Source organism: Quercus lobata, chromosome 2 (assembly GCF_001633185.2).
Source record: "Quercus lobata isolate SW786 chromosome 2, ValleyOak3.0 Primary Assembly, whole genome shotgun sequence".
NCBI classification, from domain to species: Eukaryota; Viridiplantae; Streptophyta; class Magnoliopsida; order Fagales; family Fagaceae; genus Quercus; species Quercus lobata.
The window spans coordinates 27,704,314-27,776,402 of NC_044905.1; the positions used below are offsets into that span (position 1 = coordinate 27,704,314).

The window sequence follows — 72,089 nt, forward strand, 5'->3', positions numbered from 1 at the left end:
AAACTATTAAATTTCATATTTAATAAAATAAACATTATTACATATTTTGAAAATGTAACTGTTAAATTATATATTCTTTACACTCTAAATAAACATGTCAAATTTTATGTGAATTAGATATTATTTATTATATGATCTATAAACTTATATTTAATACATAATTTTAAATTACAAAAACTTGCAATTTAAACAATTTATTGTTGACATAGTTATTGATCTTTAATTTTCTAGAAATTTTGCAAGCATTAAGAATATAAGAAAAAGATGTAATCCAAAAATAGACTTGTCAAAATTTACATCTAATAAAAATATATTGAGTAAAGTTTTAGTTTTAAGCTATAACCAATTTTGTAATTAAAATTTGTCATTATTTCTATATGAATTTTTTTTAATGATTTGTACGAAGCCAATTTAATGTAAACTTTCATGTAGCTTAGTTTTAGGGGAAAGTTCGCTGATGTTTAGTTATTACTTATTAGTGAAAGGCCAATATTTTAAATTGATTGTGTTCTTTTAAACCTCAAATCGTTTAAAAAATGGGTTTTTTTTTTTTTTTTTTTTTATTTTAGCTGAAAATTCTTCAGATATTGGTGAAAGATGGGCTACTTTCGTTCAATTCATTGTTGGAAATTTTTTTGACAAAACATTATTAGAAACTTGAAATCGTTTACAAGTTTTGATTTTTTTTTTTTTGGGTGTAAACATGGTTGAAAAATCTCCACTTTATTCCTATGTTGTGTGTTTGAATTATATAAAAATGTTTTGTGACTGAAAAATCGATTTTTTAATCATTAAAAATAACCACAGAATCACTCACACACTCTGAGACAATGGACAATGGATGAGGTAGAGGCATTAAAGGAAGATTTTATTGGGGACCGACCCAAAATAACAGGCTGGCTGGGCCCTAGGCCCATCCGAGGAGTCGCGTGGCCCAAGCAGTCCTTATTCAGGCCCACTGGGGGAAAGAGAACATTTCTGAGGAGTAATTTCTCCTCAGATACTGTAAAATCTGGAGCAAAGATACATCCAAGCCACTATAGTCCATATTCCAAATGTATAAAAAGGAAGGAAACTCGAAATATCTCAGTAAAGGCTGCCACCACCACATTAAATGCATTACAACTACTCTCTTGGCCGCATTAATGAGGAGAAGACCCCTGAACAGTGTTACCTTGGCTACCGCAACTCACAAAGAATTGAGGGGGGTGTCTGATGGGACAGGTACTCAAGTGGGGGTTTGGATGATTAACAAGTGTAAAATCCAGATGATTGGAAATGGCCTATATAATATGTAAAGGTCCCCCAAGAGAGGGGACGGGGAAAAAGGAGGAGAGAATACGGTAGAGAAATTTGATTACATTAATCGGTGTCCATTAATCAAGTTGGGAGCCTTATCATTGGTGAGGGACCTCTCTTCACGGTAGCATTTTCGTTCTTGTTTCTGCATTCCCTTAACCCATGCAACAAACCGTTTAAACTAACTGAAACAAAATTCTTTAGCCCATACTCTACAAAAAAAATTCATTGTGTGGGACTTTTTGGGCCAAGACTTGACCGATAAGGATTGGGCCACCAAAATTGTGCCCCTACAATTGGCGCCGTCTGTGGGAAGAATTTAAGTGTCAGTAAGCACAACGGTTAAGCATGGCAGGACTAGGTCCACACCAGGAGAATTCCCACCAAGCTAACCCTCAACAGACAGAACCCATTGAGTCATAGCGGCAAAATAATCCTTCCAACCCAAGCAACAGAAGGAATCATGAGGGAAGCGTACATACTACCCAGACGAGCCAAAGTCGTACTCAAATAGGTAGTCACGTATCTCAAAGGCAAAACAACCATCAGGCCATGCAGCGAGAGATAAATGACCTGAAAAGAAAGTTGCGACGTGCGCAGCAAAAGTGATCTCCCTCCAGCTCAGATGCATCCTCTAACGGGGAGGACGTGAGTTATTGACGAAGGTCGAGAACACACCCAAGTGAGACTTTTTCTTACGAGAAAGAGTCTCACCCTGTGTGAAGGTATGAAAGCCCATCCAGCAAGGGTTTGGGAAATGACGCTATGAACAAGGCATTAGATCAGATTTCCAGATCACCCTTCGCGCATAGAATCAAAGGGGCTAAATTACCTCGACGTTTTAATCAACCAACGTTTGCCATCTACAATGTCCGTGCAGACCCGGTGGAGCACGTAAGCCAGTTTAACCAAAGAATGACCATCTACTCCCAAAATGAGGCTCTGATGTGCAAAGTTTTCCCATCTAGCTTGGGGCCAATGGCGATGAGATGGTTCAACAGCCTAAAGACAAATTCCATAGGCTCCTATAAACAGCTCACTCAGGCTTTTTGTTCTCGCTTTATTACAAATAGCAGGATCCCTCAACCCCTAAGTTCGTTATTGTCCTTATCCATGCGCGAATGAGAGACCCTAAAGGCGTACTCGGATAGGTATTGGGAGATGTATAACGAGTTGGATGAGAACCACGATGATGTCGCTATTAGCACATTCAAGAGCGGTCTCCCCACTGAACATGGCTTAAGGAAATCTCTCACTGGTAAACCCGTTGCCAACGTTCATCAGTTGATGGATAGGATTGACAAATACAAATCGGTGGAGGAAGATCAGCTACAAGGAAAGGGAAAGGAGAAGATCACTCTTCCCAAAGGGAATGATTTCAGGTCAGAACGATATAACCATAACCAGCCAAGAAGAGATTTTTCGAGATAGGCTAGACAAAGCAACATGCAAACGGTTAATGCCGTGTTCAGAGAGCTAGTACAGCAAGTTCTGGAGAAAGTCAAGGATGAACCCTTCTTCAGATGGCTGGGAAAAATGGCTAGGGACCCTTCGAAATGCAACCAGAACCTGTATTGTCACTATTATCAGGACCACAGACATACCACTAAGGATTGCAGGAATCTATGGAATCACCTAGATCAGCTGGTCCGAAAAGGAAAGTTACGTCACCTTTTACACCCCTCAAGCGGTCATCCAGGCCAGGCAATGCAAGAGCCTCGAAAAGATGTATCATTAAGACCCCTTACAGGGACGATACACATCATCCTTGCCGCCCCAGGAAGAACCGGGTCATTTCCTTCCAGGGTGCTGTCTGTGGTTCGGCTCTCCGCCGAGGACAAGGAAAGAGAATTTAAAAGGTCTAAAAAGGGAAGCTCTTTAATATTAGGATTCTCGGACGAAGATAAGAGGGGAACTATCCAACCTCACGATGATGCCTTAGTGGTTACACAGAGAATCGGAGGTTTCGATGTGAGAAGGATGCTGGTAGACCCGGGTAGTGCAGTAGAGGTAATGTACCCTGATCTATACAAGGGGTTGAACTTAAGGCCGGAGGATTTGACGGCTTATGACTCTCCCCTTATCAGCTAAGAAGGGAAGATTGTTATACCAAAAGGGCAGATTAGACTACCTATAGAGACTGGGTCAGAGGTGGTGGAGGTGAACTTTATCGTGGTCGATGCCTACTCGCCTTACACAGCGATAGTAGCCAGGCCATAGATCCATGCCTTGGAGGCCGTATCTTCCACACTTCACCAAAAGGTAAAATACCCATCCGGAGGCCAGGTGGAAGAGATTCGCGGAGATCAGGCCATGGCCAGGCAGTGTATGGTGGCCGCATTCTCATGTCGGTCCAATGCCGAGCCCTTGGCTTCTGAAAATTTATAGCAACCAGCCATCTCGGCACGGCAAGTCAGTGGGCCAGCCGAGGAGTTAAGGTGCGAAAGTTTGGAAAAGTTTATCGTTGATAGTGACCCGGAGAGATTTTTCCAGGTCGGCTCGGAGTTGCCTCCTCAAGAAAAAGAGGGACCGGTCGAGTTTCTGAGGAGGAATGTTGATGTGTTTGCATGGGACGTTTACGATGCCCCAGGGGTTGACCCTAGTCTCATTTGTCACCACTTGAATGTTAACCCATCTTCCACTCCAAAGAAGCAACCATCCCGACGTCCTTCGAAGGAACATGCCAGTGTCGTTAAAGACGAAGTGACGAAGCTGAAAAAAGCAGGGGCTATCAAAGAAGTCTTTTACCTCGAATGGCTGGCAAATACAGTGGTGGTAAAAAAGAAAACGGGGAAGTGGCAAGTCTGCGTGGACTTCACAGACTTGAACAAGGCATGCCCGAAAGACCCATTCTCGTTACCTCGAATTGGCCAATTGGTAGATGCGACTGTAGGCCACCCTCGAATGAGCTTCCTGGACGCCTTCCAGGGCTATCATTAGATACCACTGGCACTAGAGGATCAGGAGAAAACGGCGTTCATGACACTCGTCGGAAACTATCATTATAAGGTAATGCCTTTCGGACTAAAGAACGCAAGGTCAACCTACCAAAGGATGATGACCAGAATGTTCGAACCTCAGCTAGGCAAGATTATTGAAGTCTACATAGACGATATGGTGGTAAAAAGCAAGGTGGTATCCGAGCACGTGAAAGACCTAGAGATCATCTTTGGCATTTTAAAGGAGCATAAGTTGCGGCTCAATGCTTCCAAGTGTTCGTTTGGGGTCGGATCTGGGAAATTCCTAGGCTATATGGTAACTCACAGAGGAATAGAAGTAAGTCCATATCAAATCAAGGCGATTAATAACCTATAGACTCCTCAGAATCCGAAAGAGGTGCAAAAACTCACTGGCATGATCGCAGCGTTGAACTGGTTCATATCACTATCTGCAGACCGATGCCGACCTTTCTACCTCTTAATAAATAAGTGGAAAGGGTTCAAGTGGTTGGAGGATTGTGTCCTGGCCTTCCAACAACTCAAAGAATACTTGTCGCTACCACCCATCATGTCTAGCCCTGAGGCGGACGAGGTACTATTTGCATACATAGCGATAGCCCCTCATGCTGTAAGCCTGGTATTGGTACGGGATGATAATGGAGTACAGCGACCAGTGTATTACGTAAGTAAGTCATTACATGAGGCTGAAGTGCGTTACTTAACAATTCTAGCAGTGGTGCATGCCACGCGAAAACTCCTCCATTACTTTTAAGCACACACGGTCATTGTTCTAACCCAGCTTCCCCTTCGATTGGTGCTTCGAAGTGCCGAATACACAGGAAGGATCGCTATGTGGAGTGCACTTCTGGGGGCCTTTGATATTAAATACATGCCTAGGTCCTCTGTCAAGGGTCAAGTCCTCGCAGACTTAGTCACAGAATTCGTTGAACCTCTGTAGAAACAATAACCGAGAAGGAAGACATGGATGGAAAATTGGTTGGCACAATCTCAGCACGGGAGATCTTGCGTTGGAAAGTCTACGTGGACGATGCGGCCAACCAAAGAGGATCTGGAATTAGGCTAGTTCTAATATCGCCCGAAGGTATTGCCTTTGAAAAATCGCTAAGACTCGGGTTCTCGACTACAAATAACGAGACCGAGTATGAAGCTTTACTTCAAGAAATGATAATGGTTCAAAAATTGGGCGGAAAGGCAATAGAAGTGTTCTCGGACTCCAGATTGGTCGTTGGCCAAGTGATGGGTGAGTTAGAAGCTAGATGTGCTAGAATACAAGGATATCTCGGTCGAGTCAAATGCCTACAGTCGGACTTTGAATCCTTTGACCTGACACATATTTCTAGAAGTGGGAACACACATGCGGATTCGCTGGCCACTCTTGCCATGTCCTATGCACATGATTTGCCACGAATAATCCTTGTTGAGGATTTATGGCAGACAAGTTCAACCGGTAGGGAGACAGCTTAGATCCATCAGATTAGAAAGAATCCCAGCTGGATGGATCCCATAATGAACTTCCTCAGAGATGATACGTTACCAGAAGGAAAACTAGAAGCCGAGAAGATACGGAGGAATGTTCCTCGGTTCTGGTTGTCAGAGGACCATAAGCTATACCGGCGTTCCTATTCTAGCCCATACCTATTATGTATACATCCAGAGGAATTCGAGTCCTTGCTCGAAGAACTACATGAGGGGATTTGTGGAAGTCACACAGGAGGAAGATCGCTGACGCATAGGGCACTCACCCAAGGGTATTGGTGGCCGAACATGCAGAGATAGGCCCAAGAATATGCAAAGAAGTGTGATCAATGCCAGAGATTTGCCCTAAATATCCACCAACCGGGGGGAGTCCTTAACCTCATCTTCAGCTCCTGGCCGTTTGCTTAGTGGGGTCTTGATATTGTCGGCCTTTTCCTTAAAGCAGCAAGGAATAAGCGATACATAATAGTCGGCACCGATTGTTTCACCAAATGGGTAGAGGTTGGACCTTTAGCCAACATCAGGGACGTGGATGCCAAGAAATTTGTTTGGAAAAACATAATTATGCGTTTCGGAACTCCTCGCACCCTCATCTCGAACAACGGTCTTCAGTTTGATAGTAAAAACTTCAGGGAATACTGCTACGACTTTGGGATCACAAACCGATATTCCACTCCTGCATACCCCCAAGGAAACGGGCAAGCCGAGGCCGTGAACAAGGTCATAGTGAGCGGGCTAAAAAAGAGGTTTGATGATGCAAAGGGGAGATGGGTGGACGTGCTCCCCCACATTTTATGGACCTATCGAACGACACCGCGACGGTCAACGAGCGAAACTCCTTTTTCAATGACTTATGGGGCCGAAGCCGTACTCCCAATCGAGAACAACTTCCCCACATTAAAGTCTAGCACTTTTACCCCAAAAAACAATGACAAGTTACTGGGGAGAAGTCTAGACTTAGTTGAGGAAAAAATGGAAAAAGCGATGATCCATATGGCCTATTATCACCAGAAGCTAAAGCAGGGATATGATGTTAATGTAAAGCTGCGACCTTTAAGTCCAGGCGACCTTATGATGAGGAAAATTCTCAGCAGCGCTAAGAACCCTTCTTGGGGCAAGCTGGGACCCAACTGGGAAAGACCATATCGCATCACATCTGTGGTCGGAATAGGTGCTTATTACTTAGAAGACTTAGATGAAAAAACTGTACCTTACCCATGGAATGTAAATAATTTAAGAATATATTATTATTAATGAAAACGGCTGTGCCTATGTTTTGTTTCATGATCATCACATACCCCTTGGTCCATTTGCATCTACAAGTTTTAAACAGAACCTAAGTCCTGCATAGCTCTTCGGACCACAGACTTAGGGGAAATTAACAACTTATTGCATCTATACAAGTTTTAAACAGAACCTAAGTCCTGCATGGCTCTTCGGACTACAGACTTAGGGGAAATTAACAACTTATTGCATCTACAAGTTTTAAATAAGAACTTAAGTCCTGCATGGCTCTTCGGACCACAGACTTAGGGGAAGTTAACAACTTATTGCATCTACAAGTTTTAAACAGAATCTAAATCTTGCATGGCTCTTCGGACCACAGACTTAGTGGAAATTAACAACTTATTGCATATCTACAAGTTTTAAACAGAACCTAAGTCCTGCATGACTCTTCGGACCACAGACTTAGGGGAAATTAACAACTTATTGCATCTATAAGTTTTAAACAGAACCTAAGTCCTACATGGCTCTTCGGACCACAGACTTAAGGGAAATTAACAACTTATTGCATCTATACAAGTTTTAAATAGAACATAAGTCCTGCATGACTCTTCGGACCACAGACTTAGGGGAAATTAACAACTTATTGCATCTATAAGTTTTAAACAGAACCTAAGTCCTGCATGGCTCTTCGGACTACAGACTTAGGGGAAATTAACAACTTATTGCATCTACAAGTTTTAAACAAGAACCTAAGTCCTGCATGGCTCTTCGGATCACAGACTTAGGGGAAATTAACAACTTATTGCATTTACAAGTTTTAAACAGAAACTAAGTCCTGCATGACTCTTCGGACCACAGACTTAGGGGAAATTAACAACTTATTGCATCTATAAGTTTTAAACAGAATCTAAGTCCTGCATGGCTCTTCAGACCACGAACTTAGGGAAAATTAATAACTTATGTTATCTATACAAGTTTTAAACAGAACCTAAGTCCTGCATGGCTCTTCGGACCACAGACTTAGGGGAAATTAATAACTTATGGCATCTCTACAAGTTTTAAATAGAATCTAAGTCCTGCATGGCTCTTCGGACCACAGACTTAGGGGAAATTAACAACTTATTGCATATCTACAAGTTTTAAACAGAACCTAAGTCCTGCATGACTCTTCAGACCACAGACTTAGGGGAAATTAACAACTTATTGCATCTATAAGTTTTAAACAGAACCTAAGTCCTGCATGGCTCTTCAGACCACGGACTTAGGGAAAATTAATAACTTATGACATCTATACAAGTTTTAAACAGAACCTAAGTCCTGCATGGCTTTTCGGACCACAGATTTAGGGGAAATTAATAACTTATAGCATCTCTACAAGTTTTAAACAGAATCTAAGTCCTGCATGGCTCTTCGGACCACAGACTTAGGGGAAATTAATAACTTATGGTATCTATACAAGTTTTAAATAGAACCTAAGTCTTGCATGGCTCTTCGAACCACAGACTTAGGGGAAATTAACAACTTAGAAGTCCTGTGCGATTTTAAGGTACGTTCGTAGTTTAGTATAATTGCATCTATCGTTCTAAGTTCACCGCACGACACTGCCTTTTCTCATTCGTTTATATTTGTTTATATTGTTGCAAACATTAAATAGAGGAACAGTATTAACTCTGAACAAAATAATGAAATTGTATCAACATCAATCATAAGTACCAAAAGAGAATGGAAAAAAGAACATTCTATATTAATAAGCCGAGGTCAATACAAAGGGAAGTCTTTACAAAAGAACAAAAAATAAGACAACTACCGTTCTAAAAAAAATAAATAAATAAATACAGTTATTAAAAGCCCTAGGAGCTAAGCCTCAGCAGGAGGATTCTCTTTCTGCTCTGGCTGAGGAGGAGGAACCTCTTTGGCTTTGGAATCTGCCCCAAAACCCTCGGAGACGAACTCCTTGGCAGGATCCATGGCATTACCAAGCAAAGGGATGGCATCAGGAATAGCCAGGGCCTGCTTGGAAGCTTCAGGGGCGCCGTCAAGGATCTCTCGGATCTCAGGAGGGAAGAAGACCTTCTCGGGCAACCTCAGTGCCAAGTCTGCAGGAACCCCTGCAGCATCAAGGGCATGAGCCCATGAGATGCTGCAGTAATCCTTGCATACCTCTAGAAGCTCCTCAAAGAGCCTGGCTTCAGTCTCCTTCGCCCCAAGCTGATATGAGGCCTTCTTTTCAGCTTCGGCTGCTTCCCGAACTAGCTGAGCCTCTTCTTTAGCCACCCGGACCTTCTCCTCAGCTTTCTGTAACGCCTCCTTGAGATCCAACATTGTTTGCCTTTCAATGGCAAGGTTGGTCTCAATCATGAACAATTTTTGGCGCTGGTCCTCGACTTGGGTTTCAACGTTCTTCAAGCCAGCCTCGGCACTTCGGCGGTTTTTCTCCGCCTCTTTGAACTTCTCCGAGAGTTCTAAATTCTCCTGCTTGAGGGACCCTACGGATTTCTCAACCTCGGCACGAGATTGAGCCTCAGCTTCAGCCAAGTTGCGGTTGTTGTGGCAATACTCCTCGGCCACAAACACTTGCTGAGTAATCTGCCTACAAAACAACAAAACGATATCTTAGAATGCAACAAGCTCTAATGATTTCATGAAAGGTTAGTAGAGTTACTTTACCATTGCAAGGTCCCTCTTAAGGGATAGAAAGAGCTCAGGCTGAGAGAATCGCCTGTAGGCCTCCATGTCCCGGGGAAGGAGCACTGGCTGCTCTAGGGCCTCAGCTATGTATCCTGCTTAGCCTTTATTGTATTCTTGGGCCTAGGCAGTGTAGGGAATGGCAACCCCGTCTACCTCGAGCTTCGGGTTCCAAGTGTGCGGATTAACACTCACTTCGGCCCGATTCTCTTCCTCCCGTATTCTATGGAAGAAGCCCTTTTATTCTTCTGCCCCCGGGTGGTTTTTTGCTGCTTGTCTAGGCGGGGGACCACCTCGCCTTCCTCAGGGGTGTCAATCGGCATTTTCTTCTTTAGGTCCGGGTTAACCTTGAGGTCGAGATCAGAAGGGGGTTGACGGACAACTGGAGGATGGACAGGGGTCTGTGACTGAGCTGGCGCCTTTGATGATTGGCCCTTTCCTCGGGTAGCCATCAACTCTCGAAGGCTTTTTCCTTTGTCGGAGGCCACATTATCTACTTCCTTGTCCGAGTCCGAGCAATTTATAATAACTGGGGCGTCGACCACAGAATTTCGATCTTGCTCTCCCTCAGGGTCTGAAAGCTCAATCAAAGGAGCTTTGGGAATCTCCTCTTCGAAATAGAACTCGTCTATCTTCTCCTCAAGAGAAAGACGAGATGATTCAGTCTCTCTTTCAGCCGGCACAGCAACTTCAAGATTGTCTGGTGGAGGTAATTGTGCAGCTGGTGGAGGATTCCGAACGCCAGGTAACACGACTGGCTTGAGATCTTGTCGGGCCAAAAACTTGGGCTTGGATACGTCAATCCTAGCTAACCTTGGACTACCAGCTCTTATGGCTTGGCCAATGGCTTGGAAAACGCGGGTTAGGGGTTGGTAGCCCAAAACCAAATGTGCCGCACGTAGCTGCCCATCCTCGGTAACGTAGATTTCTGACCTCAAAAGATAGTTCAAGGCCTGAACGTTTACGTGGCTCAGCCGAGGAGCAACTTGAGCTCTATCTGCAAAATAGCCGAGAAGGATGTTATGGTTAAGTTATAAAATTTTTGATTCTTAAGCAAAAAAAAAAGAAAAAAAAAAAGAAAAAGTAAAAAAAGGGAAATGAATCTAAAGAGCTAAGCCCCCTCCCTAAAGGATTGGCCCTAGAGGCCCCGCACTTGGAATTCCTGCCGGAGTTGGACAATGAAAACTATCGCTTCACTCTCCTGAGGCAATGAGGAAATCATCCTTCATAGTCTTATTGGATATTGGGAGGCAGGAGATTAGCCTAACGACCTCGGACCGAGATTTAAGATAATACCCCCCCTTCTTAATGTAATGGCACTCGTACAGATGAACCACATCATGCCAGGTAAGGCCTAGACCCATCCGCTCGTTCAGGACATCTACGCAACCTAATATCCTGAACATGTTTGGAGCACACTGATGCGGTGTCAACCTATGGTGGTATAAGTAGTCCCGAGTGATCCTATGCATGGGAAGTGTCATTCCCCCTTCTATAAAGGTAATCATGGGAATGACGACTTGACCCACATCTCTATCTATTAATATTCCTTCTGGGGGACAGTATTGCAGAACCACACTCGGTGGGATATGATATTTTGCCCAAGGCCTCCATGGCAGCCGGGGTATCTACTAGATCCTTGAATCTACCCATCTAAGCTAAACTGGAGGGACGAAAAGAAAACCGAGATGAAAATTGAGAGCCGAGGAGAAATTTGAAGCGACGAAGCAAGCAGAACTTACGGTTGTCCCCACAAACAATCACCAAGACGCTTGGAAATCTTCTCAAGGAAGGATGTTTCACAGAAATGGCTATAGAAATACGAAGGTCGGAAACGTCCGTGAATCTCTGGGCGCTAGAGTTCTCTGGAGTTCTCTGGACTTCTTATATGCTAATAAAAAAGAAAAACGAGTCTCTTTAGGGCTTTATATAGTTAGGGGGAAAAAAGGAAATCACTCCCGCTCAAGAATTCTGGGAAGAATGTCAGCCGTTGGATCCGCGCTTCACCGTTGGATAAGGGAGACATGAAACCACCTGAAGTAAATAGTCGCGCCTTGTAAATTGTAGCGCATCAAAAAGTAACTGCCCCCACACGTGTGAATCAGGAGCTAATTAATTCCATCCTTTGTAATGTCAAAACCCCGCTTTTCTCCTCGGAAGGAGATCAAAAACCGGAGTTTTGAGGGGCTATTGTGGGGATCGGCCCAAAATAACAAGCTGGCTGGGCCCTAGGCCCGTCCGAGGAGTCGCATGGCCCAAGTAGTCCTTATTCAGGCCCACTGGGGGAAAGAGAACATTTCCGAGGAGTAATTTCTCCTCGGATACTATAAAATCCGGAGTAGAGGTACATCCAAGCCACTATAGTCCATATTCCAAATGTATAAAAATGAAGGAAACTTGAAATATCTCAGCAAAGGCTGCCACCACCACATTAAATGCATTACAACTACTCTCCTGACCGCATTAATGAGGAGAAGACCCCTGGACAGTGTTACCTTGGCTACCGCAACTCACAAAGAATTAAGGGGGGTGTTTGATGGGACAGGTGCTCAAGTGGGGGTTTGGATGATTAACAAGTGTAAAGCCCAAATAATTGGAAAGGGCCTATATAATATGTAAAGGTCCCCTAAGAGAGGGGACGGGGAAAAAAAAGGAGAGAATACGGTAGAGAAATCAGATTACATTAATCGGTGTCCATTAATCAAGTTGGGAGCCTTATCATTGGTGAGGGACCTCTCTTCACGGTAGCATTTTCGTTCTTGTTTCTGCATTCCCTTAACCCATGCAACAAACCGTTTAAACTAACTGAAACAAAGTTTTTTAGCCCATACTCTGCAAAAAAAATTCATTGTGTGGGACTTTTTGGGCCAAGACTTGACCGACAAGGATTGGGCCACCAAAATTGTGCCCCTACAAGTTTCATGACCTATGTAATATGTTTAAATTCTAAAACTTCTTGTTTATTAAGTCTTATTAAGTGTCTCATGTATTCAAACATAATTTAATCTATTGTCTTTATGTCATTTTCTTTTCTAGTTATAAATCAACAAGCAACATGAAGTGCAACAACAAATTCCAACTCAAGCAAGAGTTCTAAACGTCCCTTAGTTAGTATTGATTGACTTGGTAAGTTACTGCCCTTAGCCCCTTATTATTATTAATTTACTGTCCTTACTATTTGGTCTTGTACTTAGTACTAATATTTATTTGTTAAATATTTTTTTGTCTATGATAGGTGGAAGGTCATTCATTTTGTAAAGAAGGGATCTTTTGAAAACCTTTTGGAAGCTTTTTGGATATTGCTTTTATAACTGTACTGAACTCTTTCTCCTCCAAAAAAAAAAAAAAAAAAAAGTACTTAACTCTTAATGCTTATAGAAAAAAAAATTTTAATCCATAAGTTTTCTTTTTTATAATTTATATAGAGTTATTAACAATAGAGTAGTTGTCATTCAATGTGTTGAAAAAGCTATTTTTTAGAAATACCTATGGTATTTATAATTGTAACTAATTATATTGCTAGATCACAAGTGGTAAAAATAGTTTTTTTTTTTTTTTGATTGTTGAGTTGTGTTATTTTGTTCAGGTTTCACAATCTATTTTGTGGGGTTTTTTTTTTTTTTTTTGGTAGTTAATATGTGAGAATGATTATTTTTGAATTGATATGTCCAGGACCCGGAAGCCCAAAAAATGTAAAAGTAGTCTTGTTTAGTTCTTAGCATGAAGGCCAATTTTAAAATAAATTATGTAAAAGAGGCCCAATTTCATATGCATAGGAGATTCAAAAAATCTGTAATACAAGTAATTTATAAAACTTCCAAACCCTTTAATCTGGGCTAAAAATGCCCAAAAAAAAAAAAAAGAATTTACAAAAATTTCAATAAAGTACAAAAAATTGGCTCAACTTGTGGTCCAAGCCGACAAAACCGACAATTCCGACCCGCCTAACGGAAGACCCGAAACATTGAGTCTAACACAAATGTTCGGTTTAGGCCCAAACCCAATCTGCGGACAGCTTTAATAGTAACTTTTCTTCTTCTTTCTTGCGAAGTTCCTGATTCAAATTAGTAGAAGTTTCCGATATTATAGATGCTCTTATCACCTCATCTTCACATACTTCATTTTTCGATTAGAGAACTCATTGCGCTGTTTGGGCTTTCAGGTCCGGTTGGTGGGAGAGGGAATAAATACTCTGTACATATAACAAAGCTCTGTCTGAACCACATTCACAAACACAAAGAAAGCATGAAGAAGAAAGGTAAACTATGCATTTAAAGATCTCAATGCGTTTGTGTGAGTGGCGGATTTGATATTTGAATTTGAAATCAAATCCGTTTTACATTGGGTTTCAATTCAAGTCAGTGGTCAACACATTGATCGGTTTGTGATTGTAAGTTTGTAACATCTCTGAACACTACATAAACATCTCAATGCTCTTGGGGATTGAGATCCTGCACTTGGTGTGGAGAGACTCACTCTGATAGAGCACTATCCCACATTCCCACCACTTTTGCGTGTAATTCTCCCAGCTAGTGTATTTGCCCCTTCGTAATTAATGATACTCTTTTAGTCTTTATGGGTTCAGGTTAGTGTCAAAGCTTAAAAATAAAACAGAAAATAAAGAAGAAAAAACAAGAAGATGTACTAAGAGCATTTGAACCAGACAAAATAGAAAATGATATAATTTTACCCATTTAATTTTCAAAATCACCTACATCATTCAAATTAAAAATATGTATATTCATTTTTTATTCTTTTTTATTGGTGATGAAGTTAGAGAGTGGATGATGATTGTTTTTTTTTTTAGATAGATAGAATTCTATAGAGTTCTACTATAGCATAATCTAAGTGTATATGTGTATAAAGTTTATTCATAGAGACTTGAACTCCAACCATTATCCCCCATACCCTACAAACACTTATACTTGTGAAGTGACCATCGCGCAAAGAGTGCACGGTGGCAGAGTGGATGATTGTTGAGTGTGAAGAAAGTGAAAAATTTTAAAAAGCCAAGAAAAATTGATATTTTAATAAAATGTAATGTAAAATAGATAATCTAATATTGCGTGTTTTGAAAAATAAGTACGTAAGATAAAAAAAGTAAGATCTTATGCTAAAATCAACAAAAAATTTTAGCGCAAGCTAATGTAAATACTCTTATAAAGGCTACATGCTTCAGTGAAATAAGCTCCAGCTGTACAGTCTACAGAAGGGATATGCAATCAAAAAACAATATGCTAGACATGAAATTTTTTTTTGGTAATTTTATATTTTTATATATATAAAAAGGTGAAATGGGGGATTGGGTACTTGGGTAAAAGGTTTTTAATAATTTTTATTATGATCCATTTTTTTTTTTAATGAATAATAGATGATAAAAATTAGTTATTAGAAATTAACTTTTTAATGATCCAAAATAGGTGGTGGAAATTTTTTATAAAAATGATTAAAATTAGAAATTGATGGACAGTGATTCCAAAAGATAAAAAAACTGCAAAAAAAAAAAAAATAAATAAAATTCACTTAGTTATGACAGTTTCATTTCAAATTAAGTTGAAAGATAGGAACATTGTAAAATATGAGTAATTACTAGGTATTCTCGGAGTATAGAGAATTGTGCTCCTTACTCTTACATTCATAATTTCATAGTGAGGTTTACTCATTAAATTTATAGTAGAGTCCACTATGAACATGAGATGAGGGAGCACAATTTCTCTGTACTCCGGGAGTACCTAAGAATTTTCCATAAAATATGACTATCTAAAAATATTATCGAAAAAAAAGATTGGGAAATATGATCATTGGAAGGTAGATTGACATTGGTCTTATTAATACTAAAAATGGATAATCATTGAGAAATATGACCATTAAAATAAAGGTTTTTGGAAAATTTAAAAATATTACAATGGGGAGATTTAAAAATATAGTCGTTAAGATGAATAAAGAAATAATGAAAAAATAATATTTAAATATAATAGAGAATTTGTTCGAAAGTATATATGAAAAAAATAGGTACGTAAAAGATAAATTTAATTGTGTATGATTCATACAGTACAAAAATTTTGAGAGGTTGTTGGAAATAATAATCTCATGTTTGAACTGAATTTATTGGCCCAACATAAACCCAAAGTCTGATTACTTTTAAGATGCTAGCTTATCTAAAACAATGCCACAAGAGCTAGACGAGGATTTCATACTTGCGCTATATTTATTTCGTACCAAATTCTAAACTATCCAACATAGAAAAAGCATTTTTGAGCCCCACTTGTCCACCACTCAATATCATAGTAGAGAAATATTTGATTGTTTGTAGAAACTCTCGATGAACATCACTCTTTGCAAAAGCCATGGAATTTTAATGCTAAAAGCCCTTCTCACTCACTCAAGATAATGGCCTTCATAGGAATTCCATACCAACAATGATCAACCAAGCAACAAAGACACATCTCCTCTTGGAATTCGAGGAAATCCATAGAGGACTCAAAGGGAGTTGTGTGTAGGAGGGCAAGTTGGGATCTGAATAATATTCTTCAGTTTTGTATTTGCAGAATATTCCCAGCATTAAGTTTTCTTCACCATCATGATGTTGTTTAATGACACGCAAAAAAAAAAGAATGATTATCATGTGTCCTTAGATTAGGTTTCAAATATTTTTAAACGATAATCATAAAAACTTGATTCAATTGATGCACATAAAATGGTAAAATTGGATCCTTTGTGAACCTAACATGCTTATGAACTAAATTCAATTTTCTTATTTTCTTATACATTTTTTTTTTTGATAAGGAAACATATTTTCTTATACATTTAAGGTATGACATTCTTGGAATGCTATGTTGTGCTTATTGCATGACATGTGCAATGACCAATAACCAATTCCTAACACCGACTTAGACAAGTAAAATGAGTATCAAATATCTTCCTATTTTTTTAACTTAGTCTTCATCTTAAATCAATGATTCTAGACTACGCTTTTTTTCAATGTAAATTTAACATTTTAAGAATTATATAGGAATCAAAGTTATCTACATTTTCTTAGATCATGACTAAGAAACAAAGTCTTGTAATTTCTATGTCCCATTCTATTACAATGTAATTACAAATTTTCCAATTAAATGAATATGTGTTTCATGTTTTTTTTTTTCCTTTTCTTTTTTTCCTAATAAAACAAGTGGCAACTTCTATTGTAAAACACTTGAACTAGAAGGCAACCAAATGATTATATTGATCAATGTAGTATGAACAATGTATCTTTTCCAAGGACACACACACACACAAAGTAAGTCTTAAACCCACGACCTCACTCTCCACCCAGTACTTATAACAGAAGGATGGAGGTGTCAATTGATCTTGAACTTATGGGCTATCTTTCCCAAGGATAATTAAAATTCAAAAACGTCACTTAAAGACTAATGCAACCACACAGTTGGAAGTATTTTTGGAAAACTAAGATATATCACATAAGAAACTATATCTACAAGTTTTGTCCCCATTGATCTTCTAAATTGCACAGCAACGTCCTCAAGGAGACACTCACTATGTAGCCCACTAATGAGCTGTATACTCCCTTCTGGGTCAAAAATAAACTGATCCAAATAATTAGAATGCGTGGATCTTGACAGAGAGAGGTGTTATAAAACATAGCCTCCTAGTTTTTCCTCAGTCCAGTCTTATTGTCTCTCTTTGTCCATTCACGGATAATAGAATTGGTTCAAACATATGAATATCAACTGCATATTATCATTCGTTAGCAAAGCATGGCTCACAAGCAAAGATTAGTTGTATTCGAAATGTTTCTGAATGGGCACAAGGAATGACATGAATATGTTCGGATCTAGAAAATGAAAGTAAAGGAACATCATTAAATTGTTTAATAAACAAGCTTCCCTTTGTATTATTTTTGTTTAATAAACGGAGACGTATGCTCCTTTGGAACAAAAATGATGATTTATGAATCTCTTCTTTCAAATTGCATAAACCAAGAGCAATAGAAAATTAGATATTATTTTCCCCTTTTTTTTTATTCAAGAATTCTGTGAGAGCCAGAGCACTTGTTAAGTCTACAAAGGAATTTCCATGCAATTCAATGGAGAGAAGAAAGGAGAAGGAAAAGAAGTAATCAGTCGTAGAACTGTGGAAGTCATTCCCAGAAAGCATTTAAAATCAGCCTTGACCAAGTTTAAGACGTGTGATTAAAGGTTTGTTTTGAATACCGCTTATTTTTGAAAGCTAAAAATATTGTAACAAAATAATTTAATTTAAATGTGTGAATAGTACTGTAGGACCCAGTTTTAAAGTTAGATTTATATTTTCCCATACTTACAAGTCCCGTGAACAGTGCACAGGACCCAGCCAAAAAACGCAGACGCCAGCACAAACGCAAACACGTTGCTATCCAAACTAATACTAAGAGTTTGATAATAGGCACATATAGAAGTCAATTTGCAGCTAAGCAATAAATAAATAAAAAATGAATAATTGATCATAATGCTCAATATTTAAACTACGTAGTAAAAGCAACCCAACAACTAACCAATTAACCAGTCAAAATTTCATAAAATTGGTTCTTAATGATGGCAGAGAAACTTAAGAGCGTGTATCAAATTGAAAGACTGCCAACGTCATTAAACCTAGACTTTCCAGGGAAGTCAGTATTAAGAAACCACCCCTCAACTAATCTAGGCATCCAAGGGAGTTCTTACAATGATAAACTGGGATTACAAATTACATTATTGCTAACCAGGAAATGATAATGAACTAAGGTGTATCAGCACCAACATATTAGCGATGGTAGTCCATGAAATTATCCTACTAAAACTCAAAAACAACAGGAACAGCAGGATCAAGCAAAAAAAAAGAAAAAATAAATTAACATGTATATGATAGTCAAATTTAACAAGCCTTTTTGATTACTAGAGAGCTTCCACCATCTCTAATCCATGCTTCTTTAAAATGAAATGGTTTAGACCCCCACTTGCAGCTATGAAATGAGAATTGAATGAGTGGTCCCAATGCATAGCGTTTGTAAATAAAAAGTAAAAGCAGATCAACAACTAACCAAGTAACCAATCAAAATTTCATAAACTTGGTTCTTAAAGATGGCAGAGGGCATACATTAAATTAATGGGCTGCCAAGATCATTAAGCCTAAACTTTCCTGAAAATTCCATATTAGAAAAAATCAAAGCAAAAGAGTTTCAAACCCATATTATCTTCTATGAGAAACTCCTCAGATAATATAGGCAACTAAGGCCATTCTTACAACGACAACCTGAGATGACAAGTTACATCATTGCTAACTACAAAATGATAATGAAGTAAGGTGCATCAGCACCAACATTTTAGCTACAAAGTATACCATGAGTCTCAGCTGTTTGGTGTGGAGACTAAATATAGTCGTACAATAAATCCAAAATTTATACCTTAAGGACCAATCAAAATCAAATCCTATCCTATTTCCTGAAAATTCCATATTAGAAAAAATCAAAGCATAAGAGTTTCAAACCCATATTATCTTCTATGAGAAACTCCTCAGATAATAAAGGCAACTAAGGCCATTCTTACAACGACAACCTGAGATTAAAAGTTACATCATTGCTAACTACGAAATGATAATGAAGTAAGGTGCATCAGCACCAACATTTTAGCTACAAAGTATAGCATGAGTCTCAGCTGTTTGGTGTGGAGACTAAATATAGTCGTACAATAAATCTGAAATTTATACCTTAAGGAGCAATCAAAATCAAATCCTATTGCTACTAACCACTTGAGAGTGAAGGCAACTTTACACACAATAACCCCTCTAAGCTTTCAATAAAGGACATCTTTGCACAAGACCTATGTTAAATACTTAAATTATGCATTCTGCCATCATCTACAGTTAGCTAGGAGAATACTACCACATGGGTAGTTCAATTAAGTCATTCTTTCTGGTTGAAAAGGTGAGGACTCCAAACTTTCTATTTGCTGAAGAAAAATACTCAAACTACTACAAACATCTATATCCATCAAATTCTAACATAGACAATAAACAAAAACACTACTGCACTGCACATTACATCCATACATAAACAGCAAACCTCCATAAATACTTCACTCGATCCATTTGTTTGGCAGAAAATTTGTTATATCAAACGAAATTTCCATATACTCATGCTAGTGTTGAAGCTAAGTGATGTCTATTTGATGGAAAAAAGTCTCAAGTTAGTTCAATAACTTACAAAACGTGGTGATGATTAAAGATATCACGCTGCCTACCTTTCTCAGACAACATCAAATTGAAAGAGAAAACTCTTTCTCAACCCCCCTCCCCCAAAACAAAAACAAAAACAAAAACAAAGGTCAACAAAATTTGTCAAGTCAAATACCTTATATATTATAAAAGCACTCAGTAAGTTCTACTAAAAGCATTAATCTTTTTTTATCGGAAACTAAAAGCATTTATCTATATAATAATTAGAATCAATGTTCATCAGATGAAATACAATTCCATTTTTCTTAGATTATTCAAGTGAAAGGTTCAAGTAATAGTCCAGTGGTAATGGCATATATTGTAGTGCCACATGTCTGTGGTTCAAACCCCTCAACCTCCCCACTATCTACCCATCTTCAAAAAATAAATAAATATTCAGGTGAAAAAAAAAAATTCCACTTATTTCAACTGGTCAAATGATGGCTCAATTCATTCAGGACTTTTTTTTTTTCAATTAAGACTTCAAGTCAACGTAGACAGTGATCTTTATATGCTTCATATAAATATGAGATGAGAGCAATCTTGGTTTACTTTTGTTCTAATCAACTAACTAAAGGCATTTGTAGTGTATTATCTACAAAATGTTCAAAACTTCAAATTACAGATTTTCCCTGTCAGTTTATTCCCATAGTCTGTAAACTAGGAACCAACACATAAAAGGACAACCCCATTAACCATACTTAAAATTGGTAAATCATGAAAAAGATAGAAAAAGGAGAGAGATAAGATATGTAGAAAGCATCATTATTCCTATTAGGGGTGTCAAATGGGCGGTCTAGGATGGGCATTATTGGATTGGGTATATAAAACCCATTTAACTAATTGCTTTTAACCCAAATCCAACCCAACCCAATTATTATAGGTAAACCCCAACTCACCCAATTACCCAATTATCAAAATTACCAAAATGCCATTAAAGTGAAAATGACCATTTTGAAGCTTTTTCTTTTTTTTTTTTTTGGTTAAAAAAACTATCATTTTCCATCAAATTCCATCACTTTCTAACTAACCAAACAGAGAATAGAGAAAAAGTTTCCAGCTTACGTTTGCCACTGCCGGAGGCCTCATCAGGCTTCAAGAACCCTCCTTTCCCTTGCTCCAAGCTCAGCCTTAACGGAAACACCTGTCCATGAAAACCACCAGAGCCACCACCTCCACCGCCAAGGTCACCGGAGCTTAGTTGAAGCATCATCAGAAGCGGATCGGTCCCCGAACCGCCCAAGCCTCCATCGGCACCGGTCAAGCCAGCCTCAGCTGAAGCGAAGCTGGGTAGGCCGAGAATTTGCTCGAGGAAATTGTTGTTAGTGGCCTTCGACGGATTATTAGCCATGAGGTGGAACAGCCTGAGTTGGACTCAGCCTAGTCGTGGTGAGTCGCATTGACAAGTTACGAGTTTCAAAGAGCATCTACAAAGAAAGAAAGAGAGAGAGAGAGAGAGTTTTGATTTGATTTGCTTTGCTTTTCTTTGCTTTGCCTTGCCTGAATTTAGAGAGAGAAAAGTGTTTGGATGCCTAGAAAACGAAGGAAAATGAGACACCAGAAACACTGAACGTCTGAGGGCCTTTTTTTTTTTTTTTTTAATGGGAAGGGCTGGGTTGAATTTGGGTGAATTGTTTTTGGGTTAAATAGGTCTCAATGGGTTTTTAGTTAAAACCCAATAATTATTGGGTCTAATTGGGTTGATGCCCATTTAACCCAACTAATAATTGGGTGGGTTTGGGTTCAATTAGAGTGGATGGGTTTGGGTGGGCAAATGAGTTTGGGCTTACTTTGCCACCCCTAATTCCTATACAAAAATATACCACGTTTTGCATTATGCAATCCCAACAGCACAATGTTTGGTACCATATCTCTACCATGATCCAGATTTCTACAAGATTTATTAACAAACTACACATAAAGTAACTCCCGATCAAGCTATTGCAATTATCGAAGATATAAAGTAATATTACAAACAGTATAGCTGGATCACTTTTCATGTTTACAGTGCACAACTTCATTGATCAAGATTTTCACATTCCTGTATTTGTAAAATGCACTTATGCACATTGAGCATCATGCCTGACTCGCACATTTAAAATTATGTTCTAACAAGCATAAGAATTTCCAGTTTCTGACCACACTTCGAATCATTCAACTCGCATCAACTTATAAGTCCCACACAATTACAATACTAAGAACATGCATTTCGAGCATTCATAGACGTAGTTGCACAACCTACTTAGAAGACAACCATTCCTCCAAAAAATTTGATTGCAAAAGTATCTAGTATTACCACTTACTTAAACATATACACAAACTATCCAGTTCTTCACAGGCACACGAGTCTATGAAATTATCCTACTGAAACTCAAAATTAACAGGCACAGCAGATCAAGCAACATTAAGAAACAGTAACACATATATGATAATAAAATTTAACAAAAGACCCACATTATAAATCGTAATAGTTTGAATTTTTGTTTTTTCTACCTCAGCCTTCCCCAATTTGATAACACTGCACCATCCCAAAATCTCTTTTCCTGCACTCACAATTCAAACTCATCCTCGAGCTTCAATTGCTCGGCTGCAGCCTCTTCCTCCTCATCATCGATCACGAAATATGGATTGTGTGCCTCGGGCTTGAACTTCAACCCTGTAAACACGTAGAATGCAAGCGTGGCTAACTCTCCGGCCACCACACTCGTCCAGAGGTACCGATACGAAGTAATAGTCTCCAACGCATAAACCACAACACGCGTGAAGTAAATGTAGCAAATCACAACAATGTAGTACTGCCTAAACAGAGTCAATTTCATCAAATTCACCGCGGCTTTCCCGTCAGTCCTAGCGGCTTCTCTGAGATTCTTAATCGACCAAACGATAGGGAACAAAACCGCACAGCAACACACCACATCGACGAGCAAGAAGATCTGCTTCCACGTAACCCAATCTTGCGCGAAGGGACCGCTCTCATCGATCGCGACCTGAGCTATATTCGCCACAACCTGTAAAGGAATCACAATCATCAAAACCTTCTTCTCCTTATCTTGCAAATACGGCTTCAAAAAGGACCATCCAGTTCCGATCAAAACGATCAGCGTGAAGAGCGTGATTCCTTTCAGGAAACTGAAGATATAGAACAACACGTCCCAACCGTGAGCGCTACCGGTGCGCTTGATGTACGATTTGTCTTCGGCTTCACAGAGGAGATTCAGAGCTTTGAGAATCAGAACCGCGAGCATGAAGAAATGGATGCGGAACACGGTCAATCGCTTCTTGTACAAAACGGAGATCCAAAGTCCGGCGAGGAAGAAATAGCCCAAGGATAACAAGAAGTAAACCCTAGGCAAAATCGTTTTCCCGGCGGAGAGATAGTCACGCCGTTGACTCTTCCCGTCAAGATTGTACATCGCCGATCTCACATCCATCGAAACCTTGAGCTGGTTCCCGAAACAGTTGGCGAAAACCAGCGTGAACTGATCGGCGTCGGTCTCGATAAAAACTGTACTGAAGCTGTCGCCGTTTTTCTTCAGGTTTGAGAAAGTGAAAACCGGCTTGACCAAATCGGAGAGGAGGGCGCACGTGACTTCTCCGTCTTCGAGTTGCTGGAGCACGTGCATCCATGCGTCTCGGGTACAGAGAAAGAACCCGACTTTTGACAGGTCCGCATTCGGGTCGGATATAGCGATCCCAGACACGTTGAGTTCGAGGCGACCCGTGTGGGTGAACCCGAACTCGTCGAATGGGATTATGGGGCGGACGTCGGATCGGATCTGGGTGTCACGGATCTCAGCGAAGGAGAGGGAAAGAGAGAGGAAGAGAAGGAAGGAAAGGAAAACGGAGCGGGAGGACAGAGAAAGAGCCATTTAATCTGAGGGCTGAGGTGTGGGAGAGAGAGAAATCTCAGATCTAAAAGTAAGATTATATATATAGATATATGGTGTTGGATCAATTTGTGAAGACAATTGTTGAACCGACTTGAGAGCAAAGTCTACGGAGAGCTCAAGAATCGTGGAAATCGACGGCCGAAACGTTGTTTTATGTTGTATTTTTTGAAAATATTGAAAAATATTATCTAAAAACTAAAACTATATATTTAAATACTTGAACAAAAAAGTCCCTGAATTTTCAACTGAGAGCAAGCAAAGCACTGCTGTATTGCAAATTTCGTGGTAATTGGATAATAGATTTTTGGCTCAATCTGACTTTTCCTCCCCAATGTTTCCACTATATTTCATTTTAGCCCCTTAAATTTAAAATTTTATAAATTTCTTTCTTAAATGATTCTTTTATTTTAGTCCATCTTTTTCATTGAATTTATTACGAGTTATATCGCATTTTTAAGGTGATAGTTGATTAATAGATAAAAATAAGTTAAAAGAACATAATGAAAACTCATAATTTTACAATTTTTTTTTTTAAATTAGCCTACCACTTCATGTTTGGGCTCATTACAGTTTGTCATTTAAATTTTTTTTTTAAATGGCTTGTGTGTGAAGTGGTAGATTAATTTGGAAATGTTGTAAAATTATTATGAATTTTTATTCTATTCTTAAAAGGACTCAATCAATAATATGTATGATGGTCTAAACGTATCGAAAATTATGTATACAAGATACATGTATAAATATTTTTTAAGACATAAAAGGCAAATTAACCAAAAAAAAAAAAACACCCACATGTGTGTGTATAGGGTAGGATTTAAGGTACACATGGTGTAATTATAAACAATGTTACATCATCTAATAATTTGTTATTGAATTCATATTTTAAAAATTCCACCGTTGAAATACATGTTCTATATGTTCTTAATATGCATACCAATATTCATACTAATCAATTTTTATCATTCAATCCATAAACTCATCTTTTATGCATTATTTTAAATTACAAAAAATTAAATTTAAATAATTGATTGATAACATGACTATTAATATTTAATTATCTTGAAATTTTGTAGGCATGAAGAATGCACAAAGATAATATAATTCAATGATTGATTTGTTAAAATTCATAGCCAATTAAATAATATTGAGTGGTGTAATATTACTAAAAATTACATCAGGTATAACCTGAACTCAACCCATATGCAACAACAGAATTAAATTAGACTTTTTATTTTTTATTTTTTATGCATTTATAGTTGAGGGTGGGAGAATTTGAACCCTAAATGTTTTAGTTAGAAACACTAAAAAGTGGTAGTTAAGTTACAAGACTATTGTCTAATTAGACTTTGTTCAAAAAAGACCAAAAGTAATTTAATTAAAATTGTTTTAGTGTTTAGGTTGTTTTTTGTTCTAATAAAGTAAGACATTCATGACTTTCTTATGTTAGGGGGTGTCGAAGATTGAATTTAGTTGCCAACCTTGGTTAGAAAGTTGAAAAGGCCTTTCTCATTTTTTATTATTTTATTATTTTTTATGAATAAACCCTTTCTCCATTCCATAGTAATTAAGGTAATCTCAAATATCAATAATAAGGGTTGTGACTATCACTTACTAAGGTAGTCCTATCCTAGCCAAACAATGAAACAATCAACCATTGATGTCAAAAGAGCTAAGGAGTTTTCGAGTTTATTATTTATAGTTTCAATGAAATTCATAAGTATAGAAATAAGTCATATATATCAAATCAAGTTTTTTTCCTTTCAACCATCTTTTGATTTTTTATATGCTATATAAGGATTATTACTACAAATAATACCATACCCTATTACCCTTTATGTTGAATATTAATTGTTTGTTGAACCTTGTAAATTGTGTGAAACAGTAAAAGTAAGATGCTTTAAATTATTTTATTTTCACGACTCAAAATCCATTCAGGACTAAAAAGAATAACTACTCTCCACATCTCAATTGTGCTAAAACAGAATTTTAGCAAAAAAAAAAATTTGTGCTAAAACAGAAGGAATTACATAACTTTGTAGATAAAGAGTGAGAGGCTGTCACGTATAAGAAAAATCACAAATAGAGTTCAACCAAGCAACATTTTAAATGCATTTTCAAAGAAGAGATGCCTCCTACTTAAGGGGTCTTGCGACTAACCTTAGGTGAATGTTTACCAAAAACACAAATCTCTAGACTCTCCACAAGTGGCAAGACCATGCAGGATTAATGTCTACCAAATCCTGGAAGGTCAAGAGAGTAACCCAAGTGTAACTATAACGATCTTAAGGTAGCAAAATTCCAATAAGTTATAATTAGTTTTTAACTAATATGAAAAAATAATACATAAATAAATAAACATTATAATAACTAACTTGTAACTCCATGCATATGCATGGATACACTTAAAGATATATAATAAGATGCATAATATAGGGGTTTTGTCTCTCTGTCGATAGAAAGTGAGTTCATCTCTTCTCTTAGGCAATAGAAGTGTTCTGTCCCTTCCAACGAAGGATAGTTTGTATCTCTAAGGTAACAAGGTTACCATTAGAGCTAGTGGGGTTTTGTTTTTTTTTGGGGTTTAGGGAAACACAGTCAGTTTGCATATTACCTACCACGGGTATGAAGGACTAAGCTGAAAAATGGAGTCAATTTACACTGTCAAAGAGGGAGAACATAGGCTTTGTACTTCAAAGAGACCAACAAATGGGTGAGTCCATTCTAGTAGCATAGTTCCTGATGCCACGATTCCTTAACATGGAAGCCATGGCAAGAGCCTTCAAACAATTATGGAGGTCCACGAATGGTTTCAGGATATGCAATCATAAGGAGCATCGAGTGTTATTTGTCTTTGAAAATCTAGGTGATGTGGATTGGATACTAAAGAATCAACCCCGGAGTTTCGACAAACACCTAGTAATGCTACAAAGGTACAATTTGGATATTCCAGTAAGAGATCTAGTTTTCAAGACAACGGTGTTTTGGGTTCAGGTCCATGACATTTTGGTGCGTTTCATGATGAGAAAGGTAGCTGAAGAGATATGTGACACAATTAGAGAGGTATAGAAGTCCATGGGTGTAGTTGATGAGGTGGGTGGACATTTCATAAGGGTTCGAGTTCTCATTGATATCTCTCTGCCACTATGTCAGGGTAGGCTAATCACAATGGAGAATGGAAGGAAAATTCGGATTAGCTTCAAATACGAATGACTACTGAATTTTTTTTTTTGGTGTGGATGCTTGAACCATAGCGACAAAAATTGCGAATTGTGGATAGAGTGTAAAGGAACTCTTACTCTAGATCAACAACAGTTTAATTCCACATTAAGGGTGGCCCCTTATACCTCAGCAGGGAAGGATGTTATTTACATCCTAGGTTATTATGAGCGTTCAAAGCCTAGAGCCCATGTTGAGTTTCATGGTGTTCAGTCGCAGTCAAGTTCATCGGTGAGGGCAAGTGAGGGAGGCAGTCTGGTGGTGGTGCAATCAGTAGAGAGGGTGATAGAAAGAAGCGTTGATGGTGAGGCATTAATGAGCGTTGATGGCATTAGAGAGGGTGAAGCGCTGAACAATAATTATGTAGACATGGAAGGAACGTTACAACTGAATCAGGAAGATGAACTAATTTCAGATTCTATATCAACATTATCACCTCCTATTAATGCTCCTAATTATGAGGAAGTTAATATGGAATCCGAATATTTAATTCCAAATTCGGGTTCAGAGCAGAATTATTTGATATAAAAATAAGGGAGATTGATAAGGCTTTAAAGGCTTTTGGGAATAACTCTGAAATTAAGGAAATTCCAACTGCTGTAATTAATTCGCAGTTAAATTCTATAGCAAAGCAAGCCATTTTTGATGGGAGGGAAAGAGCTAGACAGGTTGGCACTGGGGCAACATAGGGGAAAAAATTTACCACAACCACCAACGGGGAAAAAAAAAAACAGGTAGGGGGTCAAGGAGAGGGCAGCAAATGGGTTGGCAGTGGAGAAAAAAATTGTGTGAAGTGGAGGGGAGTGTCTCATCTAGAGTTACCAAGTAAACACCAACGGGTTTCAAAAGATAAGGGGGAGTTGTTTGAGTTGCTTAGTCTGGAACTCTCGTGGGCTTGGGAACCCATGTACAGGGAATGAGCTTGCTAAAATGGTGGGGGCAAAAGATCCCTCTATTGTATTCGCCGAAACATGGGCAGACGAAGTAAGGCTAAAAGATGTGAAGAGGAAAATTCAATTCGAAAATATGTTTATATCACCAAGAAACACTAGAGGAGGTAGGTTAGTTCTTTTTTGGAGGGAGTTAGTTGACAATTCAATGGAGGGTTTTGATAAGAACCATATCGATACCACCATCAATAAAAATAAAGAAAATGAGTAGAGATTCACTGGTTTCTATGGCGAACCTGACATATAGAAGCGAGTTGAATCTTGGGACTTGCTTAAAGATTAAAATTAGAAATTTAGATTGTCATGGTTATGTGCATGGGATTTTAATGAGTTGGTTCAAAGTGATGAAAAATTGGGTGGAAATAGGAGAAGTAACAATTAGATGCAACTCTTCTAGGATGCAATTGATGAGTGTGGTTTTATTGATCTTGGGTATTCAGGCTCAAAATTTACATGGAGCAAACACTACAGTAATGGGTATTCGATTTGGGAAAGACTAGATAGAGCTCTATGTACACCAGAGTGGCTCACCCAATTTGCCAGTACAAAGGTCAATCACCTTACATGCACTACATCGGATTATTCTCCTTTATGGATCACTCCAAGTGACATACCACCACCTCCCCCCCCCCCCCCCAAATGTCAAGGCCTTTCCATTTTGAAGAAATGTGGCTGTCAGATAAAGGGTGTGGACGGGTAGTTGAAGTGGTATAGAGAAATACTTCTAACCATGAGGGTGAGACTCAAGTGCTTAAAAAAATTGAGAAATGTGGAATTGAACTTACACAATGGAGTAGGAGGAATTTTGGACATGTTAGGAAGGAAATTGTGGAGAAAAGAAAGTGGTTGGCTAAGGCCAAATTGGAGGCAAGGTAGACTGGATGTAATTTTTGGGTTAGGGAGTTGAAATTGGAGATAAATGAATTGTTGATCAAAGAAAATACAATGTGGAGGCAGCGTGCAAAATCATTTTGGTTGGTGGGTGGAGATATGAACTCAAAATATTTCCACAATCAAGCAACCCAAAGGTATTGGGGAAATCGAATTTTGGGCATACAAAACTCCTTGAGGGATTGGGTCACTCATCCTAATGACATTGCCGAGACCTTCATTGAGTCATACCAGCAACTCTTCGCCTCTTCAAATCCAACAATGGAGGAGGTAGCCTTGAATCACATGGAAAGAAGTGCTATTGACGACATGAATGCAATGCCATTGCAAGAGTTCACGGTGGTGGAGGTTGAAGAAGCACTTAAACAAATGGCTCCCCTAAAAGCTCCTGGCCCTGATGGTATGCCCCCTCTTTTCTATTAAAATTATTGGAGTCTTGTTGGTGATGATGTTTCTAAAACAATTTTGTCCATGCTAAATTCTGCCACTATACACCACCCCCTAAATCACACCTTTATAACTCTAATCCCAAAAACAAAGAACCCTTTGGCTGTCACTGATTACCGTCCTATTAGCCTATGCAATGTTCTTTACAAAATATTTTCTAAAGTACTTGCAAACAGGTTAAAGAAAATTTTACCATCCATAATAACAGAACACCAAAGTACTTTTACCAAACACCACTTGATTTCGGATAATATTCTTGTTGCATTTGAAACTTTGCATAGCATTAATATCCACAAATCTAGCAAATCAGGTTATATGGCGGTAAAATTGGATATGAGTAAGGAATATGATAGAGTGGAGTGGAGTTTTTTGGAGGAATTGATGATAAGGATAGGTTTCAATGAACAATGGATTGCTCTTATGATGACTTGTGTCAAAACAGTGTCATATTCAGTGCTTGTAAATGGGGAGCCAAAGGGTTTGATTCAACCTTCAAGGGGTATTCGCCAAGGAGACCCCCTATCCCCCTTCCTATTTTTATTATGCATGGAAGGACTTAATAGTCTTATTGTGAAGGTAGAAAGGGAAGACCTTATCCATGGATTTGCCCTAAATAGGGGAGGTCCAAAACTAACCCATTTGCTCTTTGTAGATGATAGCTTATTGTCTTACAGGTCTAGCAGAAGTGAATGTCAAAAGGTGTTAGAAATTTTGGCTTCCTATGAAAGTTTGTCGGGGCAAAAAATTAACCGAGACAAAACTTCCATCTTTTTTAGCAAGTCCACTACCGAGGCCAGGAGGGTGGAAATAAAGAACCTTTGGGGGTTCCTAAAATTTTGCATTATGACAAATATCTGGGTTTACCCTCACTAGTGAGGAGACACAAAAAGGCGAGTTTTGATTATATAAAAGAGAGAGTGTGGAGGAAGTTGCAGGGCTGGGAAGAAAAATTGCTTTCATAAGTAGGGAGGGAAGTGTTGATCAAGACGGTGGTGCAAGTGATCCCCACATTCACAATGAGTTGTTTTAAGCTCCCAATGGGCCTTTGTGATGAAATTGAAAAGCTCATTCAAAGGTTTTGGTGGGGACAAGGGGTGACCGAAGGATGATTCATTGGGTTAAATGGAAGGATATGTGTGAACCAAAATCCAAAGGTGGTATGGGCTTTAAGGAATTAGCTTTGTTCAACGATGCTCTCTTGGCTAAGCAGACTTGGAGGTTGTTGCAAAACCAAAATTCCTCATTTTACAAAGTATTCAAATCAAAGTTCTTTTCCAATTGTTCAATTCTAGAAGCTAAGGAAGGTCATGGTGGTTCATATGCTTGGAGGAGTATTTTGAGGGGAAGGGAGGTTATCCGGCCAGGTGCAAAGTGGAGAGTTGGTGATGGGGAAAAAATCAAAATATGGGGCGACAAATGGCTGCCCTTTGTACATACTCCATTAGTCCATGGACCCCTCATGGCAGAATTGCAAGAAGCCATGGTGAGTTCCTTCATAAATCCTGTCACTAGGCAATGGGATCATAGGTTGTTGCAAAACTCTTTCATCGCTGAGGAATCAGAGCTAATATAGAGAATTCCACTCAGCCGATACACCGCAAATGACACTCTATTCTGGCCTTTTGTTCAATCTGGTGAGTACACGGTCAGGTCTGGGTATTTTTTCCTCAAAACTGAAGCAAGATCAGTCCTTCCTTTGAGACAAAACAATACCGAGATGCTAAGACCATGTGGTAAAAATATATGGGAATTGTCTTTGCCTTGTAAAGTTTGAAATTTCCTGTGGAGAGCTTGTAGGAATGCCGCTATGTGGTTGATGATCCACAATGTCCTCTATGTTCGCAACATGAGGAGACCGTGCTCCATGCACTTTGGTCTTGTCCAAAGCTAGCACAGGTGTGGAATGAAGATAACCAATGGAGTTTCAAAGACATGACATTCCATGACTTTCCACAATTGCTCCTACATGTCCTTAATTCGGAGTGCAATGTGGAACTATTTGCAACGCAAGTTTGGACTGTTTGGTTCAGGAGAAATAAGGTTAGAACAACTCCTCCAGGCTTTCCTTTGTATCTGATAGCACAGAGAGCATATGAGGCATTGATGGAGTACAGGGCAGCTCAGCAACGGACAATCAGCACAAGGTCCTCGGTCAGATTAGGTGCAAGGTGGTCACCTCCTCTAGATGGCTGGTATAAAGCAAACTTTGATGCAGTAACGTTCCAAGAGGATGAAAGAGCAGGTATCGGTGTCATTTGGCGTGACAGCAAGGGGTTGGTAATGGCATCTGCTTCACAGAACATTCAGCTCATGTCTTCAGTGGTGGAAATGGAAGCCTTGGCAACCATCTGAGCCATTGAACTCTCCTCCGAGCTGGGTTTTGACAGAGTTATCTTTGAAGGTGATTGTGAAATTGTCATAAAGGCTTTAACAGATCCATCACAACCATTTGCAACTTATGGCTTGCTGATCCAGGATGCACAAAATTTGGCGAATTGGTTTAATGGGGTTAGGTTCCAACATGTTGGTAGGGAAGGTGACAAAGTAGCTTACAACCTTGTTAGATATGCACATCATATCACATGTTATTACGTATGGATGAAGAATGTTTCAGTCCATTGTTGAATGTTTATCAAGCATACATGCCTTAATTGAATAAAATTCAAGTCTTCTTTCTCAAAAAAAAGAAAAAAAAATATGCATAATATAATTCCTATATATATAATTTAAATATTATTGATAGTTATTTTTATATTTTGTTAACTCTTTATAAAAAAATTTATAAAGATATTATTAGGTATAAAATGTAAATTGTCTATTTTTTTTTTAAATTATTGTTAAACACTTTTTTTTTTTTTTTTACGATTTATTTATTCTAGACTCTTTTATTTTTGTACTTAATAACTCACTTGGATGAATATTTATGACGTGATCCCCCTTTTGATTCTAAAATTAAAAAATAAAACTCTTTAAGAATAAATAATTAGGACACATAGCGCAAAATTGGAACTCTAATTTGGAATTCTAATTTGAGTTTTTCTCAACTTCACTTATTATTATATATATAGATATATAGATTATGTGAAAAGAATACGAAAATTTAAAAAGAATATGAAAATTTAAAACTAATTATAACTTATATATATATTTATATATATATATATATTAATATGCAAAACTAAGAGAAAATCAATTAAATTCAAAATTGGAGTTTAATTTTGTGTCATGTGTCTCATCTAATTTTTAAATTTGTGTGTCAAGTGAATTATTATGTGCAAAAATCAAATAGTCTAAATTCAATTACATTCTAAATTGAAGTTCAATTTTGCGCCATGTGTCCCATCTAATTTTTTTAATTTTTGTAGCTAGTAAATTATTGGGTGCAAAAACCAAAGAGTCTAGATCCAATTAGATTTTAAATCATATATATATATATATATATATATATATATTGTGATTGTGATTGTTTTTAAATGTACTCATGCATGTGCACGGAGTTACACACTAGTTAGCATAATATAAGTCAACTAAAAATAGAAAATGCAATTTATTATACAACAAATGCCATGTGAAATAACATGGTTGTATAAAAAATAAATCAAATAATTTTATATTGTATAATATTAATATATGATGTAGATACAGATATCATGTCCATCCATCACAAATTCAATTTATTTGAAGACATATGGAATTAAGGATGGGAAAACGATCCTAAAAAAAAAAAGGAAAACGAAATTTAACATTTTTAGGACTAAGTTGTAATTTACTTAAAATTAAGAGACTAAAATAGAATTTGAACAAAAATCAGGAACACAACTGTGGTTTTTTGACCAAGAGTGTTTTTTTTTTTTTTGGTGTGATTACGAAACGGGGTACCGTTTGAGACGGAATTACGGGGTTACCAAAAGGAAAGGGCTTTGTCGGTTGGGGGTAGGATAGGGAAAATGGGGTGGCTAGCTTTGCGGAAAAACTGGGAAAGTGGGAAGTGGCCAACAAGGAAAATGAATCCAAGATTCCAAACTAAAATGGGTGACTAAAGATATGATGGATAGTGGATAATAATATATGTTTTAAGAAATACAAAGAGTTAGAATGGAATAACTAATAATATATAGGTAACCAATATACAAAAATCTTGAAAAAAAAAAAAAAAAGACATTAAAAAAAAAATAGAAGTACTTCTAATAGGGAGAGACTTAATGGCATAAGAATTGAATGGTTGTCCTGGAGAGTGAAGAGTATTTCTAATCTAGTAATTATTAAAAAAATTGAAATTGTGTATTAATCTTGGCATTCCATTTATAATAAAAGGTTTAAATAAGCATCCTCCCTTATTTGTCATATCAAATTAATAAACATATAATAAAGAAAAAATAGATGGGTAATCTTTTGTCTTATATAGATGTTTATGTTCTCTTTAGTCTTTACATATCTAATCAATAAATATGGATCATGAACCATACGTAGATGCTACTTGTTCATAGAAATCCTAAAACAACTAGAAAATTTGGCAAGGATTCAAAATCAAATAATATATTTTACCCACCACAATAGTGTGGTAGAAAGAATGATTTTCAGACCTAGAGCTACATAATTTCTGTCATTTTCTTTAATTCTCTCAAAATTTTTAAATAAAGCTCTAATAAGACATAAAACGCATGACCAAAAAAAACGACCTCACTTAGTTTTGTTTTTTTTTTTTTTTTTTTTTGTTTTTTGTTTTTTTTTTTTTCATTTCTCACCTTTAATTTCCTTTTTTTTTTAGCATGAACCAACAATCAGAGATTCATGAACTTGCTTTTGAGTTGGAGATAATTGACTGCAGGATTAAAATTATAATGGGCTTATATATATATATATATATATTGCAAATTACAGATTAGAATCTAGGCTAAATAGGAATTGCAATTTTACTATAACTCACAAGAATTTAATTCCTACAAACCTTGCTAGATTTTCATATAATAAAAAACAAAAATGCAAAATCATATACGTATGAGACAAAAATAGGGTAGAGGTTACCTTGTTTTCAACTTTTCATATTTAATTTGGAGAGTTTCTATAAAAGAAGGTTTCAAAGAAAACCTTTGAGCCACCAACAATGATTCACAAAAGGAAGAAAATCTCCTATCATCAAAGAGTAGATATTCCTATTAAAAAAAGAGAGGCTTTTTATTTTTTATTTTTTTGAGAAGAAAAAAAGAGAGCCTTTAGTAGATATAACGTCCATTAGATGCAATGGCGGCTCCAGGATTTTTTTCTTGGGGGGTCAATAAAAAGATGTAATTTGGGTAAGAGATGAATCTTACACTTTATGAAGATTTTTTATTACAAATTTGTTATGTACTAGCAAAAGAATAAAAGATAAACTATAAGTTTATTTGACATAATTTTTTTTTAATACAATGAACATATTAATAATTTTCATTAAGTGAACTTTAATTATCACTACTTAAAATACTTTTATCTATGTGGGTTTCAATTAACTCAACTAGTAAAGTCTCTGATGGTTGAATAAGAGATTTATGGTTCAATTCCCAGTTACACAAAAAACTGATTGGTGTCTTAGTCTGATAATAAAGAACTATCATTAGGAGCGAACACCATAAGTTGAATCTATCTAAAAAAAAAATTTATCTATTAGTTTAGGACAATTATATGTTTACATTGTACTATCAATATAAGATTTACATTGTAAACTAAACAAATGTGTACTTAAGATCTAAATAGGCTTTTTTTGAGGATTAAGATGAACAAGTTTTTACTTTTGTTGTTGGGCTTTTTTTGTGTGTTTAAAAAGATCAAAATATTGCTAAAAAGATCATATTTAACCTTATTTCAACTGAACTTAAAAAAGTTCAGGGTGTTCAAATTTTCATTTTAGGAAGACAAATCAAAAATAAAATATAAAAGATATTATATATTATAAAAATACATTCCAGCTCAGGGGGTTCATTTGAACCCCCTGAACTCTATCTAATGCCGCCCATGATTAGATGTAAAGACCGGTGGTTGAGTTCATCTATGCTTTCATAACATATATCGTTTAGATTATCTCTTTGTTAAAATCAAATTTATATCTTCTAGTAAAATTTTATCCTCAATTTAGAATTATAGGAGAAGGAGATAATAATTTTTTTTAAAAATGCAACTGTATGTTTAAAAACTTTAAATAAAAAAGGTACAAATAGAAAACAATTAAACCCAATTATTAAGCTACTAGTCTCATCACACATGCTTTGCACGTGGGATGAGGCTTTCTTCTTCTTCTTCTTCTTTTTTTTTTTTTTTTTTTTGGTAGCAAAAAAAAAAAACCTGTGTTTTTATTTTTTATATATAATTTTTATTTTGAGAATCTAATTTATAAGTAGATAAAGCAATTTGAAAATTAACGGGAGATTGACCCTATTTTTTAGGCAATGTTTTAGTGGGAGTTAGAGTTGTATTTTTACCTGATTGTCATTTAGTTTTGTCTCTACTTAATTATAAGGGTGTAGAGGCATTTTTAAACCAATAAATGAGAATTTTAAACAGGAGAAGCCCCTAAAATAGTAGTACAGATAATAATAACAGTGGTGTATGAGACAAAATGTAGAGATAAAAGAAAAGTGAAAACAAGAAGAAGAAAGAAAACGTAATCCTATTGTGTCTATTAAAATTTATCATCAACAAAACCTAAAAATAATGGTGTCTATCTAAATATTAAAAAAGAAAAAGAAAAAAAAAAGAAAAGAAAAAAGAAGAACAACTAATTGACAAACTGTGGAAATAAAAAAAAAAAAGGGAAAAAAAATAAGAAGAGGAATTTTTTTTTTTGATGGATGAGAAGAAGTTAAGTTGATATTAAATTATTAAGTTTTTGTGTCTATTAAACTTTATCCAAAGAAGAGATTTTAAATTAAAATTTTTATCAACTTAGAAATTATAGAAGAAGAAGATAAGAATAGAAAAAAAATATATATCTATTTTTTTTTTTTAAATCTATAAAAAAATTCTACAATTTAGTGAAGCCACTAGGCATAATCTCGACTTCTAAGTCTAACTTTTATGATATGATATGATAAAATATATGAATCATGTTTTATATTAATCTATTGGTGATCATGTCCTATAAGAGCCAAATTTTGTGCTAGTGCAACACTTATGTGGAAATTCGAATGCTACTTGGATTGCAAATTGTAAATAGCATTTCATTTTCATACTAAGTGTTTGTTTGAAAATAGTTTATTTAGCTTTTTATTGAAATTTTTTTGGCTAAAAGTATGCTAAAATATACTTGTATCTTAAAAAAAATTTGAAAAATTAAAAAAAAAATGAAAAAAGTGAAATTTAAAAAAACTATACATAAAAACTAAAAAAAAAAAATTAAACTTATAAGCCGATTACAAGCATACTCCAAGGTGCATTTGGATATAGTTTATTTTGTTGAAAGCTGAAAATAATAAAAAAATAATTTCCTGTTACTATTCACACTCACGAAATATTGTTCATTTGTCATAATGCATTGTTCATGTCGCATGAACAATGCAAGAGGTGTTGGTCAGAAAGAAAGAAAAGAAAAGAAAAGCAAAACGTGAACGCTGGACTTGGGATGCAAACGTTCACCAAGTGAGCGTTTGGATTCAACTTAATCCAGCGTTTTCAATCTGTGTTTGTGTTTTGCTGAAGCTGGGACCCACGCGCATGCTGAAGCTGGAGGAAACGCAAAGCTACTTAGAAACGCAAGTTTTCAGCCGCACTATTTGACCAAGTCAATCGTAAACAATGCACCCGTGCACTGTTCACGGACCCACAAATTTCACTTTTCAACAACTTTTTTCATTAAAAATGGGTCTCATGGCACTATTTACACATTTTAAAATTATTTTGTTACCAGTTTCAGTTTTCAGTTTCAGCAAAAATAAACTCAATCTAAAGGGAAGTATTCATTCGTTAGAATTTGTTTACAAATTTAATTTGAAAGTTTCAACAAAAATAAACTCAATCCAAATGGAAGTATTCATTCCCTAGAATTTGTTTACAAATTTAATTTGAACCTTTCAAGTTTCAACGAGTCCTTGGACTTTTGGCATGATGGACCTGACGGTTCGGTTATTTTTCTATTTTATCGTGGAATGTCGGACCAAATTTTGAGATTAAGATTTTGTTGAGCTCCAGTTACTTTTCGGGGCGGAGTGGAAGAAAGGGAGGAGATTCTCGAGGAAAAAGGATCCAACGAGGTTGAAAGAATTGAACGAGGAGGCCAAGAATCTTGTTCATCATCTTTTTCTTGGTTTGAGAGAGACAATTCAGGATCTGCGAATTCTTTTTCTACTTGATTTCTATTTTCTAATTCAAGAGTTTTTCATTCGACAGTGTAAAACTTTTTCTATTTTCAGTGATGCTTTTATGTTCATTAACATTTTCATTCAGTGTAAACAATGAAGTTTAGGTTTCAAACATAATGATATGTTCTGACACAAATGGTTTATAGGGATTCAGCATGACGATGTGATTCGAATTCAGGGCCTTCCTAATATTTATTAATGCTCAATTATGTAGTTTAGCTGGTTTACTATAGAGCATTAATGCCCTTGAGGTAAGCTCTAGGTCCATGCTAGTAAAGATTAAGTACTAGACAGTCTAGACTCCAATATAGATGGGTTTGATATTGGATTAGATTTCTGTGACTGTGATAGTGACCAAGCATATGCTCAATATTGTTAGAGTATTTCTTGTTTAATTGAAAACCATATCCATTATGACTCAGTAGTGTTGATTAAATCCAATAATGGGCATACCATGATGTCAATGGTTTCCTTATTGCGCTTATCATCAAGTACGTTGGTTACTTGCGTTTAATCAAGGTCTGATTACCAATTAGTAATGTATTTTGTTGTTTAATATGCAGATCAGAAGTGTTTCTTATTAATTCACTTCCATTACATGCCAAGCGCGATCATTTGAAGAACCTTTGGTAAGTTTCAGAGGTAGCACAAGAAGGTAAGACTTAAGAGTACTGAATTTTAGTAGTCACTTAAACTTTCTTTATAAGTGGTAGCATATTTCTCTGCAATACCACTTCCTCGAAATTTAGGACTTACATGGGACACATACTGTTCCTTAAGAGAGAAAATGAAGATGTAACTACTTTGTAGTGGGGTTGGCCGAGAAGAAAGCAACAGCACCAACAAATGGTGCATTTATATATGTAGCTGGCTCAGCCTGCTGATAGTTATTCCGGTCATCAGAGAAACTGTCTTTGTTATCAGGACCGCCGACTATGGCGCCAGCAAGGACATTTGGATTGGGTGAGCTAGAGTAGAGGTATTGAAATCCATTGTTGCAGGCAATATGATCAGGGTGTGCATGTATAGATGGTAGAGAGGAGCCCCTATGGTGGACATGTTGAGGGTACTTCTCCCCAAACCCCACCATGTAAGACATCTTTGCTGGATTATCACCTAAAATGTAGTCAACTTGCTTCTTTGCGTGTGAGATGAGATTTTCTGCAGTGACTGTCGAACCACTACACGTGGCAACTCCTCCATTGGAGCTAAGATACTTGGCATATGTCAGGAGGAGGAAAGCTGTGGAAGTAACATACTGCAGATTGCTCTCACTTGCTTTGTAGAGCAGTCCCCCTGAAAATTCAAGTATTAGGCAACCATTTTACCATTGAGGTGCGTCTCCCTGTCGGGGAAATTTGTTTTACTTCACATCACAGCATGGGGAGTCACCGTAAAAGAAGAAATTATCATCTTTATCAAGATGATGACAATTGGGAATCAGCCACACCAAAAATTTTTTGGGGTAAGGCTGTTTACCAATCGCCTCTCCTAGACTCTGCAAAAGTGGGAGTTTTGTATACTGGGTTTGGGCATGAACTTTTTTTGTTGAGATGATGACTGGCCTCCCTATACTGTGGTGTAAAGTGCTGTAATTGTTGTTTGGACAAAGAAGCTGCACCCATACCATTGGCATTTCAATATGGCAAAAGAGGAGAAAGGGAAGGAGGTTGCTCACCAGGGGTATATTGCGCCTGGAAACTTGATGTTCCTGGAATTAGGGAGCATATGTAATTGTCTGAGTGTACTTTGTATATCTGAAATTCTTGAGTAGTTCTCTCTAGAAAACCCTGTGGAGAGTTCCAACAAAGGTTATTTTTTAAGACCTTGAAAATAGTGCAGAAGTACCATGAGCTGAGTTTTGGAATAAGACCTTGGAAAGTAGAACTTTGGTCCCAGGTCGCTTGTCATCCCAACTGAAGGAATAGTCATCATCATCCGCGCCCAAAGTGTGGCCATTGGACTGAATGTAAGCCAAGTATGAGCTGTTCTGTGAGGCTCTATGAATCCATGAAGCACCCCAGAGAAGCTCATCCTAATTGATAAAACTGGGGTCAAGAACTTGGCGAAGTATAAACAAAGCTAGAAGCAAATGTAATAATCTTACATGGTAGCCTGAGTAAGAACAGTAAAATGGGCAGACAACTGAATTGAGAGAGTCACTGTAAGAACCTCTATGCCTATCTGCAAAATCAAATACCTGCATCATTGTGAAGAGCAATTGCTTGTTAATTAAGTGGATGAAACAGAGAACTGGTAAACAATGAATGTAATTTGTCAGGATATTTACTTTCATGGCTGTATGAAGCAATTTTGCAGAGTAAGAAGGGTCAGAATCTTTGAAGACTATTGAAGCTGCAGCCAGTGCAGCGGCCGTCTCTGCTGCTACATCAGACCCTGGGTTTTGATCAGATACCTTATAAACGTTGCGTGGCGTGTCCATATCTTCAGGCCTCTCCCAGCACCGATGATCCATGTTTGGATCTCCCACCTGCACCATTCAGCACCAAGCCATAAGCTTTTGAGCCCTTTTCTTCAAAACTAAGAATGATGTAGATAAGGTTATCTCTTTTATTATGTTCGTTTTTGCCATGCTTTGATGTAGTAAAAAATCTATTTATGTCATGTCAAAGTTGTATACTTCCATTTTGCCAACTAGCATTAACTGTAATGTTAGGATTCACCCTTGGTTTGAGTTTGTATATAGCATCTAAGTATATAATTATGTTTGATATATTTTACACCATTTTGCTGAATTAACCATATTCTTTGTTGGTGCTTAAGAGCATGTTGCTTTTGCTCACTTGGACATATAAGGTGTTAGGGGCTGCAGTGGCTGCTTTTAAAAGATAATCAGTACTCCATTTGATGGCAGCTCTGGCATTCTCAATCTGGTTGTGCATTGAACTACCAAACTCAATCACACTCCATGCTAATAATGTAGTGGTGAAGGCCATTGGTAGGCCAAACTTGACATTATCTCCTGCATCATAATAACCTCCTACTAGGTCCACCTGAAATATATCCACAAGCAAGAAAACATTCAGTCATTTGTTTATAGTACATACTAAAAAAATATAAAGTTATACCCAATGCACAAAACTCCCACTTCTATGGAGACTGGAACAAGTGATTGGTAGTTATTTTAAATTCAACAATGACAAACCACAGTAGAATTATTGTTACATGATAAGAAGAGCCATCCGACTGCCCGGAATCGCCCCTCCATGTGAGCCTTTGGTTTGAAGGCAATTTGCCAGACCTCTGCCCCTCAAAGAAGAGGATGGATTTCTCAAGAGCGTTAGAGTAATCTTGAGAAGTGAAGGCAGAGCAAAATAAACTGAGGGAACAAAGAGTTAAGCACAGAATGTGCATCATCATGGTAAGTGTGGTGGCAGAAGCCATATATTTTTCTTTGCTTAATCCTTAAAGCCTCAATGGTCTAGTCTAATGCTGGTGGTTTAAGAGACTTGTGGGCTTGAAAAAATATTTGAGATAGGGCTGAAATTTATAGACCAAGGTAAAGCGGGAAGTTTAGCAAAAAAATACAGTTAAAAAAAGAAAAAAAAGAAAAAACAAGAAGAGGGAAGTTAGGATGTTCGTTGGTCGTTGAAATTGCACTTGTCTCATGCTTTATCACGGGATCAACTGCGCTGAACCGGACATTTAATTGTGGGGACAAACAAACTTTATCTTCCCTATAGGATATAAGAAACTGAAGTCTGAAAGTCATGACTCACAAAATGACAAAATTAGGATATGGCAGAGAATATAATCACGTTAGAGACACAATTATTTTCATAACTTTTTTTAATTTTTTGATAAGAATTATTTTCGTTACTTTATTTCACAATTTCGGACCTAGCATATTGTGATTGGAACAATATCATTTTCTTTCTTGTGTGTCTATAGTTGATATCATTTTTATTAGGCGACAATCAATACAAGTCATGTCAATGATTGTGAATATAAATTTTAAAAAAAAAAGTGTACCCTGCAGTTATAGTCAATTCTCTTCATTTTTTCAGGGTTTTGCACAGAGAAAGATTCAATCAAAAGTCTTCTACAAACTGCTTGAACATTTGATGCCATAATTTAAGGCGCAGTAGGGTTTTGAATTTTGGACAAACATATTTTGTCCATTGCAACTTAAGTCACGGATACGTAGAAAAGTGAATCACGTGTGCCGCCGAGGCAAAAAAGTCGAAAATGTGAGAAGAGGTGGAAGAGGTTATAAAGCAACATGAATGCACAGTTTTTTTTAGTTAAAGCGCCACTAGAGAGAGAGAGAGAACAAACATAATTCCTTATATCATGTGACTAGGTTTATTGAGTTTATTGAGTATACTATATTATCACGAGGATGGTCAAGTATTTTACAATTCTTTCGGTGGAAAAAAATACCATAATCTTATTTGCAATTTCATGAGAGAGTCAGAAAGGTGCGGCATGATTTTTGGACTTTTGGAAGACCATGAGCAGCCAAAATAGGATTCTGTTTTGAAAAACATGCAGTATCATAGATGGCCGTGATGGCAGTGACCCTTGGTTGCTTTCTCCATTCATGACTTTGGTAGTAGAGATATTTCACATGTGAATTCCATTTGATTCGATATGGTAGAATTCAGATTGTGACCAAGGAGTTATAACTTAATTGGCACCTTCTCTTTGTGTATCAGTAAGGTGGAAATTGAGGTCGCAGGTTTAAGACTCACAGGATGTGTGTATAACTTAGGGGGCGTATGGTTCGCCGTGATGTCACATTATACTGTAATATTATATTATTGTAATCTTACATTAATGTAATTTCAATACAAGAATAAAACATTATATTGTTTAGGAAGGTGATGAGATTAAGATGATGTAATATATTTTGTAATTTTAGATTATGATAATGTTAGAAAAAATAAAATAAACTAAAAACCTTAATATCACGTCATTGTAACGTGCATTACATTAATGACACATTATAGCGAACCAAACTTATCAATAAAAAAAATAATTGTGAGACGATCAAATATGTTGATTTTATGGTTCATTGTTCATATATAGGGTGCACTTGAGAGAATAGCAGTGTAATGACTTCTGTTGTTTTATGAAAATTCTGAGGGACTGTTTTGACTAAAGAAAACGATACTGCTTTGAGCAATACATATTTGTTTCTCTTTGCAGCAATAGATTTGAAATCATAAGTTTGTTACTTGTTGGCATTAGAATTTGTTTTTGAAATATTCGATTAACAAAAGGCCGAAAAACATCAGACAAATTTGAAAAAAATCCAATGAAGAATTTGAGACCTAAAATGGATATATTATCCTTGAAGATACTTTCAGCATTAGTATATCATTGAAGTTCCTTATCTGATGGGTTTTGGTTTTGCTTGCTTGGTGAATTTATTCCTATAATAATTTTGTCTTTTACCGACCAATGCAACTGCCAAAAAATGTTTGTTTCTTAATGTTAAAATTGCCTCCTTGCAAGTTTGAATGACCCCTACATTTCTGGACAAAAGACAGGAATTTTTTTCTTAATGCTAGAGTTGCCTTCTTGCACATTTGAATGTCCCCTACATCTTTGGACTGCAGAAGAGCCAAAATATTTTCCATGCATCAACAGTAAAAGGCAGGCCGCTTCCTGCATCTGTTGTACTTCCCTTGCATTCAGCCAAAAAAGAAAAAAATTTGTATATCCCCTTCAATTTCACAGATAGCTAAAGATATGATTTGCCTACTATATCAACACCACATCAAGAATCATGTGTTGCTGGTACTGGACCAGTAACTACTAACAAGTCAGCAGCAGTCTTGGGCATTTCATCACTTTGCAATGATTTGGTTCCCCAATTTTGTAGGGAAGTATATTGACATTAGACAAACAGAATTTAGCAATTTGGGGACAGAGGAGGAGAGAGATGTTGACTATCCAGTGTTTTGAAACTTAATAGCTATGTGCTTGGTACTCATTTCATTCATTCTTCTCCAATCAACTGTGTATGTATGCACCTGTAAGGATACTACTCAAGCAAAGGTACGACAATATGACAAAGAAATTGCTAGAACTATTTCAAGAAGACGTCAATACTATTTGTAGCATACTAATGAACTTCCTTATCTCATGCTGTGGAAAACAGAAACTCATTGCATAGAATTCTAACTTCAAAGAGATGAATTTTCCTCCTGCAGCATCAAGAGAACTCACCTTGCTACTGTCTATCTTGAGTAGAGTACTTTGTATATTTCACCTAAACATTCTCTAGATTGAGGCATTGTAAAGCCTTGACAAATACAGGTCTCACTGCCATTTCTTTAGTTTTGAATATTGATTAGAAGCTGTCTGATAAATTTATGTTCATATGATGGAGTCCTCTGGCTCTAAATACAGGATTTCCTATCTATTGTCTAGGAAAGAGCATAAGTATATTAAATTTCAATGTGTTGGATGCTACCATTTTTAATTCTTACTTTTCTCTGATATATGGGAGAAAACCTGTACAATTTGTTAATAGATGGAAGGGCACAATCACCCCTGTGACAGCTGTAATGTATATCATAAATGTTTCTTTAATACAAACCAAGAACACAATATCTGTACAGTGAAATCACAAAAAGAGTGAAATATCTAATTCTCCAATAGGAGATATCAAAAAGAGTGAAATATCAGTCTCAGGCTTGTAGTTTAGGACAAACACTGGAGCTGGGATTTGAGATGGAGCCTGCAAATGTTGCTATAGTTAGGAAACAGAAAAATTTTGAAATGTCCATGGACCACATAATAGAAATTTTACAAACTTACAGATATCTACATAACAAGGCTGTTTGGACACAGGATCCTCTTCAAATGGGGGTGGAACTTGGCCGTACACCATTTCGCAACTCATATCTTCGAAATCTGAGATGAACATGGAAAAGTGGATACATTAAGTAAGAATCTGCCTAAATAATCCAGAACACAATTATTTTTTTCATCTTTGGGTGTGGGTGGGAGTGATGAATGATTATTGAGATACAGTTTTCACCATGTATTTGAGACCATAGAAACTGATATTTACTACAGAACAATAGATATCTTTATAGGATTTCAATAGAAAAGGAAAATTTTCTGACCAATCATTAGACCAAAGATATAAGGTGACATACTTGGTATCATGGTTAATGGAAGCCCAAATTCATTGGTGAAGAAATCTTGAGTAGGAAACTTGCACATGTTCACGCACATTCCTACACACCCGCTGTTCTCCAGATACCTTGGTGGGGAAGAAAGTCAAAATTGGAAAATCATTGTTAGTTTTTTATTCTATATGATAAGATCTTCTAATAATGATTTCTTCTCCTTTAAGAATGCTGCTTCATTTGACTGCTGCCAGAAAGGATCGAAAGAAAGGAAACTTGGAACCTTCTATTTTCAATGTTTAATGTAAAATGAAAGTTAAATTATTTCTCAGAACTTTGATTTTACCTGCACTTTTTTATAAGAACTCCACTCTGTTGCTTCACCCCATCTACCTCTACTTCCACAACCTAGTGGATGCATGCTCACCAAAATAATATAATATAAAGGACACTAAAAGAAGCAGCACAGAAATCTCAAAATAAAAGATGACAAATGTCAAGCTGGACATGCATGTAATTCATATAAGTGAAGAATGAAAAACAAGTGTCCTTAATTCTAGTATCAAGTTTAAAAGGAAATTAACTTGGATATGTACAACTAAACTTTAATATTCTATATGGCATAATTCTTCCAATGGGAATAAGTGTGCACATTGCTAAATTTGTGAGAATTCTTACTTGAGGAATACATGTTTATGAATATATAAGAGAATGTGGCAGCATAATTACCTCAGATGGCCCAACTAACCACTGGAAGAAGGGCACTGTCAATGCTGCATTGAATTCTGCAGCCCACTTTGTTGGAGGAAATAATTTCTTGAACTACAGCAACAATAAACTGAGTCAAGCTATATCTTATATGAGTTGTAACAAGGTTTAGTAATTTAGTATTTCTAATTAGAAATAATACTCTCATTCGCACTTCAGATATACCAGGACAAACCATGATAATCTCTATTTGAATAGATGAAACATAATAAGTCAAAGTTGTATCAAGTGTCAACTTCATTTAAAATTTTATATGATGCGACAATCTGAAGAATATTATTAGATTCAGGAAATAAAATTATAATTGTGAAATGGACTATTCCAAGACAAATGGAGAGAATCCTGTTTTATGCCAACTACCGTATCTTCTATGTGTTATTGACCATAAACCATTTAAAAAAACATGTAAACACCAACTGAAACCAAGTGAGAGAACTGAAAATATAAGCATTATTCATTATCCACCTGAGCAGGCGCACCTGGAGGGAGCATAGACAAGAGCACCTCACGAACCACTTGCTGTTGCTGCATGCGAGACCTTCCTTGCATTACTCTCTTAGACACTTCCACAAAACTCTCATAATCATGATCCCACCACCCATTCTTCTTAGTTTCTGTCCCAGCTTTTGCAGGAGCTGCGAACTTCTCCATCTTCCTAGCAAAGAGTGTCATGAATGCCCTCTCAAAAAACCCATCATTATACTTTGTTTTTTGTCCTAAAGGAGCTGGCTCTCCTGATGGCTCTGCAATCCCACATCGGATAATATTTCCTTTGCTTGGTCTATGGCTATGCAATGGAAAATGTTGAGAAGGAGAAGGCCTAAACTGGACAACTTGAAGACTTAGGACCACCATCAAGTTTTCAGTGTATTGATTTTTGTCCAAAGAAATGAAACTAAAGCTCTCAACCGAGTACTAACATGAAGACCACATAACACATGAACTGCATTGAGGTTTATACTTTTAAGGATTCTCCTTGTTCCTTTTACTATTAACCTTCAATAAGATTTATGTAGTTTCTGGGGATCCAGGAAGGCTAATGAGGATATGGTTGGTTGAGTTTGCTTTGTTTCCATAGGACAAATTATGGCCATACATTCCACTTTTATCTATACCTCTTTTTACATCTTAATTATTTGATTTTTTCCCCCCCTTAAATTTTGTGGAATGGCTAAAGTAGCCTCATTTATATGTATCAATTTCAAAGCACATTCAGGTATTTTGGAGATTTTATTGCTGAAATTGATGCTTGAGAATGAGAGCTATATAACGCTGGCCTCAAAAAATTGTGATCCTGAAGTAGAATTAAGCAACAGTATCAGGATGGATATGAGGCTAAAATAGATGCCACGATTGAATTTTATAAATTATAAAACCATGTGAATGGGGGATATGAGGATCCAAGTCCAACCCAGGCTTGTATTACTTGCAAATTGCAATTGAGCACAGACTGCACAAAAGATTCAAGTCATTTTCCCACGGCAAAAAACACTATCATTGTAGACTACAATTTGTATATTTTATGAATTGATACAGCTCTTACAAGTGTCTTTCTATAGAAACTTTATATGTGCATTCTAAACTACCAAATTCTGCCATCAATACTCTAATTCAATTAATTTGCTATTTCACCCAATTGTTCAAATGCTTGTCAAATTAACAATTTTTTTGGCTATCTAATGTGTTGGAGGAACTTTTTGCCAAATTAGTTAGGAAAATTACATTCTTTATAAATTAATTGGGAATAAAGTGCTGATGATCCGAGAATTGGAGGAGGAGAATTTAAACTTGAATATCTTCATTTTGAAAACACGACGAGGTACTAAATAAATTACAAAGCTTTTGACTTGTAATCGATGATGCACCTTACAGACAAGTCGTAGTAATTTTTAATTGGCCATTCATTTGTTCATTGTTTTGGTCCAGAGTCCAGACTAAACTGATGTGGGCTCAGCAATGTTAACGCTGCTAAGGTTGGATCTCCGACTCACCAAATCATTTCGAGGTTCAGTCCAACAAGTTCAAGCGCAAGGAAAAATAAGGCATCTCTTCGTATTTGTATTTAATATAAGTGTTACATTATTTTATTTATTTTTTTTTTTAATGAGAAGAAAGTGTTACATCATTTAATTAAATGGATTAGGACTTAGTTGACTCGTCAAGGATCACCATAAAGACTAGGCTCCACCATTAGTTGCCGTAAACACAACTCTACCTAACATATTTTTGTTATTTTTAAATGTTATTATACGAAATTAATGAAATATGAAAAGATTGTTGTTGGGGCTTGCTCGTGCGCCAATAACTCACTCCAATCCACAGACATACAATTACTCCCAGGCCTTCCAATTGACACAAACCAGATAAAGAGGCCCATCCAAGTCACATTAAAGGCTTTCGAACAAAATCTTTTTGTCTTATTAAGAATTTAAGACGGTTTTGCTTTATGTTCAACAACTATAGTAGGTCTGATATTCTTGGCTGATGATTACTCAATAAATATTAAGGCTTATGGGATGTGGAAGGTAAGGGCCAAAATTAGAATTTCTATATTGTATAAAAAATAATGATAGTATGTCTGATTTTTATTTTGTTTTATTTTTATTTTTTTCATTTTAAACTTTGGTCTTTTTATTAAAAAAAAAGGTATAACTATACAACAAGAATAAATTGAAAAACACACATTGGAAATAGAGGATTGTTATTCAAGGTTTTCATTCTCTCTCACAAATTCATCAACATTATATAAAGTACAATTTCATTATTTGCTCAAAGTCATTTTTTATCTCACATTTAAACTAATAAATTAGCAGCAAAATAATAAGCACCGCTGAACGCATAGTAGAATTCTTATAATTATAAAATTAGTGGCAAAGCTAAAATTTTAGTTTAAAACGGGCAAAATTAAAAGACAATAACGTATGTAGTATTTGTCTTTATGGAAAAATTAAATAATAATAATAAAAAATCATATTTTATTAAACATTGCCGCGTATTGCACAGGTTATTGATTAATGTAACCTAAAGAAGTTATTTATTTATTTTTTTAGAAAAACAAAGAAGTTAAAAAAATTAAACAAATAGAAATTCAAATATATTAATATATCATTTTTATCTTTTTATTTCAAATATATTTGGGAAAGCTTTTCTTTAAGACCCTTAGGATGGAAAACTTATTTCATACACCAAGTGTTCTATACCTTTTCACATAAATGTAAATTCCATGTATGAGAATCAAATGTAAGGTCCACATTTATGATGGCTACAGGTGTTTTTTGGTTGGAAAGAGGAAATTTCTCACCCTCGACCCTTGGCACTGGCCAGTGGAGGAGCCATGTTAATAATCTCCAAAAATACACACATTTAATTAGTTAATGAAATATAGGGATATGTATAATTCTATTTTTAAAATAAACTTTTTTACGTATATGTATGTGAATGGTCAAATTAGTTGGGCTCCCTAAATCTTTTTTTTTTTTTTTTGATGGGAACCCCCTAAATCTTGATTATATCTATATCTATATCTATATCTATATTAGCTATTTAAATTAATTGAACATTCATAAAATTACAATAAACTTGTGATTATTTTAACAATTATCCAAAAAATAAATGGAAAACAAATAAGGATGTAGTCCTTGCACTCTACGTATTGTAATTTAAATAAAGATGTTTAGTTTTGTCGTAAAATTTGTCAAGTTTAATAAATAAATTTTTTATACTACTAAATGCCTGTACGGTAGGAATATAAAATATACACTTTCTTAAGAAAAAAGCTTATGTGTAGTGTTGGAGCGCATTGGACAAAACACATGAGTGACATGTGGACATATGTTGTATCCATGTCACATGCAATTTACCAAAGAAAAATTCTAGAAATATAAAAAATTTCACAACTTTTGCCAAAATTCATTATGTGACGAGTTATGAGTGGTAGGTCTATTGTGGATCCACACATTCATTACTCACAACTCACTATATGACGAGTTGTGACAAAAGTTGTGAAATTTTTTTAATCTTATGATAATTGATCTTTACTAAATCAATACACCAAATGCAAGCACTCAAGGGGGAAATTTTAATATGTCCTAAAGAACAAATTCATGGCTCTATTTATGCATAGAGATGACATAGAAGAACACTTCTCAAATAAATAACACTCTCTCTCTCTCTCTCTCTCAATATTACTTTGCTCGTCATTGGTCAAATATTTAGTAAGAACCACATGCAGCCTGAAACTAAAAATGACTTCTGTTACCACTCAACAGCTCATCTCTGTTCAGTTTCACTGCAAGTCAACGTTTAATCGTTTTCCATATATATACACATGGAGTTCAGCCAGGGTTGGACCATTTAGAAACCTTTTTTTTTGGGTCAAAATCTCACAGCATTGGGAAGGCAAAATCATGTGCATGTCAGCATGTGAAAGAAATAAGTCATAACACTATGATTTCTGTGTTTTCCAGTGGGCTTATTTTAATTTCCCTGGCATTTCAAACCTTGAATTGGACTTTTGGAACTCATTCATGTCTGTGGCTCACTTGTCACGTTAACGTGGTCTGAAATTTAAGCTGGCTGTCTCAGCAGCATAACTGTATCTTTAATCAGTATTGGTGGTGGTTGACTAACAGAGTAAAATTGTTTTAAAAAATCAGCTAAAAAAAAAAAAAATTGTTATGGGGAAGCAATGGTCAACGATCTAGTTCGAATCCATTGATGATGGTTCTGAAAGAAATTATTCTAGCAGCAAGAAAATAAGGGAGGGGTTGACTTCTCTTGGGATTTAATAGCTAGCTGTGTCAGAAAACCGTTTATCTTTGTTTATTCTTATGCTGCCATGCATTGAGCTTTAAATGCCAGGGAAAAAAAATTTCTGGAATGATGCTTCTTCTACTAATTGTTAAATCTTGGAGATAATATTACTGCTTTGTTTATTTCATTCATGGTTTCAGCCTTTCAGGGCTTTGGTTGTATCACATTCTAAAGCCAAATGATATTGGTCCATATGGAGTTTTGTTTCTTATAAATTAAGGGTAAGCGTAGCAGTAATGAATCCAATGTTGTGTTATGTATGGCACCTCACATATGGACAGATCACAAAATCAAGAGAAGCAATTAATTGATATTTTTTTGAGAAAAACTAGCCTCGAAAATGCAGTTTAACTCAATAATATGATTTCTATCATGTTTTCTTATTCAATGTTAAGTCCTATAAATAACCATACATCTTTGGTGCGACGGTCACTGCACAAGTATAAATGTTTGTGGGGTATGGGGGGCAAGGGTCAAGATTCAAGCCTCTAGAAAGAAGTTTTCACACACATATACACTTAAATGAGCTAGAATAGAATTTCTATCTTATATTAAAAAAAAAAAAAGTCCTATAAATAGATGATTTTACATTCATATTATTAAAACAAAAAACAAACATAGACTTGTCTTCTATTAGAATTAAATAAGATTTAGGGATGGGCTCCTCTCCCGTTATTGTTTCTCCCGTTATCTCCAGTTTTAAAACAGATGCATTATATCTGGCAGTTATCTAATCTAAGGATGTTCATTAAGCCACGTCACATAAACAAAATTTTATCCCATTTGACAAAGATTAACACAAAACTTTGCTTCTCAAACTTAAAATTTTACATAAAACCATTATGCTAAAACCTCTGAGCAACCTGTTAAAATATCTAACAATTCCAAAATCTTCCAGTCATTTGAATCTAGCCTAGCAAAGAAGATTTGCTTTCTACTGAGTGTACCCAAGACAAAAATCTTCACATCATTCCAGCTCTAGTGAGGCCACAAAACAATCCATTGTCTAGTGAGACCACAAAGTAGAACCCCTGTTGTTTTCAACAACTTGACTAGAATTCAAAGTTCTGAATTCCAAAAGGTGCTCAATCATTCTTTGCATTATTCCTTTGTGTTTCTTCCCCCCCCCCCCCCCTAGTTTTTATACTATTTTGCTCATGTGACGTGGCTTAATGAACATCCTTAGATTAGATAACTGCCAAATGTAATGCATCTATTTTAAAACTGGAGATAATGGGAGAAACAATAATGAGAGAGAAGTCCATCCCTAAGATTTATTCAAATACCAACCTAACAATTTATTCCCCCATTATATATTAACCTAACTCCAAATAACTATAAATTATAAGCTTAAAAAAATAGTAAAAAGCCATAAAATAGAAGCACATAATGTATTGTCGTCATCCCAAACATAAGGATTCTTGTCATTTGACTCCTATAAAGTGAATAAATGATATCTTAAAGTAACATTAGATCCCTTGCTTGATTTTATGCGTAGCTAATCAATTTTTGAAATTAACCAATTATTAATTAATATTTATTTTTGGTTAATTAACCAAAATAAATAAGTCACCAATAATTATCAAAGTAAAGTAAGGTAATTACCAAATAATACAATCAATTAAACTGGGAAACCGTTAGATGTATCCAAAGAAAAAATCACCATGTGCATTCCCAAATTCCAAGAAAAAAAAAAAAAAAACCATTAATAGAATTGAAGTTGACTTTTTTTTTGTTGAGAAGTGAAATCTTACTTATGATCCTAAACTCTGCCCTATAGAAAGTTTACTGATGTGACCTCATGATTAGCTCTAAGTCATTTAAACTCTTCTACTCTAATTTTTTTCCCCTGAATCGTGTCAGTGACTCCAAGGACAGCCTTAAAGGTTTTGATATCTATAGCAAACATATTGGGATGGTTTTGTGGCTTCAACCTTGATCACCAAATAGAGACTCCTTCTTGAGATTTGAATTCTAAACTCACATGTCGGATGAAAGTAGGTTTAGGGCTCTTTTGTAGCACATTGCACAAACTCTCTAAACCTCTCCTTTTTCAGTTGAATAATAAGTTTCCTTTAATACTTATGTAAGTGGTGCACAAATTTGTAGACACCAGCCTACATAATCAACTTGAATTAAATCAAGTTTCTTATGTCTTTGTTAGTTTTTAGACCCCTTAACACAATATGTTTAACCTAATATTAAGCCAAGTTGATTAACAAGTTTGTTAATTAAATCTAGGTTAAACAAATATGTGTAAAACAAATATAAAGTGGAAAGTAAAGAACACACAGATCTGATGACCTAGGAAAACCAAACCGGTAAAAAACCTGAGGAGGATTTAATTTAGCTATCCTCAAGGTAAAAACAGATCTACTATTAAAGAATTGAAGTTTGTATAATAAGACTTAGACTACTAACATCCTATTGCTACCTCGTGTAGAAAACTTACTACCACGACATGACAAATCCGAGTCCATGAACTACTTCTTTCCTTGATCTACAGCAACCACAAGTTCTCTTACTTGTGACTTTGAGACATCTCTCAAAGGTTTCAAATATTCTTGAAAGTTCTTTATGCAACAACTGAAGCAATTATCAAGTTCTTGATGTAAATCTTGATCTTGATAGCTCTATGTGTGTGTTTGAAGGTAAACACCTCTCAGATCTCATAAAAGATTCAACACACAACTCAACAAAGACTTCTAAAATGTAGCTAGGGTTTTTCCTTTTATACTTAGAGTGAAACACTTAATCCTACACATCATATGGGCTTGGGCTGGTTTAAGAATTTTGCAAAAAATTGCTGATCCATGATTCTCGATTGATTGAGTCTAATTTTCGATTAGTTGAGCCTTGCAGAAATTGAATAGTAATTTCATGCAATTACTCGATTCCAAACTTACATTAAACCAAACTTTGAGCAAGTCTAAACCTAGACTAAATGTTTTGATCATGATTTGCCAACATATACAAATTGAAGTTCTAATACATTAGTTTATAAAGTCTTAGAACCTAACAATCTCCCCTTTTAACAATCTGTGACAAAACACATTACACGAAATAAAAAGCTCAAAGTAAAAAATAGCCCAATTACACATTATTGCCCAAAATACAATTCAACCTAACTATCTATCAGTTGTAAAAGTAGATAGCAGCTTCGAATGAATTAACCTGTAAATTCCTGAAACACTAAACAAACCATAAACGCATGTATGGAAAATACAAGTAAACCAAAATAAATTTCTTGTTTTCACAAAACAAAAAATAAAGGCATATACCATGAATAACCTCATAATATAAATCATAACCAATGTATCATAGTTTGTGAAACAAGAACATAATCATAAGTAAAATAAGAAACATAAAAATATAAAAACAATGTCTCCCCCTAACATGTACACATGATCACATCATCAAAACATAACACATATCTTCCCCTAAAATACAATCTACACCAAAAAATCTCATATCTCCTCATCTCCCCCTATCACTATGCACTCCCCCTTTTTGTGACGTATTGCCAAAGGGCAATCAAGTCTCATCCAAGGGTGGAGCCAGTGGAGAAGCACCTCTAGCATCAACTAAATCTGCTCGTAAGGCTACAACTCATTGAGCAAATCCAACAAAATCTGTCCATGAGCCGTCTAAACGGTGAGACATGTCTCTAGTATAGTACGCATAGACGAAGAAGATGATGTAGACGGTGGAGGATCCACGGCAGCAGTGGGGTCCACAAAATCCTCAACAGTAGGATCACCAGAAGGAAGGGCTCTAGAGGCATCACCTGTAGAAGACTCAACTCGAGTGCATTTAGAGCTAGCTTTTAACTGAACAGCTCTATGCCTAAGAAAGGTGGCACCTATAAAGGCGATGATATGAACAGGCTCTAAAGTAGGGAAGTCCTCTAAACCTAAATCTAACAGAATCCTATGAAAGAAAACTGGGAAAAACAAACCATGAGACTTAGCACTACTCCTATGAACCTTAACAAGAGAATGAATGAAAAGAGTAAGAAAACTAATAGGAGCATCAGTGATGAGAGCGTTACAAAAATGCACATCTCTCAAATAGGAATGGTATGTATGTGAGAAATAGGCCAAATGGTAGTACCTGTAAGAAGAGACATGATGTTGTCAATGGGAGGAAACTCTGTGTAAGGGTACACAGGCTATTGTACTAAAGGTACACCAAGAGCAGAAGCCATTACCTCATGGGTAATGATAAACTCTTCACCCCTTATCCAAGTCTTCACATAGTGAATGTTGGAATCATTGGAATAGATGGATAGAGATGTTTGAATAAAACTCTCTAATCAAAGTAGCCAGAGGGGGATGCTCAACATCCAAGAGAGGTAACCAACCTTGACTCTCAAATTTCCTATGTATCTCAGGATTAACCTCATCTGGGATAACTTTCCTTTCAGCCCAAACAGACCTAAAAATATTCAACTTCTTATCGGTTTCTTGATTAGATTTAAACTGAAATCTAGAACATTGAAAATCAGAAGTGGAGGTGGTATTGGATTTCTTAGCTCTAGTTTTCCTAACCATGACTCTAAGAGTAGAAAGAAAAAAACAAGAAAACACAAAAACCAAGGCCAGACTACATTAGAAAGGGTTAGAGCACAAAATATATCAATGAATAACAATCTATATGATGCATGTAATGAAGGCACACATGATGCATGCTCTAATGCACAAAAAGCTTGTTCAATTTTTTAAAACATTTTCATATAATTGACTTGAACAAAGAGTTTTAACCAAAATCCCCAAATTTTGAAAAACCCATTTTTCAAAATCAAATCAAATTGAGTAATTAGACATTATACTAGTTAGAAAACATCATATAATGAATTAATCCATCAATTTCACAAGTCAATTTTATCAATTTAAGCCCAATTGAACAAAAACCCCAATTTCTTAAAATTTCAAGCCCTAGAATTTCCAATTCTTCTCAAATCACAAATTGATCAAATTAATGCATGGGAAGCATGTGTATACGAATTAAGAAAAAAAATCCAATGATCAAAATTGAACAAAAACAATCAGAATATCAAAAATCCCAAAAATCTTTAGTTCAAAAATCATGAAGAAAATGCATGAAAAATGTAAATAACTTGAAAAAGGAAGGGTATATAGGTCTTACCTACACTTGAAGGGGGGGGGGGGGAACCTTGAAGATTTGAGGAGGAAAACAAAAAAAAGTCTTGGATTGGATCGGTCGAGAAAGAAAAGGAAAAAAAAGAGAGAAGACTATTTGAAAAAGTGAAGAGCATGTGAGGTGAAAAACTCTTTTATTTTTCTTTTCTTTTGAATCTCGATTGGTCGAGTACCGATCAAGTACCAATCGAACCAGGTAGAAGGTTTTCTTTTAAAAAAAAACTTAAAATTTCAATCGGTCAAAAAATGGTTTCGATCAATTGAAAAACAGATTCGGTTGATCGAGTACGAATTGAATCAGGCAGAGACCAAGCTTAAAAACTCAAGGGATTTTCGATTGGTCAAAAAACACATTCGATTAATCAAAATTCTGGAAAACTGGATTTTTTGAAAAACAGCAAAAGTTTTTGCAGAAAACACTCAACCCAAATAATTTCATGAATGAAATGCATAAGAATGAGTTTAAAAGTTTTTCAAAAACATTTGTTTTCAACCTAGAACTTCAAAAACAAGATTTTCACACTTTTTACCCTTAAATTTTCAACCAATGAACATATTTTGTATCAAAATCATAGAATATATAATCTTGGATGGCTAAACCAAATTCACACACAATTTCATGTACTAAGTTTAGCAAAGAATAACTTGTGAAGTGTGTGCAACTAGTAATAGCATGAGATACATGTGAGGTGATATGTAGATAATAATCAATCACAATTTCTACATTATTCATCACATAAATTTAAAAGTGACTATCACCTAAAGAGTTACATCATATAACTCTCACATCTCCTAAAAAACAAGCTTGCAATCATGCATTTTTTTTATTTAGCCTTATTGTATACATGCCTTTTTTTATTTTATTTTATTTTTCCTTTTTTTATATATATTTTATTTAAGGCTACACTTTCTCGAGCACAAAATCTTACGATATGCACTAAGATGTTCATGATTGGCTAGTAAACGTGATGAAATGGTTATTTATGCCTTTTTCTTATGATTTTTTAGTCCTTACAATTAAAAGCATGTGACTTCAAAATCAAGATCATGTGATCAAAAACTATAAACAACTCACACACAACATGCACTATATAGCTCAAACTAGCAAAGTGCAAAAAAAATAAGCTCATCCAAGCTAATCAAGGTACACAAGCATGTTATGTAAAGATAATATGGCCAACCTTAACTACACATCCATGATATGTAATACAAAACACATTCTTCCACATTCCTCTTTCCATTTTTTTTGTTTAATTAAAAAAAAAAAAAAAAAAAAAAAACAATCTAATATGAAATGCATGAATGTAATGCAATGCAATGCAAATCCTAGAAACAAAAGAAAACAAAAACATCAAGAAAATGGTCACAAAGAATTTTGAGTTGAAGTACAAGTATCATGTCAGAAAGACTCAATTAAATTGAGCTTTTTGCATCCACAACCTCTTAGATACAACTTTGGTTTTGAAGTTATTATTTAGATTAGAATGATGAGCAATTCCAATATTAGTATAAAGGTTTAAATCCTTTACCAATTTACCAAGAAGTACCATAGGATCTTGTGTTTGAGGCACATGTACTTTTTGCTTATTTGCTCACTTTGTAGCTTGCAACTTGAAATAGTTTGGGTAAGTATGCTAAGCTTTTCCACAAAAATGACAAATCCATAAAGGTCTATCATGCTTCTTGTCCTTAGGGAGGTTAGGACTCTTAAGCTTAGATTCTTTAAGATCAACCCTAATCTTCCTAAGAGCATGAACATCTTCTTTTGGTTTGACAACTTCTATCTTAGATGGTTCAAAAGAAGAAACAAAGTTTGGGGAATGAGTTTCAGATACAGAGATGCTATCAACAGAATCTAAACTTGATTTGTCTAAGGGAGACTTCTGAATAATTAACATGTGATCAAGTTTAGAACTAGCAGACCTATTTGTTTGTTCTCTAGCAACAGACAATTCTAGTTCTAGGTTCTTAATCTTATCAAGCAACATAATATTTTCAATCTTCACCTTATTAACCAGTTCATTAGCATCAAACAAATTCAACAACAATTTTTTCTTTTCATGTTCAAGAGTGGCTATCTTCTTTAGCCCTAAATCCACACTTATTGCATCCTTTACAGCAACCTTGCATAGCTTGTTATAAACTTCTTACAAGTCAGCATACTTAGAGAGTTCCCCATTAGAAGGGTTCTCTTCAACCAAATCACTTTCATTAACTACAGCTGTAGCTGTGAAAGCAAAGAAGTTTTCATCTTCATCACTTCCAGACTCGTGATTAGAAACTTCACCATCACTAAGGGTTACAGCCATAGCTTTACCTTTTGATCAAAAATGTTGGATATTCAGATTTCATATGACCATACCTTTAACAACCAAAACATTGTTAACCTAGAGAATTACTAGAAGATTGACCAATTTTTTCTTTTGATTTTTCAGCATTATTGATTTTAGTTGGTTCTTTTTTCTTAAAGTTCTTAGGTTCAGCATTGTTTCTACCTCTTGTCCCTCTATTATTATTCCTAAAAAAGTTTCTAAAGTTCTTGGCAAGATATGTAATCTTTGTAGAAGAGAGTTCATCATCAAATCCATTATCATTAACATCATTAACTGACTTAAGAGCCATTGATTTAGATTTGTTTGTTTTGGGTAGGTTAAACTCATAGGACTGAAGAGATCCTACAAGCTCATCAACAGGGATGGAGTCCACATCCTTATTTTCAGTAATGACAGTTACTTTGGGTCTAAAGTCCTCAGTTAAGGATCTAGGAATCTTCCTAACAATCTTAGATTAATCATAAATTTCACCCAAATTAAATGCAGAATTAACAATGTCATTAAACTTAGTATAGAATTCATTAAAACTTTCATCTTCAAACAACCTAATACTTTTAAATCTAGTTGTTAACTGCTGCAACTTGTTTATTTTAACTGCCTTTGTGCCTTCACACACAGTTTGGAGGATTTTCCAAACAATATAAGTAACCTCAACATTTGAGATTCTCCTAAACTCCTCCATAGAGACAGCATTAAAAATAGTATTCATGGCTTTAATATTAAAAGCGGCTACTTCTTTTTGGGATGTTGACCACTCACTAACAGGAGTAGTTAGTTTCTCCCATCCGTATTCAACATAGTTCCACACTCTCTCATTTATAGATTTCAAGAATGCTTTCATCCTAACCTTCCAATAGGCATAATTGTTACCATCAAAGTGTGGGGGGATCACAAGAGAGTGATCGTGTTTCATGACAACAAGAGTCAATGATCAACTCTTAGATCAAAAGATCTAACACACAAGAGCTAAACTACTCTGATACCACTTGTTAGGTTTTTAGATCCACTATAAAAGAATTGAAATTTGTATAATAAGACTTAGACCATTAACATCCTATTACTACCTCGTGTAGAAAACTTACTACCATGACCATTTGACAGCTTCGAGTCCACGGGCTACTTCTTTCTTTGATCTACAGCAACCACAAGTTCTCCTACTTGTGACATTGAGACACCTCTCAAAGGTTTCAGATCTTCTTGAAAGTTCTTTATGCAGCAATTGAAGCAATCATCAAGTTCTTGATGTGAATCTTGATCTTGACAGCTCTATGTGTGTGTTTGAAGGTAAACACCTCTCAGATCTCACAAAAGATTCAACACACAACTCAACAAAGACTTCTAAAACATAGTTAGGGTTTTTCCTTTTATACTTAGAGTGAAACACTTAACCCTACACGTCATATGGGCTTGGTCTGGTTTGAGAATTCTGCAGATAATTGTTGATCCACGATTCTCGATTGATTGAGTCTAATTTTTGATCAATCGAGCCTTGCAAAAATTGAATAGTAATTTCTTGCAATTAATTGATTCCAAACTTACATTAAACCAAAATTTGAGCAAGTCTAAACCTAGACTAAATGTTTTGATCATGGTTTGTCAACATATACAAATTGAGGTTCTAATACATTAGTTCCTAAAGTCTTAGAACCTAATAGTCTTGATCAAGTAGACCTCAATTAAGGGTTTGTTGAGAGGTCTGTCTTGATCAATTGAGACTCCATCAAAGGTGAGTTAAAGAAATAAAGACTTCTCTTGACCTAATTCCTGAAACTTGATCTTATACTTGAAAATGACACTACAAGTTTACAACTCAAAAAAGATGCATGTCATGAAATTAATTTGCCAACAATTTAAACAAAAAAGATATGGATCAAATATATACTACAAATTGGGAACAACAAAAACCTAATTTTATATATTTTGTACTTCATTAATAGTAAATTACACCCACATTTCGCAAAGTAACTATTACTACTTTGTGATAGGGTGTGAGTGGGGCCTAGAACTAAATATGGAATTGCAAGGTGACGTTAACTTAGATTTAATTGATGATATTCATATTAGCAATGGAGTACAAATAGTCATATATACATTGGATGCTATAACATTAAGTTGGGTCCTTGATTACAGAAAAATTTGTTTATTTATGTTACAAAAGTTGAAATGTTATCTCTCTCACATTGTAATTATTAAAGCTATAAAAAAGAATAAGTTGAATATGTTGCAATTATTGAAGCTAACAAAGAGAAGACTTGGTTGCAATTTTTCCTGGATGAATTGGGTAAGAAGCAAGAGAATAGCATCCTACACTATGAGAGTAATAATGTTAGTCATGTGTGCATATATATTATATGAGAAATGCTAACGGATGCTCTTAGGACAATGGTTAACAATTCATTTAAAGAAATTTTTTATGGGAAAAGAAAAAAAAAAGTAATAAATGTTTTGACAGATTTTTTTCATTTCCTATAAAAGTGGTGTAAAAACTTTCCTAAAATGTATTGTTAACCATTACCCTATATTTCCTTTCTTCCTGCTGACAGTATGGATAATCTCTTGAGCAATTATAGCATTATCCACACCTTTCCTCCTTGGCACAAATGCAGTTTGGTAGGGTGAGACTAGCTTATCCAAGTAAGGTATGATCTTGGTAACAATGATCTTGGTTATGATTTTATATACTGAATTACATAGGCTTATAGGTCTGAAGTTCCCTATTGTTTCTGGCCCTTTGATCTTAGGAATAAGAGCTATAAGGGTTTGATTGAGGATAAGAGGAATCTTCTTCAAGTGGAAAATTCTTTTGATCTCTTCAATGACTGATCCACCAACTACTAGCCAAAATCCTTGGAAGAAATCAGCAGGAAGACTAACTGGACCAAGGGATTTAAAAGGCTTTAGGGACCATAGGGCCTGTTTAATTTCATCCTCATGAACAGGCAAGTTGAGCATCTGGACTTCATCATCTAACAGGGAGGGAGTGTCTAGCTCAGTTGTCGGAATAGCTCTAGAGGAAGAAGTAAGCTTAGAAGTGAAAAGTTTGCAAAAACTATTTTAGATAAAGCTCATAACTGCATCTATGTCATTAATCCGTTCTCCTTGGGCATCTTTCAAATTGGGAATTTTGTTATGTTTCCTTCTGATGAGAGTGGACATGTGGTAGAAAGCTATGTTGCAATCACCTTAAATCATCCAGTTGAGTCTAGACTTCAGTGACCAAAATTCTTCCTCTTGGTTGAGAACTAAAACTAACTTCGATTGGAGCTTCTTTTCAAATTAATGAGCCAACCAGTACGTCTAATTTCCATTGTTCTTTGGATGCCATTTAGACGAGCCACAATTCTTCTCTTCTTGGCAAAGATGTTACCAAAATGCATTCGGTTCCATATAGTAGCATCTCTAGAGAATTTAGAGATGGAGTCGTATAGATTGCTCTTATTTGACCAAGCCTTCCGAACCACCTCTAGGAAGGTTTCATCTGATAGCCAGAGACTTTGGAACTAGAAAGGCCTGTTAAGCCTGAAGGTTGCCTGAGGTTGGAGTTCCACTAAAACTGGGTAGTGATCTAAGGAGCATCTTGTGATATGGGTTACTTATGCTTACGGGTATGCACCACACCAGTTTGGATTGGCAAAGAACCTATCCAACCTTTCTTGAATCAGAGAAGTGATATCTTGTTTGTTGGTCTAGGTGAATCTAGGGCCTTGGAAGCCAAGATTTGTCCTATTATAGATATATAGACATTCCTTGAATAAAAGAGCTCTTGAAAGAATAATGGGTCTACCACCAAACTTATCATCACTAGAAAGTAGCTCGTTAAAATCACCACCAATAATCCAAGGTAAATTATGATATTGAGCAACATTAGATAAATTATTCCATAAGAGGCATCCCTCCCTATTAGGAGGGCTAGCATAAATTGCAAAAAACAACTTGTTAGAGTTTGAGGAGATTACCTTAACAATGACATGGATCTCTTGCTTACTACCAGTGAGGTTCGAGACTTCTACTCGGTCAGTATCCCACAGTAACCAAAGGCCTCCAGCATAGCCAATAGTGTCTATATGGATGGCTCCTTGGAAAGGCAGTCTATCAGTAATTTCCTTAGCTTTGTCACTGCCTATGCGAGTTTCCATGATCACCAGAATGGTTGGATCATAATTGGTAATTAGCTCTCTAACATCAGATTGAAAGGAAGGCTTCAATGTCCCCCTGCAGTTCCAGATTATGATATTCGTCATAACATAATGATGGGAGGAGGGACATTCATCAATTGGGGGAAGAGATAACGCCTCTTCCTTCAAGTTCCATCCTATCTGGCGCATCATCTCTCTAGAAAAGCCTCTCCCCAGCATTAGAGTAACGCAATGTTGAAGAACCCCCATCATCATTTCTCTTGGGATGGAGTGTAGGTTGAATTCCATTATAAGGTGGAGCATTTGGATGATCTTTACAATGTTTCTATTCCCCATCACTGAGATCAAGATTGGAATAGATTGAAGCATCCTCCTCTCTGTCAGAGAGAGGGTTGGAGCAAATTTGTATAGGATTGGAGTTGGAGATTGCCTCGGCATATTCTTCCACACTACGACATTGGTCCTTCCCCTTTCTTGAACATCCGACTTGAACACCCACCATGGTTGCTCTATCAAGTTCCATGCCGGATCGTTTAGAGCTAGCATTCCCGTCCTTGCACTGAGCTCCGTCAACGAAAAGATAAACTTCCAAGCCTTCGCCAACAATGGGTTGAACCAACCCATTTTGTGAGTAGGATCTTTATGATTTTGTCCTCTACTGATATTACCCACTTCCTTGCTAGAATTACTTGAGAACTGGAAACCACCATTTCTTCCATCTAGAGGCACTACTGAGAGGAATTTGGAGTTGGAGATAGAGACAATAGAAATATCTTTAGTGGGTGCCGTAGGTAAGCTTAAATTTGGTTTAGCCCTAGCTTGTGGTTTTCTAGATTTACCCTTATTTCCACATTGGGTCTTAAAGGGGTTTGGGCTATGCAAAAATTCTTTAGATGGGCCACTGCTAGTGCTACCAACCTTAATGGGCTCCTCAAGCCCAGCCGCTTTTCTTTTTCCATTGTTGGGACTATCCTTATCCATAGTATTAGGTATTAGTAGGGCCTCTTTGGTATGGATATTGGCAGAATTATAGTTGGCTCTAGGGGACGTATTGCCATTACCTTTTTTGGTGTTTTTGGCTTCATTCTTTTTGGGTGTCATTACCATCTAAGGACCAAACACGTCCTCATCTGATTGCTCAGAGTGGGAATTACCCTTAGTGCCAGGAACGTGATTGCCACATGTCCCTGTGTCCTAGCCATTCCTATCAACCTTGAGAGGTCCACTATCCTTATCTGGCTTGGCCGTTACTGGTAGCTTGATCGTGTATTGGCAAAATTCTTGGCGGTGACCCACATGACCACAGGAAAAGCAGAGCTTACCTGTACATAGATTTTGGCATACCAACCTCTTGATTCAGTGGCTATGTGCGTATCTATGTGAAGGACAGTTCCAATGGCTTGACCGATTTCCTTTAAGACTTCAACATCATAGTATTCTATTGGCAACTTAGGAAACCTGACCCAAACTGCCACTGAAGCAATGTTTGCTAAATCTAATTTGAAGTTTGGTTCCCAAGGTCTAATGGAGAGGAAATGCTCACCTATAAACCAAGGACCTTTCTTTAGAACTAGGTCATGATCTTCTTTGATAGAGAATCTCGTTAGGAAGAAATCGCATCCCAAATCAATATAATCCATCCTACTCACTGGCTTTTAGAGAGTCATGAGTTTAGAATGCAAATATGAGAACCCAACAGTCCTTCCAAAGACTTTGACAATAAGGGCACTGGACCAGGGAGCTCTGATTCATCACTTGAACTCCTTGGAAAGTTTGACAGTTGTAAGACCTTCCCTTAGAGTTTCAACCTCTATATTTGATTCCATATCATCGTCAAGATAAGCGGAGAAGTCGAAAGCTTGTACATAGGCTCTAGGGATCTCTTTAACAAGCTTTTCCTTGAAGGATAGCTTGGGGCCATTAGGAATGGGGGACGAGGGATATCCAGAATCATTAGGTCTGTCGCTTGAGAAGGGGTCTAAATGATGAGACTCCCTAAATTTTTTAATACTACAATGAAGTTCAGCCTCTTCTTCACATGAGAGTTCTTGGGAGCTCCTAAGCATCATGTTTCTCCCTTCAACTTAACAGGCACCACACTTGTGTTTTAAATGTGAAACTTGAAATTCGAAGAAACCCTAGGTGAAATCCTTTTTCCTTTGTGAGAGGAACACCTAGTTCAGCCATGCAAGCTTGAATTCGATCATGTGATCCATACAAACCTAGATACCTAGTTCAGCCATGCAAGCTTGGAATGGTCTTTCATAAAGGAAGTCTTGCATTCAGCCAATTTCCCTGTTGATCTTATCCAAATCATCATGTGGTGCGTGTCCTCGACTTTAACATCTATTCTCTTTAATAGAGGCACTCTTGAACCATTCCTGCCCTCAAGAGGAATCCGTCAAGGAGGCCCTCTATCTCCATACTTGTTTATCCTTTGTATGGGAGTTTTGGGTAGAATCTTAGAGGATAAGTGCACCAAAGGAATTTGGAAGCCAATTAGAGCCTCAGTTGGTGGGCCTGCCTTCTCAAATTTGGAAGCCAATTATTTGCTAGGGCAAATGCAATAATTGCCAATGTGTAAAAGATTCCCTCAAAGATTTTTGTATGATGTCGAGGAAGAAAATCAACTCTCTTAAGTAAAGTCTATTTCTCGCCTAATATGGATAGAGATGAAAGAGCTGATCTATGCAATATTCTCGAGTTTCATTCAACGTCCAATCTAAGAACTTATTTGGGCTTTCCCCTTAGACATTCTGGTTCATCCAACCAAGATTTAAACTTTGTCTTGGACAAGGTCAACCAAAGGCTCGCCGGCTGGAAAGCCAACCTATTATCTTTAGCGGGAAGGAAAATTCTTATTCAGGCTACCACCAGTGCCATCCCCTTTTACATCATGCAAACTAGGTAGAATTCTAGATAATTTGGATAGAATGAATAGAAATTTTTTTGTAGAGATCATCAAACTTTAAAGGAAAATACATTGGTGGGATGGAACAAAGTGACCCGACCCACAGAGGAGAGTGGCCTTGGCATACAAACGGCTAAGGGAAGGAATTTAGTATATCTAGCCAAACTTAATTGGAGATTCCACACAGAAAAAGAAGCACTTTGGGCCCAAATTCTCAAAAAGAAGTATATGTCTCCTAGAAGAATCAACTCTAGAAATGAAAATGTTCTTCTTAGTTCCAAGACTTGGAAAGCTATAAAGGTAGATAAGGAGATATTTTCAAAAGGCACTCGATGGAGCCTTCGTCATGACAGCAATTTTAAATTCTGGTTGGATACCTGGATATCAAAGGGACCGTTAAGAGATTTCATCTATAGGCCTTTATCTAGGGGAGAAGAAGATTTTAGTGTTAGGGATGTTGCCTCAGCCATTAGGTGGCACTGGAGGAGAATATCCATGATTCTACCTCCTAAGGTTTACATGGAAATTCAAGCGATGCCCCAAGCTTGTGTAGCTAATAAAGAGGATCGTCTCATCTGGGCTGCCTCATCAAATGGTAACTTCAATCGTAACAGTGCCTATCTCTTAATTGTCCAATTTGAAAATTCGATGGCTACATTCAATGGAAAATGGATATGGAAGTTGAATACTCTCCCTAGGGTTCAATCTTTTATTTGGATGTGCTACCATAGGAGTATAGCAACTTGTGAGTGCCTCGCATCCAGAGGAATTCAAGTTGACATCTATTGCCCTCTTTGCCACCAAGCTCCTAAGACCATCATCCACATCCTTAAGGATTGTAGCCAGCTTCTAGATGTTGGCAGCTTCTTGGAGAGGGGGATCTACCTTCAAATTTTTTCTCTATGGATCTTCGTAAGTGGCTAGATGATAATTGTAATACAAGCAAGAGAAGTGATTCAAAGAGCTTTAGAGTATGTTTATTGTGCTCAAAACTTTATCAGCATAAAATTAGGAGTAGAGCAAAGGATTAAATGGGAAAGAACAGGAAGAGGATGGCTCAAACTTAACACTGATGGCTCCTCCCTTTGCAATCCTAGAGTAGTTGGAGAAGGGGGTATTGTATGGGATGCTTCTAACTCTTGGATTCAAGCCTTTTTTAGGAAAATAGGAATAACTTCTAGTTTTCTTGCCGATAGGGCTATCCACGGGTCGGGCCGGGTCAGTTTTAGACCCAACTTGGACTCGACCCGCCATTGTCGGGTGGAGGGGCAGAGGAACCCGAAATCGACTGTCGGAAAAATCGATTGATTCGGTTTCAGGTGATGGTTAGCGTCGGTCGGGCCAGGTCAGTTGTCGGAATTAAAAAGGCATCGAAATTTGAAAAAAAATGAGTCGCCGGAATCTGGAAAATATTACCGGAAATTGGAAAAATCTCGCCGGAAACTGGATTTTTTTAATGAAATCTGCTTTTTTTTTTTTTTTTTGCTAGAAATTGCTGGGATTTGGCCGAATCTAGCTAAATCCCACCAGATCTAGTCAGATCTGGTCGAGATCTCGCTAGATCTGGTCGAGATTTCACCCGATCTGGCTTGTTTTTGCAAGATTTGGCTGGATATTTTTGTAGCTCCGGTCGGGTTTGGGTTGCTCAGGTTTTGGAGATGCAAACCCGCCACTCGACCAGCCGGTGTCGGTTTTTGAGAACAGGAACCCGCCGCCGACTGATTGGACCTTCGGTTCGGGCTGGAATCGAGTCGGTGTCGGGCAGTTTGGCTGGGTTTTCGGGCTCCGGTCGGGTCTGGACAGCCCTACTTGCCGAACTCAGGGCTATTAGGGATGATTTATCTATGTGCTTAAATCTGGGCGTTAATGCTCTAAAAGTAGAGCTAGATGCCAAAGTAGTTGTTGATTTGATGAATCATTATGGGAGTTCTAACGCTGTAAACTCTTCTCTTGTGGTTGATTGCAGGCACCTGATTTCTCAAATTCCCCAAGTCAAGGTGTCCCATTGTTATCGGGAAGCTAATCATTGCATAGATGGGCTCGCTAGGCTAGGAACACAACAATTTGATGATGTGGTATTTTACAATTCCCCTCCCCCTCCTTTGTTGGACATTTTCCTTTCGGACCTTTATGGCCATTATTGTACTAGGCTCTGTTTTGACCAAGCTGTTTCTGCTTTTGTTTCTTAGTTAATGAAATTATCCAGTTTACTAATATATATATATAAAATTTATTTATCAAGCAATTATTTTGATTGAGATTTGATGTTCTTGTTTGTCTGTGATTTGATTCCCCCCCCCCCCCCCCCCCCCAAAAAAAATATAGGTTTAATGTTACCTATTACTTCGTTTGCATGGCAAGATCATCATTTCTTCCATAATTAGCTAACATATATGGATCTCATCACTTTTTTTTTTTTTTTTTTTGGGATTCAAACACTAAAAAACTAGGGCTCAAGTTCTCAATCAACTTTGCGATACACCTCAATCCAACCTGTCCAGTGATGTCCAACTTAATACTAATCTTTAAGCATTACACACATATAGATACATTCGGCCAGAATCTTTCTTTTGATAGGTCACTATATTGAAATCTAGAGAGAAACTGATGATGAAAATGCTTAATTAACTGAATCTTCATTAAGTTGGATAATGATATATATACAGGATTAACTAACTAACAGAAATAACAAACTAATCCACTGACAACTAACTTCAGCATCACATGCACTGCACGTGGTAGAACCACTTATTACATAACACAGAAAACTACTTAAACGACTTGTAGCTGGACTAGTGAATTCTGAATGATACTCTCAACACACTAGTTAGGAATTGTAGTTGTAAAGCTCACGAATGTTGATAGGAAAGCTAACGCTTTCATCCCCGTCTAGCAACATTTTGGCAATGATGATATTAGCAGCTTCTGTTGGGTGATATGCATCCCAAAACACATACTTTGATCGATCATCACACAGAGCAGAGGTTTTTGCATTGGGGCCCTTAAAGCAAACAAATGGTGGAAAGTTTCCTCCGCAACATGGGTCATTTGCATTCTCAAATCCTAACAACATCCACAAAAAATTAAAAAAGAATTAGTGGACTTGAAAACTATTTGAAATTAAACCAATAAATGGTTACAAAATCAAAGGAGTTTAAGGATTTAGGCTAGCTACCATATTGATGATAGTTTAGTATGATCCTCATGACAATATCAAAGGAGTTAGCATATACAAAAATAGCTTCTGGTCCCAACTGTTGATTTAATTGATCCAACGCCATGTTCAGTTTCTTATTGTAGCCTTGGATCAAGTCGTTCACTTTAATTGAGCATTTTCCACTTGCTAGTAAATTAAGTGATCGAACAAATGGAATGCATCCTATTGGTCCAACCCCAACCACAATGAACTTTCTTGCCCCCAGTTCATGTAATCGCTACACAAAGCCATAGATAATAAATGATGTAATTGAATATCACCAACTTGAAAGAAGAAATATATTAAATGTTACTATATATCTATGTTCTTCAAATTATTATACCTTAAGCTGTGTGGTTAAGTTGAAAACCATATAATCTTGGTAGGTAGAGGGAGAAACCTTGTCACCTTCAAAAAAGGGTATTGATGGTTGAACATAATTCAATATGTCATTGGACCCAGTGGTTAGAGAGAAGATTGCCTTCTTTAAAAGTTCCTTTGTACCATTCTCTCTCATCACATTCACCATGTAATTTCTACTTTGCTCAAAATAGTTCACTTGCTCCCTTAATGGAACTCTCCCTATCTAATAAGTTCAAAAAAATTATTTAAAAAAAAAAAAAAAGAGAGAGAGAAGAAAAGAAGTGGTTCTAGTCAGTACTTTAGAAACTCAATTGATCATCTTGTGAATGAAATCAACGCTAACATATACTTACGAACAAGGATCCTGTTTCATCCAGTATGCCTGAGGCTCCGGAAGCATAATTTATTCCTCTATGAATTGCATCAACTTGAGTGTTTGGGGCTAAGTAAGGTGGGGGAAATGACTTGGCTCCAAGGGCTTGACCTGATTTTACCACAATAAGCAAAATTTAATATTACAATCTATAATGGTTAATAGTAAATTTTAGCATGATTTATGGTTAATATAAACAATGTTATCTTTTTTCTTTAAAAAAAAATTAATAATTTGATAGTTAGAACAATGAGGAGGGAAAGTTTGAGCTATGGTTCTCATAAAAAAGAAGAGACAAGTGTTATCTTCTTTATGAACAATTAAATTTAACAATATAATTCTTTGGTCAATATAACCATATAATTGAATCTAATTGGAGAATATAAAGTACAATATCTAAGGAATTGTACTAAAATTTTATCAATATATAAACCCCAAATCTCAATATCATTTGAACCCCAAAGTCCCAAACCATATTTAAACAAACGGTGTCATTATGAGTCACGAGTAAGAAACCCAAATTGTACACAAACACAAATATTCAAATGAATTTGTGCTGAAACCCACTAAATCATTAACAAGTTTATTATATTTTTTGAAAAATATGTATTACAACTTATATTTAAGCATTTATTAATGGGAAAGATTTTGCTGCATACTGCAGTAATTGTTGCATAATAGGTTATATGACTGCAAAAAGAAAGTAACATATGTTCAAGGGCTCCTTGATCATGTACATATATTGCACATGACTTTAGAACACATGATACTTTTTTTTTGGTTGCTACATAACCTATTATGCAGCAATTACTAGTAAAAATTTTTCCTTTATTAATTCTTAACATGTGCCTTAAAGCACTAGTTAACAACACCTATAAAATAAGTGTGCGTTTCGATTGAACGTTTTGGTTGAAAGTCTGTGTTTGCGTTTGAAAAAGTGAGACCCACAACTAAAGTTAGTTGAAATGATTTTGTTAAAACTATTTGCTACAGTGGTATCCAAACATAATTTGCTACCGTGTTTTCACTCTAAGTGGTCTCAATGTACTATCCTGCGTCAAGGCTAAGAGTGAAAATTAGTTTAAAATTATTTGCTACAGTGTTTTCAATTTTCAACAAAATAAGCGGTATCCAAAGAGACCCTAAATTGTGAAATTCACCCACTGAACTTATAATAAATGTCATTTTCGAGAATATGAATGGGGGCAGTTGGGGGCAACATTTGCACATATTTATTTTTATCATTCTCCCTACTTACCGACCTTGGCATTAATGCCTTCTAATACTTTTCAGCAGATTTCTTTACCTAAACTTATTGCCAAAAAACTGTCATAGCATATTGATAAGAAAAATTATAGGACCACAATCAATTATAAAGCCTTAATTTTAAAAGAAAAGGTAAAGTACTACCATATATGGTAACAATGTACCATAATGTCAGATTTATATATATATATATTCTCCGATTTGCTGTCAACCACATCGTTTATACTAGAACTAATAAGCTCAACACCGATAAAAAGGTGTCGGTACCTACTGAGTGACTAGTTACTTGCGAGGCCAATCAATAGAGAATGAGACAGTTTCAACTTTCAATGGAGTTATTACCAAAAAAAAAAAACTTTCAATGGAGTGGCTAATGCCAAATATTATGTTCTAGAAGACCAAAGTACCAAACACACACTCAATGTGGGTTTGGTATTTTATTTTGATTGGTTATTTTACTTAAGAAATAAGCTTCATAAAAATATAGTTAAGGAAAAAAAAAAAAAAAAAACAAGCATGTAGCATTACCCACAATGTCTGATATAGTTCGACCATTGGTGAATCTGCCTGTGGGTTTTCCACCAGAGGGCTTGAAATCAATGCCATAAGGAGGTGAATCTGCCTTTGAGAGTGTGAAAAGATAGTCATTGTTTCCAGCATCAACCAGAGAATCTCCAAACACAAATGAAGTAAAAGAAAGACATGGCAAGATATGCAAGGAGATAAACAAAAAAATAACGAAGATCTTCATTGTTTTGAAAATTATATTGTAATTTGTAACCTTAACATAGTTAAATAAAATAGGATGGTTGAGTAGGTATATACGTATGGCCTGCCAAAGCAGGTAAGGGCATCTTTGAACATGTCTCCCCCTCGTGGGAGACTAGGTCTATGAAATACTGACATATTACATGTGTTCATGACCTCATATTTGGAACAATGTTAGATCACACAACTATTTTTTTTTTTTACATTTTTACAGTTTGTTAAGGTGTCATTACTTCAACATCATTTTTACATGGAATAAATTTACTATATTATCTTTGCAAACTAATGTGTAATCTAAAAAGTCATTTAGAATTTATTTATAATTTTGCAAGTGGAACCGAATTTTCACATCCTCTCTTACATAGTATTGCCACTTCACTCGACAAAACCCACCATATATAACTCAAAAACACAAGAGAGGGTGTAAAAATTCGATGAAGTTTGTAGTGTCAATATATAGACTTGTTGGTTTATTTTTTATGTTGATGAAGTGGCATCAATCACTTTATTATCACATTAATTTGTAAGTTTTTTGTAGTAAAATTTATATTAGTTTTAATCTTTTTATGCCAAGAGCTTTGTAGTTTAATTGGAACTTCTTAGTATTTCTAAGAGATCATTTCCCCCTCCATTGTAGCTATAGAATTTTTTTTAAAAAAAATCCCTTTTACTTGAGTCCACAACTGAGTATTGACTTTACCTTTGTTATATATTTACCTTTGTCATATAACAATCACAACATGTTATGTAAAAATCAATCATTACATGAATTTTAATCAGCTTAATTGATAAATTCTATTACCATTGAATAAAAGATCTAAGATTCAAACTCTATCTACCCAAAAATCAATTGATATTTTGACTTAAAAATAACAATCATATCTTTAAAAACAATAATATTATGAAACAAATTTGTGTCCAAGATTTAATGACCAAAAGAAAGACCGTCCATTGTTTGATTAATTAATTAAGTGGGCTCCCTACTGGCAAGGCTGGTATGACAAACGTTAATGACGTCTTCTGCTGAGCAACTAGGAAGACTATGGATGGAACTAATTAGTGGCTTATCATTTTCACAAGACAACATTTTCGTGTAGACAGCCATAGATTTACAGGGTCCCAGTGAGTGTTTTACTTGTTAGACTGCATTAATTCATGTCTCAAATCTCTCGATGATTTTTACACACAAACTAAAAGATGCACATTCATTTGTCATTTTGAAATGACCACAACTTCTGTTGTTATATATTATTATATCATGATCTTCAATATTCTGTTTTTATTTTATTTT

At 36.2% G+C, this 72,089-nt stretch overlaps 5 protein-coding genes across 5 annotated transcripts; 1 reads left to right on the top strand and 4 right to left on the bottom strand.

Annotated features, from left to right (window-relative positions):
• Positions 1–22,018: 22,018 nt before the first annotated feature.
• On the bottom strand, positions 22,019–23,956 carry LOC115975180 (protein CANDIDATE G-PROTEIN COUPLED RECEPTOR 7). Its single transcript, XM_031095872.1, has one exon. It carries the CDS (start codon positions 23,744–23,746, stop codon positions 22,427–22,429), a length of 1,320 nt encoding a protein of 439 aa, XP_030951732.1. The 5' UTR covers positions 23,747–23,956; the 3' UTR covers positions 22,019–22,426.
• Positions 23,957–29,085: 5,129 nt separating this feature from the next.
• Positions 29,086–31,623, top strand: LOC115962251. The gene is made up of 3 exons (XM_031081157.1): positions 29,086–29,224; positions 30,564–30,754; positions 31,069–31,623. Exons 1-3 carry the CDS (start codon positions 29,086–29,088, stop codon positions 31,621–31,623), a joined length of 885 nt encoding a protein of 294 aa, XP_030937017.1.
• Positions 31,624–38,159: 6,536 nt separating this feature from the next.
• LOC115977799 (endoglucanase 1-like) lies at positions 38,160–41,065 on the bottom strand. The gene is made up of 7 exons (XM_031099823.1): positions 40,788–41,065; positions 40,406–40,615; positions 39,892–40,092; positions 39,709–39,801; positions 39,475–39,636; positions 39,280–39,391; positions 38,160–38,897 (listed from the first exon to the last, which is right to left on the bottom strand). The coding sequence occupies exons 1-7, from the start codon at positions 41,004–41,006 to the stop codon at positions 38,401–38,403; spliced, it is 1,494 nt and encodes a 497-aa protein (XP_030955683.1). The 5' UTR covers positions 41,007–41,065; the 3' UTR covers positions 38,160–38,400.
• Positions 41,066–44,078: 3,013 nt separating this feature from the next.
• LOC115975181 (beta-carotene isomerase D27, chloroplastic) lies at positions 44,079–46,555 on the bottom strand. The gene is made up of 6 exons (XM_031095873.1): positions 45,944–46,555; positions 45,440–45,532; positions 45,057–45,118; positions 44,738–44,844; positions 44,394–44,489; positions 44,079–44,313 (listed from the first exon to the last, which is right to left on the bottom strand). Exons 1-6 carry the CDS (start codon positions 46,331–46,333, stop codon positions 44,264–44,266), a joined length of 798 nt encoding a protein of 265 aa, XP_030951733.1. The 5' UTR covers positions 46,334–46,555; the 3' UTR covers positions 44,079–44,263.
• Positions 46,556–67,440: 20,885 nt separating this feature from the next.
• LOC115977932 (GDSL esterase/lipase At5g41890) lies at positions 67,441–70,820 on the bottom strand. Its single transcript, XM_031099964.1, has 5 exons — positions 70,559–70,820; positions 68,745–68,875; positions 68,372–68,614; positions 68,008–68,266; positions 67,441–67,895 (listed from the first exon to the last, which is right to left on the bottom strand). Exons 1-5 carry the CDS (start codon positions 70,779–70,781, stop codon positions 67,660–67,662), a joined length of 1,092 nt encoding a protein of 363 aa, XP_030955824.1. The 5' UTR covers positions 70,782–70,820; the 3' UTR covers positions 67,441–67,659.
• Positions 70,821–72,089: the final 1,269 nt, after the last annotated feature.

What these genes read in the sequence shown, in the direction of transcription:
- LOC115977932 (XM_031099964.1), bottom strand. Translation starts at nt 70,781, where the DNA reads ATGAAGATCTTCGTTATTTTTTTGTTTATCTCCTTGCATATCTTGCCA. An exon ending in ATGAAACAGGATCCTTGTTC is followed by an intron (nt 68,615 to 68,744) that starts GTAAGTATATGT and finishes TGAACTTATTAG; the next exon opens with ATAGGGAGAGTTCCATTAAG. An exon ending in ACTTAACCACACAGCTTAAG is followed by an intron (nt 68,267 to 68,371) that starts GTATAATAATTT and finishes GGCTTTGTGTAG; the next exon opens with CGATTACATGAACTGGGGGC.
- LOC115962251 (XM_031081157.1), top strand. Translation starts at nt 29,086, where the DNA reads ATGGAGGAGGTAGCCTTGAATCACATGGAAAGAAGTGCTATTGACGAC. An exon ending in AAAAGCTCCTGGCCCTGATG is followed by an intron (nt 29,225 to 30,563) that starts GTATGCCCCCTC and finishes GTTCAATTCTAG; the next exon opens with AAGCTAAGGAAGGTCATGGT. An exon ending in CAGAATTGCAAGAAGCCATG is followed by an intron (nt 30,755 to 31,068) that starts GTGAGTTCCTTC and finishes GAGAGCTTGTAG; the next exon opens with GAATGCCGCTATGTGGTTGA.
- LOC115975181 (XM_031095873.1), bottom strand. Translation starts at nt 46,333, where the DNA reads ATGGTGGTCCTAAGTCTTCAAGTTGTCCAGTTTAGGCCTTCTCCTTCT. An exon ending in GGTTAGTTGGGCCATCTGAG is followed by an intron (nt 45,119 to 45,439) that starts GTAATTATGCTG and finishes TGCATCCACTAG; the next exon opens with GTTGTGGAAGTAGAGGTAGA. An exon ending in GTTCTTATAAAAAAGTGCAG is followed by an intron (nt 44,845 to 45,056) that starts GTAAAATCAAAG and finishes TTCCCCACCAAG; the next exon opens with GTATCTGGAGAACAGCGGGT.
- LOC115975180 (XM_031095872.1), bottom strand. Translation starts at nt 23,746, where the DNA reads ATGGCTCTTTCTCTGTCCTCCCGCTCCGTTTTCCTTTCCTTCCTTCTC.
- LOC115977799 (XM_031099823.1), bottom strand. Translation starts at nt 41,006, where the DNA reads ATGGCTTCTGCCACCACACTTACCATGATGATGCACATTCTGTGCTTA. An exon ending in TGCTTCATACAGCCATGAAA is followed by an intron (nt 39,802 to 39,891) that starts GTAAATATCCTG and finishes ACAATGATGCAG; the next exon opens with GTATTTGATTTTGCAGATAG. An exon ending in CCAGGCGCAATATACCCCTG is followed by an intron (nt 38,898 to 39,279) that starts GTGAGCAACCTC and finishes TTGAATTTTCAG; the next exon opens with GGGGACTGCTCTACAAAGCA.